The sequence below is a fragment of the Balaenoptera physalus genome (genome assembly GCF_965194825.1).
Source record: "Balaenoptera physalus genome assembly, chromosome: 12".
In the NCBI taxonomy this organism is placed as follows: domain Eukaryota; kingdom Metazoa; phylum Chordata; class Mammalia; order Artiodactyla; family Balaenopteridae; genus Balaenoptera; species Balaenoptera physalus.
The window spans coordinates 63,276,653-63,348,741 of NC_138897.1; the positions used below are offsets into that span (position 1 = coordinate 63,276,653).

At 40.5% G+C, this 72,089-nt stretch overlaps 2 protein-coding genes across 11 annotated transcripts; one reads left to right on the forward strand and one right to left on the reverse strand.

Annotated features, from left to right (window-relative positions):
- Window positions 1-19,498: 19,498 nt before the first annotated feature.
- On the reverse strand, window positions 19,499-26,698 carry ZBTB14 (zinc finger and BTB domain containing 14). 6 transcript variants are annotated; one of them, XM_082418727.1, is made up of 5 exons: window positions 25,546-25,673; window positions 25,262-25,427; window positions 24,302-24,386; window positions 24,119-24,200; window positions 19,499-22,975 (listed from the first exon to the last, which is right to left on the reverse strand). In XM_082418727.1, the coding sequence occupies exons 4-5, from the start codon at window positions 24,119-24,121 to the stop codon at window positions 21,629-21,631; spliced, it is 1,350 nt and encodes a 449-aa protein (XP_082274853.1). In that variant the 5' UTR covers window positions 24,122-24,200; window positions 24,302-24,386; window positions 25,262-25,427; window positions 25,546-25,673; the 3' UTR covers window positions 19,499-21,628. The 6 variants fall into 6 exon arrangements, with proteins under 6 accessions (XP_082274853.1, XP_082274850.1, XP_082274854.1 ...); XM_082418724.1 differs by having other exon boundaries at window positions 25,174-25,427; XM_082418728.1 differs by lacking the exons at window positions 25,262-25,427; window positions 25,546-25,673 and adding an exon at window positions 26,556-26,671.
- LOC309640215 (uncharacterized protein) lies at window positions 25,436-54,696 on the forward strand. 5 transcript variants are annotated; one of them, XR_014252090.1, is made up of 5 exons: window positions 25,436-26,890; window positions 29,736-29,864; window positions 31,262-31,503; window positions 39,223-39,267; window positions 39,658-54,696. XR_014252090.1 is itself a non-coding variant. In XM_082418722.1 (2 exons), the coding sequence occupies exons 1-2, from the start codon at window positions 25,446-25,448 to the stop codon at window positions 29,669-29,671; spliced, it is 1,362 nt and encodes a 453-aa protein (XP_082274848.1). In that variant the 5' UTR covers window positions 25,436-25,445; the 3' UTR covers window positions 29,672-29,723. The 5 variants fall into 5 exon arrangements, 1 of the variants encoding a protein (XP_082274848.1); XR_014252093.1 differs by having other exon boundaries at window positions 25,436-26,650; XR_014252091.1 differs by lacking the exon at window positions 39,223-39,267.
- Window positions 54,697-72,089: the final 17,393 nt, after the last annotated feature.

A 72,089-nucleotide genomic window follows, 5' to 3' on the forward strand; every position in this document is an offset into this window, starting at 1 on the left:
TATGGCAGCCCTAGTACACTAATACAGAAAAAAAGAAAGAAAGGAAGGGAGGGAGGGAGAGAGAAGTGGAGGGAAGAGGGGAGGGGAGAGGGGAAGGAATGAAGGAAGAAGGAGGGAAAAAATTAGTACGGATTTCAGAAAGTAAATAATGCCTTAAAGAAAAGAACATGGAGGGACTTCCCTGGTGGTCCAGTGCTTAGGACTCCATGTTTCCCTGGTCGGGGAACTAAGATCCCACAAGCCACGCGGTGCAGCCAAAAAAACCAAAACAGACAAACAAAAAACATGGAAAGATCGTAATTTGTGGGTCTCTCCCCTCCCCTTGCAAAGTCATTAAACTAATCTGACCATCGTGAAGGACTAACGGTCAAATTCTGACATATTTTCTACTTCTACGGAGGCCTCAACAGACAGAACTCGGTCTCAGCTTCTCTCTCCCCAAACTCCCCAAATCCCCTGCAGGGCTCCCCCTAGAATCTGGTCTGCCTGCCTCTGACCCACTCAAGACTGAAGGACATCTTACATCAAGAGACCCCGAACAGCCCGGGCACCAGGCCTCCGAATGCCCATCTCTGTGAGTTGGTCCTCAAGACCAGACCCTATTGTTCAGTTTATCTGACTACCCAGCCCGGTTCCCAAATCTCTCTCTCAGCCTAGGTCCTGTCCTGCTGTGAAACGACCAGGTTTGGGTAGATACATGGTACTTGCCAGATTCCTCCCTGGGAGGGGTTAATATTGTAGACTTGGTCAGAACTTCATTTATATGCATAATTTCCTTGAATAGAACAAATGTATGGTAGCGTAGAAAACCTATGACATGAACATCTGGACACGTAAAAATGTATGAGAGCCATAGTCTTCATTTTTAATAAACTACCAATGCCATTTCGAAATTGTGAATTAGCTTCAGGTTCTCAGATGTACAGCTTTCATACTTAAAGGGATTAAACACAGACACACACACACACACACACACACACACACACACACACACACACACACTCCCTTTTAACAGACTTACGTGGGCCTAGAAGAGAGAGTGTAATTGCAAACAATATGGTTTGTTTATGTAATAATAACAACAAAGATTAACTGAGAACTGAACAGTTGTCACCATGATAATGGCCTTAGCCCATAGAGAGGCAAGTTCAGAATGAAGTATTCTTGAAGGTACAAATCACAGTTTTTAATGCTGAAACTCACTGTGCAAAAACTAAGTGGCAGCAGGATCAGCCCATGCTCTGGATGTTTCAAAGTAGCCGCCTCTACTTTTTTTCATGGCACTTAACTTCTTGCCTTGTTAAATAGTAGCTGAATGAGTGATTACATTATGTTTCTTTCCTCCCACTCCAGACTTGTATCCACTTTGTATCCACTTTCCCACAAATATTCAGAGCTTGAGCTTCCCTTGTGTGTTTAATGACTGACTGACAGTTCATTTGAGAAAGAGAGTAGGGGGTGGAGGGTTAGAGTGGATCAGTAAATATAAGTGTGTGTGTATCTCTTTATATCAGCTCTTGCTAATTCCTTCCTAGCCAATATGGTAGTGATTCTCATATTCAAGTATTATACATGTATCTTTTCAAAATTAAAAAAAAAAAAAAGATTCTCACCTATCCCTGAGGCTGGCTTCAATTATCAGAATGTCACTTAAACATATACAAATTAAACCAACTCTAAATCCTTATATGAGTTAAATCTTTGTAGCTTTTACACACTGTTAAAATTACAAATTAAATACAAACCAAATTTCAAAACCAATAAAATTCAAATGAATGAGTTAAAACTAAATTATGGATGTGCCTTGCTGAAAAGAAATGACTCCTTCACAACCTGAATATGGTACTAATGATAATGGCACTCTATATGCCCTGTAGACTCATGGCTAGTGGGCTACTTTCTAGAACATTTACATATTTCTGCCTCTATCAGTTGAATTTTATGCCTGCTGAGAGCTGGATTCCTCTATCCTCAGACATATTTATGCCAGTCATATTTTTAATCTAAATATGTAATTCAGTTAAATATTTCACAAACTGATAAATCATTGTGAGAAGAAAGAGGTTTGCTTCTATAAAAAGAAATCTGTTAGATGCCTTCAAAAAATTGAATAGCTAAATTATGTTATGCACAGGTGAGACAAATATAAAATATTGGCTAAAAAAATTCCAAAAATCTAAGCAATAATCATGGTTTCAGAGTGGGTTTAAGTTCTCTCTCTATTTTAAAGAAACAGTATTACGGTTATGAATTATTTACGCTATGACAATCTAATCACTGAACCTCTTGACCCTGTATCAAAGGCAGGTTAAAAAATGTACATTTAAGTGGTTTACATATAAATCTTTAAGGTACATGTTACTTTACCAATGTTTTTCATTAAGTGACCAGTCTTTTATTTGCTCAGTGCCATTTGCAAGAATGCAACTCTTACATACTAAATCTACCTTCATCCTTTTCTTATTATTCCATTCATTGTAGTAGCAGAATTTTCTGGTATCTGTGCAATCCTAAACACAAATAAAAACTGTGGAACCTGCAAGTGACTGGCAGTTACTTCTTATTTATCAGGGCACCTTCCAAAAAATATTGGGCATTACTTTTTTTATTATTATAAAAATAAAGCCAATATTTAAAATTTCTTGTAGAAAATATGCAGTAGTATTATGTATATGAATTATTATGGGTAAAATGTTAATGACATTTTTCATTCCCAAGTAAAAATATTTTTAGTAGGATCCTTCTAAATGAGAAAGTCTCTTAGAAGATAAAAGCAGTCTCCAGGAAACCACTGAAAAGTTTATCCCACCATGTTTAAGTGACTTCCACAAAATTTTAGAGTGAGTCTGACACCATACAGATAAGGCAAGCAATAGACTGAAAAGGGAAGATTTTTATCTTCAAAGAAAAGGATCAAATTCTTACTGGTTTCTTCAGTTTTATCTTGAAAAACTGAAGTTATCTCTATACCTCCTATACCTGCTAGTGTAAGTGTTAAAAGAAATTGTATGAAACTGGTAGAAGTATAAATAATATCACCCTTCCGAGATGCAATTTGGCAGTTGGTAACAAAGTTTATAATTTTCTATGTATCTAGAGCCAACAAGACCACCTCTTAAGACCCATCTGAGGGACATATCCTGTGCTCAGAGATGTGAACAAATATTTGGTCAGAATGGTGTACTTTAGGCACACAAAAAAGTTAAACATAGTGTAAAAAAAAAAAGTGTAAAAATAAAAGCTTGAACAAATAAACTATGGTAACACCCAAATACTGGAATGCTACACAAAAATAAAAATTATACTGTGCAAGAATAGTATTGTTACTGAAAAATGTTTTTATATGCTGCTTAATGAAAGAAGCATGGTTAAAAACAGGATGTATAACATGATTCAATGTTTATTTAAATATATTTATAAATATAGAAAAATGTCTGGAAGGGCATACACAAAAATGTCAAGAGAAATTTACACAGTTCTAGGATTATCTAGGGAATATACTGTAATGGACAAAACAGACCAAATTCTGATTATAATGGAGTTTGTATTCCATGGGGGAAAGACAGAAAATAAACAAAATAGTAAATTTACAATAGTAAGATATAGCATGTCATAAGACAAGGAGTACAATGGATAGTGAATGCCTAGGTGGAGGTAGGGGGGTTGCTATCTGTATAAAGTGGTTAAGACTTCACTGATAAGGTAACATTTGAGTAGTGACCTAAAGGACCTCAGGAACGTGATGGAAGGGACATTAGAGTTTCTATTTTAAAAGATCCTTCTGGGGACTTTCCTGGTGGTGCAGTGGTTAAGATTCCGCCTGCCAGTGCAGGGGACACGGGTTCGATCCCTGGTCCGGGAAGATCCCACATGCCGCAGAGCAGCTAAGCCTGTGCGCCACAACTACTGAGCCTGCGCTCTAGACCCCGCGAGCCACAACTACTGAGCCCACGCGCCACAACCGCTGAAGCCCGCGTGCCTAGAGCCGGTGCTCCACAACAAGAGAAGCCACCGCCCTGAGAAGCCTGCGCACCGCAATGAGGAGTAGCTCCCGCTCGCCACAACTAGAGGAAGCCCCTGTGCAGCAACGAAGACCTAACACAGTGAAAAAAAATAAAATAAATAAATTTATTTTAAAAATATAAAAGATCCTTCTGGCTGTTAAGTTTAGCCTGGACTGTAGTGGAATGGGGCAAGGGCAGAAACAGGAGGCCTGTGCAATATTTTGACAAGAGATAACGGTAGCTTAGAACTAGGGTAGTCAGATGCTGGCTCCAGTTTGAAGGCTGGACCAGTAGGAGTTGCTGGTGGTTAGCATGTGGAATGGCCGTGGGATGCCAAGGAAAAGGTTTTATAGCCTCGACAGCTGCCAGGATGGGGTTGCCATTTAGTGAGACAGGAAAGAACGTGTGGGGAGCAGATCTGAGGGTCAAGTCAGGAGTCTGGTTTTGGATTTGTTATGTCCGAGATGCCTACCAGAAGTCAATATGGAGACCACATATGATGAAGTTAGTATGTGGAAAGGCTTCCCTCCAAGAGCCTTCCCTCACCCCAAGTTTGAATTAAGCGCTCTTTCCCTGTGGGGCGCCACCCGCCCCCACCCCACTCCCACCCTCCTCTGGCACGAGATTGTAACTGTTTATGTTTCTTTCTCCACCCACTAGACTGTGAGGATTCTCACTGCTTCCCCAGCACCTCCTACAAGACCTGGCTTGTGGGGCTTCCCTGGTGGCGCAGCGGTTGAGAGTCTGCCTGCCAATGCAGGGGACACGGGTTCGAGCCCTGGTCTGGGAGGATCCCACATGCCGCGTAGCAACTGGGCACGTGAGCCACAACTACTGAGCCTGCGCGTCTGGAGCCTGTGCTCCGCAACAAGAGAGGCCGCGATAGTGAGAGGCCGCGCACCGCGATGAAGAGTGGCCCCCGCTTGCCTCAACTAGAGAAAGCCCTCGCACAGAACCGAAGATCCAACACAGCCAAAAATAAATAAATAAATAAATAATAATTAAAAAAAAAAAAAAAACACGGCTTGTAATAAAGCACAATAAGTCTCAAATGGGGGTTTAAAAAGCAGAGAGAGAACCGAAGCCTGTGAACATCATCATATGTAAGTTTTACCAATAGGATAAATATCTTCTATATTTCATTTAGAAAGATCCTACTAAAATAGTTTTACTTGGGAATGAAAAATGTCATTAACATTTTAATAGCTTATTGGAGTCTCCTAGTTGTGTGCTTATTTCTCCCCAGGCTTCACAAACTAAAGGTCTACAACCAAAGTACAAAATCTGAATGTCCTCACGTTACTCTGGTTTAAAGGAAAGACATTAGAACTTCCGATTTACTGACTGACTCCACAGGCTGCCACCGACAGACAGGCCTCGGCACATTTCTGCCAAATCCTAATTAAGATCTACTTGTAACCTCCTTAAGAAGTTTCATATTAAAATAGTAATTGAGACTTCTGGCTATACATGACAGATGAACAAATGTATTTTCTTAATTTACCATCCCAAAATGCTACTAAGTGACAATAAAGAGATTTTTTTAAAAATATGCTCCTGAGGGGGTAAAATAAGAAGCCTCTGGATTTTGGGACACCAGCTGAAGGTGGGGATTCAGAGAACAAGGAGACTAAAGGGAGTTCATACATACTGATATTCTTCAGCCTTCTTCTCCTTCAGATTCCCAGAATTTCCTCCCAAACAGGAGATTTGAAAATATTCTTTGTATGTCTGACCATCTCAAATGGAAGGATCTGAAGATGCTGACATCAGGTGATAATTAACAAGCATCCCAGTCAGGTCACCACACAGTGAAGCCTCTCCCATGGGCTCAGGGATTCCCATCAGCTTTTATAACATACTTTTAGAAATGAGATGACAAAGAAGTATCACCAGTCATCTGAGGAATGTCTCTAACATAAAGAGAGAAACCAAGGCAAGCAAACAAACAAATAGAAAAAAGCAACCTGGAGGAAACAGATGATTGATGCAGGGAGAACATTAAAAAACAAATTACCATTAGTATCTTCAGAAAAATTAAGATTTTGCAACCATAAAACAAGAACAGAATGTTATGAAAAGAGAGCCGGTGGGAGGCAATTGAAAAATAAAACAAACCTTATGGAAATTAAAATTGTGGTAGACAATGGCCAAACCTGAAACAATTTGAGTAACAAAATAATGATAGCATTGGCTTATATCTCACAGAATAAAATAAATATTCATGAGTTGTGATAAAAAAATAATTGAATAAATAATTGGAGGAGAAGGGACATCTCTTCCTTATAAAAGTATTCAAATGAACCCATCTAGGAAGAATGAGGAAAACAGAAAAACCACTATTAGAACAGCATAGTAATAACTATTGTAGGCAATTTCCACCAAAGGTGAACGCTAAAATTAGTGACCAAACATTTGAGGGGAAATAGGATGTTTATGTATTCTCAAAGTACCACTTACAAGATATTAATTAAAAAGGGCAAAATAGTAACTTTATAGTTGAGAAATCTCACAAAAACTAGATCACTCAAGTAAGGTAAACACCACCAGAAATAAGACATAGCAACAACAGGAACCCCCTGATATGAGTCACAGAGAAAGACATATCACTTCTGTGGTATTCTTGCCCTAAATGCACAACCTCAATGTAATCATAAGAAAGTATCAGACAGACTCAAACTGAGATACATTCTACAAAAATAACACAGTAGTCCTATCCAAAAGTATCAAGGTCATGAACGACAAGGAAAGAATGAGAAACCATCACAGATTGGAGAAAATTAAGGAGATATAACAAATAATTGCAGTGTGATATCCTGGACTTGATCCATTAAAAGAAATAGGACATTAATTAGTGAGAAGAAAAAAACCCAAAACTGGTGAAGTCCAAACTTAAGTTTGTAATTAATAGAATTGTTCCAGTGTTAATTTCTTAGTTTTGATTATTACATTATGGTCGAGTAAGATATTTACATTAGGGAAAGTTTGCTGGGGTATATGGAGACTCTCTGTACTCATTTGGCAACATTTCTGTAAATCTAAAACTATATCAAACAAAAAGCTTTCTTTTAAACTTAGTATAAATGTTGGAAATATAACGTTAAAGAAATCTCTCAGAAATCAGATGAAGAGGACAAAGAGATGGAAAATAAGAAATAAACAAGAAATTTAGAAGACTTGTCTAGGAAAACTGGACAAAAAGAAAAAACAAAGATAAGGAATCATACATAAAATAAGAAAACTTTCCAGGCCTGAAAGACATAGTTCCCAGATTGAAAGGACCCACCAGTTTGCAGTACAAAGACCCACACCAGGAAACATCATCCTATTTCATTCAGAACATGGGGCTGAAGAGAAGATTCTTCAAGCTTTAAAGAGAGAAAAATATATGGGCCCCACGTAAAGGGTCAGAAATCAGAACTGCTTTAGACTTCTCCAGATACTTCAAAATTGTAAGATAGATTATACGTTCTTTACTATCTACTTATTCATATTTTTACCCTGAAAGCAGATGTGAGGTTTCTAGAGGAGAAATCAAAGTTGTTATTACTTAGCACCAGTTCCCTATACCTAGTACCCTACAGGTGACATGATGGGAGCCAGGTGTCACTCTGCACACAGGTCTGCCTGAAATGATGAATCTGGGAGTTTATATAGACCCCAAAACTGCCCCTTCCCTCCTGAGAGAAGCAGAGAAATTTTGCTCCCTAGTTATTAACAATCTTTCGGAATGTAAATGACTGGCTCCGGGATCTGTGGTTCAACACCTTTGAAATGTAAACACATTGGGAGATAAGTCTCTAAGAATCCTGGCAGGTCTCTGGCTATTCAATTACCCTTCAGCTTCCCAGGCTAGTTTTTCAACCCAGGTGTCATAAAAAGTTTGCTCAGAAAACTCTGTGCAAAAACATGAATTTTTCACTTCCTGGCAGATTGTTTTCCAACCTACAATTCAATCCCCAGCCCAACCATCAATACGCGTGAAGGTAAAACGGATCTCACAAAGTTCACTCCTATTCTCTCCTCAGACTGAGCACGTGCTCCTCCACCAAAGCAAGAGAATAAATCAAAAGACAGCATGGGATCCAGGAATACTTTTTAGAGTAAGATTTGTGTTTCTTTTAGATGCATCTCCAAAGTCTGAGAATGTCCTTAAAATAAGAGAAGGAAAGCCCAGGTTTAGTGGCATTACATCAAGTGTGATTTGAATGATTCTACCAGGAGTTGTGACAGTGTGGGTGGAATCATCCATATCCCCCTTATTTTGAAGTGGCACAAACTTAAGTGATGTTCACCAGCTTCCGAACACCCCTCTCCTATTACCTCTCATAGGTATTGAGGAACTTGGACCTTGGGATCACCTTTGGTGCCCATTTGGAGTTAGAAGGCAGGCAATTCAAGTAATTACCTTAAAAATGCCTGAAGGATCATCAAAAGGAATACAAACAACAAATGTTGGTGAGGATGTGGAGAAAAGGGAGCCCCTGTACACTGCTGATGGGAATGTAAATTGGTGCAGCTACTGTGGAAAACAGTGTAGGGGTCCCTCAAAAAACTAAAAATAGAACTACCATATGACCCAGCATTTCCACTCCTAGTTATATATCCAAAAAAACCCCAAAACACTCATTTGAAGAGACTCATGCATCCCAGTGTTCATAGCAGCGTTACTTACAATTGGCAAGATATGGAAGCAAACTAAGTGTCCATCAAAAGATGACTGGATAGAGAAGATTATATATATATATATATATATATATATATATATATATATATATATATATATAAAATGGAATACTACTCAGTCACAAAAAAAGGAAATTTTGCCATTTGCAACAAACATGGATGGACTTAGATTGTATTATGCTACGTGAAATAAGTCAGACAGAGACTGACAAATACTGTGTGATACCACTTACATGTAGAATCTAAAAAATACAACAAACTAGTGAATATAACAAAAAAGAAACAGATTCACAGATATAGAGAACAAATTAGTGGTTACCAGTGGGGAGAGGGAAGGGGGTAGGGGCAACATAGGTACAGGGGATTAAGATATACAAACTATTATGTATAAAATAAGCTACAGTGATATATTATACAATACAGGGAATATAGCCAATATTTTATAATAACTATAAATGGAGCATAACCTTTAAAAATTGTGAATCACTATATTGTACACCTGTAACATATAATATTGTACATCAACTATACTTCAACAAAACAAACAAAAAATGCCTAAAGGGTATTATCCCAACTAATTAAATAATTACAGAACAATAGACTTGAATCCTGAAATAAACTTAAAGATCATCTAATACAACCCCTCCTTTAAATCAAGGACTCAGGAGGATAAAATTAGTTACTCAAAGTTCACATAGCAAATTTAAGGCAGAGAGGAGACTGAAAGCCAGGAGTCCCATCTTTTCATTGATAGATAGGAAAATAACAATAAAATACAGTGTTCATCATGTGTAGAAACCTTCCATAGATTATTTCACTTAATTCTCATATTATTATTGTCCCCTTTTATAGGTAAGAAAACATAAAATTAGAAAGGTTCAAGTATTTGTCCAAGGCCACTGAGTGAGTGGTGGAACCAAAATTCACACGCAGCTAGTCTAAATACAGGGCCCACACTCCAAATTACTGTAATGGATGGTGTCACTCATAGAAATATTATCAAAGTTTTTCAGTTGGAAAAAAAAAACCCACAAAATTAATTTTAGAGATTTTACAGTCATAAGTGAAGTGCACAGCTAAAAATTCAGTTACTATAGAACAAGAGTAGAATGGATACTGGAAGATAACTAGTAGACAGCCATACACAGTAAAAACAAAAAAACAACAAATTTTAGGAACTTGGGAGTCTTAAATCAAATCTTAGTCTTTTATATTAGGAAGTTTTAAGAAGAGCCAAAAGTTTTATATAAACTAAATAGACAGTATACATACTTAGTATTCTACTTCAGGCTGCTTATAATTCAGACATTAATGTATCTTACATTACCAGAATCAAAGAACCTAGGTTTGAGCCCATTTAAAAAATTTTTGTCTGTAAAATGACAATAATATCTATCTCAAAATACTGTGAACTAGTTAAAAAAATGTAAACTGTAGAGCCTTCTGTAGATGTCAGATATTAATTAGCATAAGTCTAGTTCTACCCTATCTCCAAAGTTAAATTGTTTTCTGTGCATTATTAACATATCGCTTAAAAAATGAAAGCAATACACTAATAGTTGGGAACTTTAACACCCCACTCTCAACAATGGATAGATTATACAGATAGAGAATCAATAAGGATACAATGGATTTGAACCACACTAGAGACCAAATGAACCTAACAGTCATATATAGAACATTTTAATATAAAACAACAACAGCAAAATACAGATTCTTCTCAAGTGCCCATGGAACATTTTCTAGGGTAGATCATAGGCTAATATACAAAACAAGTCTTAGCAAGTTCAAAAAGATGGAAATCATAACAAGTACCTTCTCTGACCAAAGTGGCATGAAACTAGGAATCAATAACAAGAGGAAAACTAGAAAATTCGGAAACACAATGGAACTGGAAACCAGAACTTACAGGATGCAGCAGAAACAGGTCTAAGAGGGAAGTTCATAGCAATAAACACCTACATTAAGAAACAAGAAAGATCCCAAATAAACAACCGAACTCTACACTTTAAGGAACTACAAGAAGAAGAACAAACTGAGCTCAAAGTTAGCAGAATGAAGGAAATAATAGAGATTAGAGCAGAAATAAATATAGAACAGAAAAACAATAGAAAAGATTAACCAAACTAAGAGTTGGTCCTCTGAAAAGATAAACAAAATTGTCAAACACTTAGCTAGACTAACCAAGGGAAAAAAAGAGAGGACTGAAATCAACAAAATTATAATTGAAAAAAAAGTAACATTACAACTGATACCACAGAAATACAAAGGATCATAAGAAGCTACTACAAACAACTATCTGCCAACAAGCTGAACAACCCAGAAGAAATGTAAAAATGGAAACATTCTTAGAAACATATAAATTACCAAGGCTGAATCAGGAAGAAACAAAAAATCTGAATAGATCAATTACTAGTAGGGAGAAATTTAAAAATGGAAAAATCTTAGAAACATACAAAATACCAAGGCTTAATCAGGAAGAAATAGAAAATCTGAATAAATCAATTACTAGTTGGGAGATTGAATCAGTAACCAAAAATCTCCCAAAGAAGAGAAGATCCCAGCATCAGATGGTTTCACTGGTGAATTCTACCAAAATTTAGAAAGAATTAACACCATCTTTCTCAAATTCTTCCCAAAAAATCAAAGAGGATGGAATACTCCCAAACTCATTTTATGAGGCCAGCATCATCCTGTAACCCAAGCCAGATAATGACACTACTATCCCTGACAAATATAGATGCAAAAATCCTCAACAAAATAAATAATAGCAAACTGAATTCAGCAGCACATAAAAAGGTTCACCGTGATCAAGTGAGATTTATCCCTGGGATGCAAGAATGGTTCCTCATATACAAATCAATCAATGTGACACATCACATTAATAGAATGAAAGAAACGAATCAGATGATCATCTCAATAGACACAGAAAAAGCATTTGACAAAATTCAACATCTGTTCATGATAAAAACACTTAAAGGTAGGCATAGAAGGAACATATCTCAACATAATAAAGGCCATATATGACAAGCCCACAGCTAACATCATACTCAATCGTTAAAATTTGAAAGCTTTTCCTCTAAGATCAGGAACAAGATGAGGGTGCCCACTCTCACCACTCCTATTCAACATAGTGCTGGAAGTCCTAGCTAGAGCAATTAGGCAATAAAAAGAAATAAAAGGGATCAAAATTTAAAAGGAAGAAGTAAAACTGTCTCTATTTACAGATGACATGATTTTATGTACAGAAAACTCTAAAGATTCCACCAAAACACTGTTAGATCTAATCAATAAATTCAATAAAGTTGCAGCATACAAAATTAACATGCAAAAATCAGTAGTGTTTCTATACATTAACAATGAAGTATCTGAAATGAAAAAAATTTAAAAATTGACCCTATTTACAATAGCATCAAAAACAATAAAATGCCTAGGGATAAATTTAACCAAGGAGGTGAAAGATCTTTACTCTGAAAACTATAAGACATTGATGAAAGAAATCAAAGAAGACACAAGTAAATGGAAAGCTATCCCATGTTCACGGATTGGAAGAAATAATATTGTTAAAAGGTCAATACTAGCTAAAGCCATCTATAGATTCAATGCAATACCTATTAAGATTCCAATGGCATTTTTTTTTTACAGAAATAGAAAAAAATACTCCTAAAATTTATATGGAACCACAAAAGACCCGAATAGCCCAAGAAATCGGAGAAAGAACAAAGCAGGAGGCGTCACACTTCCTGATTTCAAGCTATACTATACTATAAATCTATAGTAATCAAAACAACATGGTGTTGGCATAAAAATAAATAGACCAATGGAATAGAATTAAGAGCCCAGAAATAAACCCAAGCATGTACACTTAACTAATATTTGACAAGGAAGTCAAAAATACTCAATGGAGGAAAAACAGTGCTTTCAGTATATGGGCTGGGAAAACTGGATATTCACATGTAAAAGAGTGAACCTGGACCCTTATCTGACACCACCCACAAACATTTACCCAAAATGGATTAAAGACTTGAATGTAAGACTTGAAACCGTGAAACTCGCAGAAGAAAACATAGGAAAAAAGCTCCTTAACATGGGTCTTGGTAATGATTTTTGGAAACCATACCTAAAGCACAAGCAACAAAATTAAAATAAACAAGTGGGACTATATCAAACTAAAAAGCTTCTGCACAGCAAAAGAAACCATCAACAAAGCGAAAAAAAACCCTACAGAATGGGAGAAAATATTTGCAAGCCATATATATGATAGGAGGTTAATATCCAAAATATATAAAGAATTCATACAATCAAAAAACCCCAAATAGGGCTTCCCTGCTGGCACAGTGGTTAAGAATCTGCCTGCCAATGCAGGGTACACGGGTTCGAGCCCTGGTCTGGGAAGATCCCACATGCCGCGGAGCGACTAAGCCCGTGAGCCACAACTACTGAGCCTGCGCGTCTGGAGCCTGTGCTCCGCCAAGGGAGAGGCCGCAACGGTGAGAGGCCCAGGCACCGCGATTAAGAGTGGCCCCCACTTGCGGCAACTAGAGAAAGCCCCCGCACAGAAACGAACACCCAACACAGCCATAAATAAATAAATAAATAAATAAATAAATTAATTAATTAATTAAAAAAAAGAGTGGCCCCCGCTCGCCGCAACTGGAGAAAGCCCTTGCACAGAAACGAAGACCCAACACAGCCAAAAATAAATATAAATAAATTAATTAATTAAAAAAAAAACCAAATAGACTTTGGGATTAGCAGATGTAAACTATTATATACAGGATGCATAAACAACAAGGCCCTACTATATAGCACAGAGAACTATATTCAATATCCTGTGATAAACAATAATGGAAAAGAATATTTTAAAAAAGAATGTCTATATGTATATAACTGAGTCACTTTGCTATATAGCAGAGATGGGCACAGCATTGTAAATCAACTATACTTCAATTAAAAAAAAATAAAATTAGAAACCTAATGAAAAAACACCCCAAATAATCCAATTAAAAAATGGTCAAAGGACCAGAATAGGCATTCTTCCAAAGATATATAAACGGCCAACAGGCACATGAAAAGGTGCTCAATTCACTACTTATTAGGGAAATGCAAATTAAAACCACAGTGAGATATCACCTCATGCCTGTTAAAATGCCTGACTTCACTTATATGTGGAATCTAAAAAATAAGTGAACAAACACAGCAAAACAGAGATGGAGTCATAGATACAGAGAACAAACAGGTGGTTGCCAAGGGGAGGTTGGGGAAGAGAGAAATAGTTGAGGGAAATTAAGAGGTACAAACTTCCAGTTACAAAATAAATGGGTCACAGGTATGAAATGCACAGTGTGGGGAGTGCTGTCGATGATTATTTAATATCTTTGTATGGTGACAGATGGTAACTAGACATATCATGATGATCATTTTGAAATGTATAGAAATACCACATCACTATGTTGTGCACCAGGTGCTATGTCAGTTATACTTCAGAAACAAACAAACTCATAGAAAAAGAGATTAGATTTGTGGTTATCAGAGGTACAGGGTGGGGGGAGGGGAAATTGGATGAAGGTGGTCGAAATGTACAAACTTCCAGCTATAAGATAAATAAGTACTAGGGATGTGATGTACAACATGATAAATATAATGAACACTGCAGCATGTTATATATGAAAGTTCTTAGAGGAGTAAATCCTGAGAGTTCGCATCAAGGAAAAAAATTTTTTTTCTCTATTTCTTTAATTTCGTATCTATATGAGATGGATGTTCACTAAACTTATATGGAAAAAAATTTAGAAAATTCTTATGATCTCATAATTCACAGAAGTGAGTTTGGGAAAATAATGATTAATTATATAGCACCTAAATTTAATTCATCGCTACCATTTTTCATTCCTCATTTCTCAATGTCACATTTTGTTATAGACTATTAAATATAATCTTCTTGGTTTAAATTAAGTAGGTCACCATTTTTTTTCTTTTTTTAATATTTATTTATTTATTTAGGCTGCACCGGGTCTTAGTTGCGGCATGCATGTGGGATCTAGTTCCCTGTCCAGGGATCGAACCCAGGCCCCCTGCATTGGGAGCACGGACTCTTACCCCCTGGACCACCAAGGAAGTCCCTATTAAATATAATCTTGTCTATACTTATCAGATCAACTGATCCCATAGCCTTCCAATCTGGTTAATACTTCCTGTTTCATACTGGCTGAAAGCTTGCTGGAAGACTGCAGAAGAGTAGCTAAAATATTCCAAGAATTAGAAAAACCAGTACTAACACACACACACTTCATTTAATTAAATGTAAACAGCATAAGAATGAAGTGCAATTACGTTCCCTGTTACCCTTCTAACCTTCTCTATCGGTCATCCTGAGGTCGGTAACATTTTAAATCAATTATATCTGATCTTAAAAAAACATTTTAAAGCTAAATTTCCTACCTGTTACTTATGCAAAACAATGAATTAATCTTTTGAAATAATAAGCAAGAGTGGGGTAAACGGGGCAGGCAATCACTGTTTGCATTTTGGCTGAAGGAATTCAAGAGATTATATAACCAGCCCAAGGTGGTGACAGCTTGAAAGCAGTAGAGGTAGAACCTGAATTCAAGTTTTCTAGCACTTTTCAGAGAGAAGGGGGTGGGTGGGAAAACTCCTGACATAGATAATCATTTTTATAAACACAATGAGTTAATTTTGGCACCAAAGTAGATGGCCTCTGGTCTGGTGGGATTTCCCTGGCTCACTGCATAAGGGAACGTGTAAAGAAAGCAGACGGGTAGCTTTGTTATTTTGCAGTCAACCATGACATTCTGTTTGCAGTTTTCCACATTATTTGGGGGCAGCCTCTAGACCGGAAGAGAGGCAGAACAATGTTGGTTAGTAATTCGGGCCCTTGGATGGGAAATGTCTTACAGAAATTAAAATATTGGGACCAATTTATTATACAAAGTCAGGGGCAGCTATTTGTGTAAATGCCCCCTCTGTCCTCCAGCTGCTCTCCCTAACAGTGGACTGAAGGTGGTAAGAACATGTGCAGGGCCAGAGTTGCTCCTTTCCTGGTTTGAGGGCATACGACACGGTGACTAAGAGCACAGGCCCTGGAGGCAGACTTGTTCTTCTGTCCTGGCTCTGATAACAACTTGATATTGGCGGCATTTTTAACTTCTTTGACTCTTGGTGTCTTCATCCCTAATAACATGTACCCTGAGAGTTGTCACAAAGCATACAAAGAGATTGTATACATAGTGCCTGATACCTGGTAAACATTCAATATATGCTAGTTTTCATTATTAAATTCCTGACCCTCTTAACTATCCAGTGACCGAAGTTCAACACGACAAGTGAAAGCAAATAAAAAGAAACAGCCATGATCTATAAGAATCACTTATAGGAATTATCTATGAGGCTTCTGCCCTCCGATTGAAAACAAAAAATAACCACATTCCAAATAAGTTTAATAGCACAGGATGCTTTCCACAGAACTCCCTCGAAATGACAAGTCCGCCTTATGGTGATCTAAAACTAAGAGACGAAATTTTTTTTCAGGTTTCCCTTAGCTTACTTGCTACCCTACCCTGATCCATGGGCTCTAAACGAGCACCTGCTGAATCTCAGTTGGATACCTTGTATTGCTCATGGAGGTCCCTCTTTCTGAGGTACTAATATCTTTGTTCAAAGCTGCAGGAAGCCAAGGTTACCACGCTTTTACTCTTCTAATTTTCATCAGTACCCTTTCCTGATGACAGGATCCATTATTTTTTTTTAAATAAATAAATAAATTATTTATTTATTTATTTTTGGCTGCATTGGGTCTTCGTTGCTGCGCGCAGGCTCTCTCTAGTTGCGGCGAGTGGGGGCTGCTCTTCGTTGCGGTGCGCAGCCTTCTCATTGTGGTGGCTTCTCTTGTGGCAGAGCACGGGCTCTAGGCACGCGGGCTCAGTAGTTGCAGCACGTGGGCTCAGTAGTTGCGGCTCAAGGGCTCTAGAGCGGAGGCTCAGTAGTTGTTGCCCACAGGCTTAGCTGCTCTGCGGCATGTGGGATCTTCCTGGACCAGTGCTCGAACCCGTGTCTCCTGCATTGGCAGGCGGATTCTTAACCACTGCACCACTGGGGAAGTCCAGAATCCATTATTTTTAAGAAATAAACTATAGTCTCATTTTACACTCCTGTTTCCAAAGTCCAGTATCAATGAGAGAAGTTGAGAACCATTGAAAATGGTAATATTGAACACATACATTTTCTCAGTACACATTCAAAAAGTCATCTGAGAATGTTTCTTTTGGTATGACTAAATTTCATGACTATGTATTAAAAATGCTTAATTACCTTCTAAAGTATATTCCATGAACTGCATTGAAATACATGTCACAGCAGAGTTTTTAAAGCATTTTTCATATTTATAATCTTTTGTAAATCTTTGTAAAATTTTGTAAGACTTGGAAAAGTCATCGTTGAACTCCATTCTGGACCGTAAGCTCCATGGGGTTGAGAATGGTGTCAATCCCGTTCACTGTCACATCCCCAGCATCCAGTCCAATGCCTGGCACACGCAAGACATGCAGTAACCATTTGTTGACTGATATACTTTAATCTTACGCCACAGAAAGTACTTTTATGTAAGATGGATGGAAATATCCTCCAAAAAAGAGCAAAGTGATTCAGTAAACTGGTATTCTGGAACTAAAGGAAGATCAGAATTCTTGAGCAGTAGTGCCAGCCCCTTTGGGGAGAAGACAACAGATCATCTTGGAATTCATACAAACCAGAAAGGGAAAGGTCAGGTGTAGACTCAAATACACTCAATTTCTGAAAAGCAAATGTAAACATACCTCCCCAAATGCACGATTTCAGAGATGAAACTCAAACGCCAGCTCTCAAAATTGCAATTCTGACTCTGCCATCACACATATTCCCAAAGAACAGCAGGGAGCCCACCCAGAGCCGTGTTTACACTCGACTACACTCCCACGACCTACTTAAAGGATGGGGGATTACAGAACCAAAGACAACTCTAAGAGGAATACAGGAGTTTGTGAGGACAAAGCTGTGAACTGGTTGAAGATTACAGAAATGCTAAGATAAACACAGCTTCTGTAGATATCACAGAATGAGGTCTAGGTCTACAGCTTGGAGCCAAAGATGGACAGATGTCAACGTCAAGAGAAATTCAATCTTGCTTCTGCTTCTGTATTGAGAATGCCCTTTAAGAAGCAGGGAACATTTACAGTGCACCTCAAAAGTAGTAGATGTGTACTGGTTATCACTCATCTTCACAGCAGACCATGAAGTAGAAATCCCCGTCACTATTTTAGAAATAATGAAGGGTCGGGGCAGCTATGAATTTGCCTAAATTTATACGTTAATCGAAAAGCAGAACCAGGATCCAATTCAAGTTTGACTTCAAAATTCTTTCCACTAACCCACCCTCTCTCCTTGCTATCTTGAAAAGATTTCTGTGAAGAAAGGTAATTGGGAGCATCTCTGGAAGATATCATGGAATCACACAGCTGCTAAAAACTGTCGCAATCCAGAGAAATTACATCCAGGGCCCTTGAGAGACGATCAGTATGGTGACCTTTAAGGAATCCGGGGCAAACGCCACCTTCAGCCCAGGGCCTCACGTGCAATGCTTGAGACATGCTGAATTAAGGACACACTGTCTTCACGTATCTGAAGCTTTGTCAAGCAGGACTAAACATATTTTGAACAGTTCCAAGGGGGAGAAAGTTCCCAGTTACAAGGGGGTAGGCAAAAAACGGAGACAGAATGCAAGGCACAAGGAGCAGTTAGACGTCTCAGGATGGGAGTGGGCGTTCATCACATAGGCAGGGAATCCCCATCGCTCACGTGCTTACAGCTTTCAGTGAAGTATTAGAAGGAAGCAGGATAAATTTAGGCCCTGGTCTCTCACTGCGATGATTTTCAACGGTTACCTTGCCTCCAGCTGGACGTCTTATTAGTCTCCTATACATTTGGTAGGGGTGGCGTGCTGGGTAAAGGAGAAAGGCAGGCAGATGTTCAAAGTAAAGGGCAGACAGGGATGTGAGAGCTGTTCTCCCTTTCTCTGTAACTCCTAACTCAGAACTCCAGACTAGAACCCTTATCATACTAGTTCAATTCCACTTACACAAAGGGCTTTTACATCTGCCCTGGGAACTAATCACCACTAACAGCATTACTCCGGAAAATGAATTCCAGGCTCCCAATGACTAAGTTACAGATAACCTTACAGGACATAATCCATTAAATTGGAAACTGTATCAACTTGCCTCACTCTCTCCACACAATTTTTTCCCCCAACACAATAAGAGGAATTTGTTAATATCAGCATCACTTGATGGTGACCTCTGTAATGTCTAAAAATTCTAAATTTGTGATCAAGTTAATTAGCAGGCAGATAACCTAAATTTCAGACTTCCTAAAATTCCCTTCCTCAGTCCCTGCCAATGCCGTGCAAGTTGGCATAAAAAGCTAAATCAAGTTTGTAGACATTCTCTTTGGACAATAGAAAAAGGGTAGGTGGTTTTTGTATAATGAAAAAGTGGTAACGTTGACATTGGAATTTCCTTCCCTCTCACAAGGCAGATTCAGTGTAAGCATGTTTCAGAATTACCTCCCTGTGATGGGAGGTACCCTTGAACTGCTGGACATGAGATGAGGGTTTCATCATCCAGGGGACACTAAAGCCAGCTGGGTGGGGAGAGGCAGGCTTAATGACCAGGAGACAGGACAGCTGCCATGTCATGACCTTGCTGCTGCCCAGAACACAAGGAACACATGCACAGATGAACCCAGCACCGGTGGCAGAAATTACAACACAAATATATTTCTCATGCAAAATAGGACAAATGACACATATTTACATGATGCAAATAAAGTGCTGAATATTAAGCTTTCTTTTTGGGGTACCACCATGCTTAGGTGGTTTCAATGAGGGTTAATGCCACACGGTGAACCTGCAATTCTGTAAAACCAGGACGAAGACAGTATAGAAAATGCACTTTAGTAGAAACCTGGGTATGTGACAGGTTGCTAAGAAAAAAATGAAAACAGGAATGACAGAAGTATATTTTCTTTTATATACAAAAACGAAGGCCCCAAAAATGATTTGCTGAAGTAGCTATCCACAAGATGTTAAATTATTTTTCCTTTGCTTTGGTTAAAACAGTCTAGGAACAGCAATCAGTTCCCTTTCTACTAATAGTATATAAACACAGTGACAGGACTACTTTTAGGAGAAAATAATCAACTTTTAAGAAAAAAAATTAAATTAGTTTTAAACTAAATTAAACATTTACCAATAAATAAGTTTCTTAAAAAGGTAGCATCTTCATCCTACAATCCTGGGCATAACATATACACCAATTTAAAAAATAAAATTTATCTCACAATTATAATTACAGGTGTTAATGCAACAAGCTAGGAAATGAAATTAATATATCTTTAAAAAAAATCCTAGCAACCAAAAATAAATTTTAAAAATTGACATTTTTCAAAAATGGTACATTCTAAAATAATTAATACTTTATTACAGAACATAATTCAAACTATTGATGGTATTTCAATATATTCCTAAAGAATGTTTAAAAAGAAGTTTCATACACCAGAATTGGAACAGCACTTATAATTCCATTTACAGCTATGAAAAGGCAGTCAACTTCCACTTGAAAGTGTAACCAGTGATGAAATATACTTCAAAAACATAAACATTTGGTCTGACAATCTTTAATACTGGTTAAAAACAGACTGATGTTTGCTGCTGATGGAAGTAACTTTAATCCAATGTGCAAAAAAAGTGCAGCTGTCTACTTGTACTTGAGATACATAAGACCAATGCTTCTGTACTATTTACACACTTAAAAAATTTTAAACGTCTTGATTTAAGGAAGGACACTGCATCTCCTTTATGGATAAATCATGTGCTACAGAAAGCCCAAAAGCTTGATGACACTCTTTTAAGTTACACAAATGTATCCGAAGAGGCATACCTGTTCTTGTCCTAATTTTGATCCTAAACAAAAATCCAATTTCAAAATCAATTAGGAATTTATTTGATCTAGGAAATCTTGGAATTGTGGCAAATGTGCAAGCCTTGTCTCTGAGAGTCAGGTTCCTATACTCCTTTTTCTAACCCTCTCATCACTGGTCCATCCCACAAACCCCGTCGGCTGCAGAGTGGCAATGCCCGAAATAAGAGGAATGAAAAAACTCAAACCTCAGACCACCAACATGCCTTCGGGACGTGTGATGAAACCTTTGGGGGGCAGGTGTGGGCAATCAAAAGGGATGAAGAAACACTTCAGCAAAGCAACCATTATTTGTCCACAAAAACCACGAAAAACAGTGATAGAAAATTAACAAACCAAGTATATAAATCTGAGACCATTTTGCATTTCCACAACTTGTTTTCACATCTGCACACGCAGGGTTCTTGGTCAACCACCCACCCGTATTTTCTGCGTCGACACAAAGTACTTTTACCAAAGTCCTTAAAAATGCTGTTGTAACCCTAAGTCACACAGAACGGTGATGATCAGGAAATCAATTCATTCAATTATCACTCTGTGCAGTGCGCTCCCCGGTGCAGCAAGAGGAGAGAGGAATTTAAAAAAGGAACAGAAGTCTCTCACTTCTGAACTGGACACAAGAGTTCTCAAAATTAAAATCAGAAATCATAAAAAAGTGGGGCGGGGGGTGCGGATGCTTACTGGCAACATTAATACTAGACACCAGACGGGACAGTGAAACTGTTTGGTCAGAACCAAGGAACGGTATTTCCTTGAAAAGTTTTCAAAACACCCAACCAAGCACTGCCTTAAGTCCAGCGAGTACAATGCTCCGCAAGTTTCCACCGAAATGCAGCGGCTGGCGTTCATGGGTCAGGATGCAGGATGCCGGCGGAGCACCCCTGCCCCGAGCATCCCGGTCCCCCGCCTCTAGCTGCAGGCGATGGTCTCCAGCTGCTGCTCGGCCTCCGCGGCCATGGCCGCCGCCTGCAGCTGCTCCGTCTCGCTCTGCATGGCGCTGGGGGTGACCTGCTTCCGCTCGCTGTGCATATTGTTCTCGTGCCGTTTCAGATCCGACGCCTTGGCGAAGGCCTTGGTGCAGGAGCCGCACACGAAGGGCTTCTCGCCCCGATGCCTGCGCTCGTGGTCCTTGAGGTGGGACTTGTGTTTGAAGGCCTTGTCGCACATGTGGCAGGCGAAGGGCCGCTCGTTGCTGTGGACCCGCTCGTGCTTCTTCAAGTCCGGGGCGCGGATGAACGACTTGCCGCACACCTCGCAGCTGTAGGGCTTGTAGCCCGTGTGGATCTTCAGGTGCTCCTTCAGGTGGGCCTGGGTGGTGAAGCCCTTGGTGCACATCTCGCAGACGAAGGGCCGGTCGGCCGTGTGCAGCTTCTCGTGCTTTCTCAGCCTGCCCTCGTCCGAAAACGTCTTCCCGCAGGCCTGGCAGGCGATCTGCTCCCGGTGGTGGCCGTACAGCAGGTACTCAAACTTCATGTCGCTGGCAGCTGTGGTCCAGCCTGGGGTCTGTTCATCCTTCACTTCGCTCATCCCATCGTTAAATGTTAAGGCTTGAGGGGTCTGGGATCCCAGATCCTTGGACTCGGGGGTCTCCATGGATTCGACTTCCTGGCCATAGCAATTGACTTTCCGCACCTCCTCACTCCCCAGCTCTTTCAGGATCGCTTCCTGGACCCTGAGCGTCGTCGTGGGTGACTTGCCGTCCTCCTGACTTGGGGGGGTGCCTTCTACCGTGTCATCGGAGGGACTGTCGTCTTGGTCTCCGATTTCCTCCACGTCATCATCCTGAGTGTCAGCGGCATCTCCAATGGGGCGATTGATCTTGAGGCAGTACTTGCTTTTGGATTGGCCGTTATTTTCGTCAGGACTGGACACGTCCCGCTTCTGAGAACAGAGTTTATCCAAAAATCGGATACCGAGAATCTGACCCGATGACATCATTAAGTTAACATCTTCTTTTTTCACAGAAATCTTTGCCGTGTACATGTAATTCAGGACCTCTTCAAATATATCAGAACGCAGAAAATCTATTTCTATTACTGAAGAGCTATCGACCTCAAGCTTCTTGAAAAGCTTTTTAAAGTAGGTGCTGCAGGCGGCAAGGACACACCTGTGCGCCCTGAACTTGACATCCTCCACCACAATCGCGATATCGCAAAATTCTCCTTCCAGGCGCTGCTCGTTTAGGGTTTTCAGAAACAGAGTTTTATGATCATCGTCATTGTATTTAATGGTTTCAGACATACTGATGAAAAACTCCTACAAAAAATGTTTAAAAAAATACTTTGGTAATTATGCACAATACTTTTTCCATACAGAAAATACAGGGAGATTCTCATTTTCTGATCAATTTCCGGTCCCTAACAATTTCAGAAAGTCAATGTCAGGAGTGGTTCAAGAACATGAGGAGAAAAGACGGATCCCAACTTAGGGATATCCATATTGTTCCTTCTACTTATCTTCACTGTACTCCGCATTTGCCTACTCACAGTAACAGCAACTTCTACCGAGCACGTGATAACTGCCTGGCATTGCGCTACATGCTTTTCTTTCCACGTCTTCACAAATGCAATGATCAGATGGCCTTGAGAGATAGGTATTACTACCCCACTTTATAGATGAATTGAGGAACCTGCCCAATATTCTAGTTATTTAGTGGAGTATCAGGGCTCAAATCCAGGCACTCTAGCCCCCAAACCCGTGCTTCCTGACAACTACGGGTAATAATGACAAATAACTCAGCTTCAAGGTTTAAGAAACAGGTCTCCAGCAAGCATCCACCAGTGCCATCTGCTGCGTCTACTCTAATTTCACGCAGAGGAAGATTCAGTAAAATTTCACACAGAGGAAGATTCAGTAAAATAACTAGCAGCTCTCAGTGTTCTGCTTCCTTGACGGAAGAGACAAATTGCTGCTGCAGAACCAGAGAGGGATATCATTGCCAGAACATTCCAGTGTTGTCTTCTAGTTTTTCCACACCAGTTTTGGGCCACTTGTGAACAAGGGTCAAGGTTTAACATGACCCTCAGAGAATCAGATGACATTTGGGAAGACAGTGACGAGAGGCTTCAGCCCCTCTGGATGCCGATCTATCTGCCATCCAGATCAAAGTGTCATCAAGATTGGATGCAGTTGACAAGTGCTGCGAGTGTTTTACAAGCAAAAGAAATCTAGAACTGGCATGGAAGACATCTGCCGTGTGTTAAAGTGATCTTTTTAAAATAATGTGTCCTGTTGTGATTCTTTTCAAAAACACTGTTCTTTTCTTTTATTCAACAAAGTATAAATATGAAGAAAATACATATGTCTCCTAAAGAATGCTAACACATAATTGAGAGAGAGACATTTTAAAGCTAACACCAAACAATATTTTCAGGACTTAATATCCAAAGTCATAGTTACCATGAACAACTCAGGCTATTATCTTAATGCTTTAAACACCAAATTCTTCGGATCAGAATAATTCTGATCAGGGGCACGCCAGTCCTACAAGAGAAAAGGACATACAAGAGTAAGGTAGGCTCTTCCCCTATCCCAAATTCTAAACAAGAATGTTTTCAAGAATTGATTTTTAAAAAGAAACTTTCCTTTTTTGTCTTGCCATTGGCACCTGTACCTATTTTCAGGTTGGGAACACAGAGGAGGGTGGCTGGCAGCATCAGGTCCAGCTCTGAACAGATACGAAGGAGAAAAGGTAAGGGCTGGAGCACTTGCAGCCTGCAGGGGGTGTGTGCCGGGAATGGGAAGGATGGGTTGGAGAACCACTGAGGGATTTCCCCTCACAAAGCCCGTGTCCGTATTTGTAAGGATGTTGATTGCGGCACAGATAGAGTAAAAGCCAGTAAATGCCCCCTACCCCTACCATTTCCTGTTGGATACACAGCCTTCCACATTTTTCTCTAGGTTCATATAAACATAGAGTATATATACTTTTAACAAATATAGACAAAGTTAGAGAGGTACATACACCCAACATTTAACATTGGAGCAGAGGGAACAGTAGCTGCTTTCTTCTATCCACACTTGTGTGTGATGTAACATACGTTACTTAAGCTACTCTGGTCTTGAAGCTTGCATTTGAGAAATCCAGGTGTTTTTGCCTCTATCCCTACAGGGAAACTCAAAGGATTCTAGATTTTTGCGAGTTTTAACTTTTACCAGAGGGACTCCATGCTGCAGACTAACATCCTGAAAAACATAAAGTCTCCTCTACTGAATGGTGACCACACAAACTTGAGTGTGGTAGGACCAGAGTCCTGAAAACCCTCCAAAGTTCCCTCTAAGGAAAAGCAAAAACACCGTTAAGCTGCCTAAAGTGGCAGGCTGTTTTCTTATCTGCCAAGTGTGAGGGTTGAGCAGAATTATTTCTAAGGATGCTTCCTACTCTGCCTGTTCCCTGGATGCACCCCAGCCTGTAGTCACCCCCAAGGGAACGCAGCCAGGCAAAACCTTCCTACCGGGTCACTTCCTACAGTTGCCAGTCGTTCTCCCTAGGGCTTGTGGGATAAAAGCCCATGGACCAGGCCCAGGAGTGGTGTACAGTACCCATGGCAACATAGGAGTGTGCTGGATTTTTTTATTCTTTTTTTCCTTTTCTGGTCAGTGTGTTATTTGGCCCCCACTCTCTCTCCAGATCTCTGAGGACCATTTTTTTCTGTTGAGATGCTAAGTTCAGGTGAGTCAAGCTGGAAGATACCCGTGGCCAGTATCCCTGCAGGTGGAGGGAAAGATGAAAACCAATCACACCTCCAGAACGAAGCTGCCCCTTTATTACGCTTCTCCAAACCGCCGCGCAGGGCCGGAGCGAACTCCTGTAAAGCCGAACTTACATAAGCGGCGGCGACGGCCGCCTCCCCGACCCCGGGGCCGCCGCGACAATGGCGGCGGCACCACTTCCCGGTCAAAAGCTGGCAACTTCGGGATGCGGAGGAAGCAGGGAACGGAGCGGAGGACCCAGGGAGCCTCCAGAGCCTCTCCAAGCCTCGCTCCCATCTCTTTCTGCCCAGGAGGTGGGGGACGGGATCAAGCCGTTTGCACTGCTTCCCGAACAAAAGCTCCCGCCCGGGGAGCCGAGAGGTGCCAGGGCCGCTTTCCCTTTCAGAATCCGGCTTTTCGGCGCAGGCTGGGGCCGCGGCTCCGAGCGCGGGAGGCAGGACCCACGGCAGCCCCGGCGGCGGGGAGCGGGAGCGGGTGTGCGGCCCGGCTCCGCAGCCCCGCGCCGCGCCGCGCCCCGCTCCGCCCGCGAGCCCGGAGCTCGCGCCCCGCGCACTCCCCGGCCGGCTCGCGCCGGGCCCTCCCCCGCCCTCCCGCGGCCGGGGGCGGGGGCGGCGCGCGGCCGGCTTCCCGAGCTCCGCGGGCGCTCCCGGGAGTGCGAGCGCCGGGGTCCCGGCCCCCTCCTCCGAGGGCGGCTGGGGGCGGCGCGGCGGAGCCCGCGGAGCGGAGGGGCGGCGCCCGGCGGGCCGCGCTCGGCGCCGGGTTCCGGGCCGTCCCCACCCCCACCGCGGTGCACTGCGGCGGTGCGAGCGGGGGCGGCCATGAACTCCGCCGCCGAGGCTCGGCGAGCGCGCGCGCGGGGCCGCCACTGCCGCCGCCCGGCCGCTGCCCGAGCCCGCTCGCCGGCCTGCGCGGCCCCCGGAGCGCCCAGGCCCCTCGCCCGGCCCCGCTCGCGCCGCGCCGCCGGGGCCGCCCGCACATCCTGGAGCTGACTGGTGCCCCAGAGCGCGGCGAGAACGCGCTTCTTCCGGGCAGCCCCGCCGCGCCAGCCTCCGGCCTCCCCCGCGCCCCCGCTCCCGCCTCGCGGCCGGCCCGGGCCCCTTCCGCACCCCCGGCCCGCGCTTACCTGCAGCCTGGCACAGCCACAGACACTTGCCGTGGGTTCCCCGCGCTCACTGCACGCAGGCCGGGGACGGGATGGACGCGGGGCGCGGGGGCACGGTGGGTGGCAGTGTGTTTTGGATTTTTTTTTTTTTTTTTGGAGTTTGGGGAGGGGGCGGGGTGGGGAATCGTGCACGTCCCTGATGGTAGGAGCCCTCCTCCTGCACGAGCACAGAATGTCTAGCCGGCCGTGAACACCCCCACCGGCACCCCCCCTTCCCGTGCATGCGCGGTGCGGGCGAGGGGGAAGGCGCGCCGCCGCCTTGCGCAGGCACGGAACCCGACTGGGCCTCTAAATGGGTGAGCAGGGAAAGGGTTAATCCGGGACCTTGCGACGCTTTCGTTGGAGTCTACGGGGCCGCCCCCGGAGGGCCCTGGCCTGCGCACGCGCGCGCACGCGCGCGACTTGGGGCGCGCGGAGCCCGCGCGCGGGAGAAGCGGGGGGCGGGGCGGGGCTGGGGCGGGGCTTCGGGAGCGGTGGAGCGAATGCACGAGCGCCGCTCGCGGGCACCCGCCCCGCCTGCAGCTCCCGCCTCCCGCTTGGACTCTCGAGCTCCCGCCCGCGCCCGGCGCCGGCACAGCCCCGAGGACGCGGGAGCCCGGCGCTCCCGTGCGTGTGCATGTGCGTGGGCAGTGCCGCCTTCGGGCGCGCGCAGGCCGGGCGCTGCGTCTGCGGGGCTTTCCCGCGACTCCAGGGCGGGCGACCCGGGCACCCTCCCCTCCGCGCACACCGGCGACAGCGAGACGCGCGCTTGCGGGCGTTGGGTCTTAGCTGGTACCTCTGCCACATTTTTGTATATGGGGAAGTGGTAGGCGCTCAGTAAACATTTGCAGAACAAATGCAAAAAGTGACACGTTTCATTTGGAATGTAAGGGGCGACCCCAGTCCCGCATGAGAAAGGGATCACCCCTAAAGCTCTGGATACAGCCAGGGGCGCGCCCACGCTCCCGCATATCCCCGGAAACTCGCAAGGAAAAGTCAGGGGGCCTGGAGGCTGTAGCTTAACCCTGGCAGTGGAGCACCTGGGCTCGGTTTCATTTGCAGCTCACCCGGAGAACTCGGATGACTCAGGACTGTTTCCTACATCCCTGTTCAGCAAAGTAATGATTCCACTGCTGTGGAAGCATCGTCGCGTCCCCTCTAACGCGGTGACGGACCTGGGAGGTCCCTCCTGCTCCCGCGTTTTCTGCTCACCTGCACACAAGAAGCTGGACGGCCCCCCAAGGCTCCGTAGAGTCGCTTGGGGGGCTTTATCACACTTGCTTTAACAGCGTTTCGCCAGAACATTCGTAATTTAATCTAAAAATTAGTGCAGGACCGTCCACGTGGGCTTGTGTGATGATTACAGAAGATAATGCTTGTAACAGGTACATAAGGTACATAAACTTTAAAGAAATTATATTGTGATTGTGTTAAATTCCAGAGAAATTCTGTACAGTCCGAGGTGATTTTGTAGTACTAATTGACGTTGGTTTCAATATTTCGAAAGGTGCTTTTTATACACATCCTTTTTGATGTTCACAAAAGCATGGGGGTTAGTGGGTCTATTGAATGAAGCAGGGTAGAATAGACCAGTTCTAGAGTCAGACATATCCAGCTCAAATACAGAGTACATTATTTAACTTCTCTAAACCTCACTCTTGTTCTCTGATAAGAGCCGGGAATTGTGAGGATTAAATGGAATAATGCTCAGTTAAGTGCTTAGCTCTAATACTAACCTGATGGTGTTAAATTACCTGCCAACTCTTTGTGGATAGCGGGTTTAAGTGGCAGGGGCAGAACCGGAACCACCAGAGTTCAGGCCCACACTTGACACCTAGGTAGCCATGTTCCCTCTGATGCCATGCTGGGCCTGGTTATTCTTACATAGCTTTTAAAGTTACACGTCAATCCTGTCTGTGTTTTTATAGGGGGATAGTAATAGTACTATATCATAGGATTATGTTCTCAAGCACTAAAGCTGTCACTTCATTTAGCAGTGTGTCTGATGCACCCCCCTTCTCCCATACCACTTAATTGCGTAGGTTTATACACTCATTCTGCATATATTTATCTGTCTACTATGTAAAGACTGTCTTTTTGCGTATGGCTAGGTAAAGTCTTATCAGGATTTGACTAATTCGATCCAATTAAAATAGTTTCGCAGAGTTCTCAAGCACTAGAATGCATTTCTCAAGTGACAGGTTCCATGACATCTTGGTTTTGCATCAATTAATCCTCCTTTTTGTTTGCTTTATGTGCTAGTCACTTGGTCTCTGCCTGGCTGTCCCTTACTTCATGGGAATCATGGGATGAGTCTAAATGAAAGGGGACACTCTGTGGGATGGAAAACTACAAAGGAAGGGCCTGACCCAGACCTGGCACCTCACCTTAACCCAGCAGCCTTACCCGGGCGCCGCCCAGCCTTCATTAGGCCCTCAATAAATATGGGCGTACAGATAAGTGACAGCCCAGAACTCAATACCATGGGGAGTTATAAGGACACACCGTGGGGTTGATGGGGGGGAAGGGGTGGTCAGGACCTTTCTGAAATACACAGACCTGAGGCCGTTGAAGGAAGTCTTCTTGCCTCTCCTGCCAGGAATGCTGTCACTGTACGTGGGACTCTCAGGCCGACAACTCTGCTGGGAACACCTGTTCCTCACCTGGGATGCCCGCAGCCTCCTCTTGAGTGGAGCCTGCTTGTTAGGATTGTGAGGCCTGGAATACGGGGCCTGTGGCAGGAGTCTGGGGTGCCAGGGTCTAGAGTGGCTGTGAAGCAGCCCCCAAGGGACATTGGTAACGTTAGATCATTTGGGTGGAGTTGATTTCTCCATCACACTGATCTTGGGCCCTCTGACCAGTGGAAGATGGGCAGACAAGAGGGTGCATGAGTTCTGAACAGAGGCTTTGAGAAGCAGCCTGTGTTCCACTCTCCCACCAGGGCTTGTGCGGTCCGCCGTGAGGGGACCGGGCCCAGGTTGCCACTGCCTCTTCTGTCTGGGCCCTCAAATGACAAGCAGGCCTCAGAGAATGAAGCTGACCTGAAACCCAAGCCCAGCCAAGCCCAGGCAGGCAAGAGCTCATCCACAAACCCATGAGTGAGAAAGAAATGCTTGCTTTGTTAGGCACTGGAAGACTGTGTTTTATGCTTTGTTATTGCAGCCAAACCTGAAACACCTGCACAAGGAAAAATATCCCACCAAATGCCAGGAGCACCCTCCCCTTGCTGCTCTGAAAACACTGGACACAGTAAATGAACAAGAAATAGATCTAATCCCTGATGACATGGAGGTATGGATACACACATTCAAATATAATCACATAAATAATTATACAATTGCACACTGTGATAATGCTACTAATGAAAAGTTACACATCCCAGAGTCTTATGGTAAAGAGGAACTCATACTGATTGAGAACGCAGTGAAAGCTTCTCCAGAGATGTACATTTGAGACCAGAAGGATGAGGGAAGACAGGCATCTTCGGGGTTGCGGGTAGCATTTCAGGCAGAGGGAGAATAGCATGAACGAAAGGGTGGGAGGGGCTTGGTAGCTTGAGTCTCTGTGGGAGGACAGAGTGACCGGAGCCCAGTGGGCATGAGATAGGTCAGTGGAACGGCGGAGCTCAGCACATCTGGGGCTCTGTGGTCCATAGTGAGGGCTGTGGATTTTATGCTATGCATAGTGAGAACCATCAGGGGCTTTTCTTTAAAACTAACATTTACTTAGGTAAGCATATTAGTCTCATAACTAGGGTAAATGCAGCCCTTGGAATGCAGATATGGTCTTTGAATTTCAAATACCTCCAATGGCGCGACTGCTCGTATAAAACTTTTCCCATAGTTCAGGTTATGGGGAACATTTTCGACACCATCAACTGAATTACTATCTTTCACTATCTGGAAATAAAAGTTAACAATTTACTCATGAAATTTACTTTTGAATAAAATACATTTATCACGCTATCCTAAGAAGTATTATAATATGATTCTGGTCAAACTTGCACATGAGCAAGTGTATGACAACAGCAGCTTTGAAATGAAATGAAGGAAAATGGTAAATTAGCAGAGAGACAAAATATTGTTCTGTTTCTGGGTCAAGAGAAGAAACTTGTTAAATGGCAACAATAAAAATACTATACACTATCCAGAAATCAAATTAAAAAGAAGCAAATTACTAATGAGATTCACATTTATAGAATATACATTTATGGAACATTATCCTAAGAATTATGATCCCATGAAGTTTTCACTGGAGTTACTGTATAATCACTTAAATAATAGCAATGAAACCAAATGAGAAAAAGCTCAAACTTATTTTAGAAGAAAGATAAAAAATCATTATTGCTGTGTTTCTGAATGATTTTAGGGGTCTTGCTAAGAACAAAAATATTGTAATTATACTACCTACAACTAGAATAAAATGGAAGCAATTAATTGATAAGATTCACATTTAAATAATATACAGTTATAAAACATTATTCTAAGAATTGCAATTATATCAAGCTTACATTTGAGCCATTGTATAATCTCTTAATAGCAATAAAACTAGAAGACAAAAAAAATCAAAGTTTCTTTAGTAGAAAAGGGGGAAAAGCACCTTGCTATAGTCCTACATCTTCAGAAATAGGCTTATTGGAAGGTGGGCCTGCTTACCAGGTAATTCACTTCTGTTTTCTGGCTTTGTAGATACAAGATTGAATGGAGCCCTTGCTATGGATATTTCTTGTTGCCCATTTTGGTTGTGCTGGGCCAGGGAAGTCCCTTGGTGGAGCGAATTTCTGGGGAGGAAGAGAAGAACAGGGTGTCCTCAGGAACTGCCCCCGGGACTTCTCTGTCACATCTGATCCCTGAAGAGAGAGAGAACCTGGGCTAGCAGCTCCCTTTCAGGAGGGAGGGTTGAATCAAAAAAGTTCTGAACATCTTCCAAGGTAAGGAGCACCAGGACAAGCTTTGCCTTGCACTTGGAGAAGAACTGCTGCATAAGGATAGAGTCGGCTGAATGAAGGGATCCTTCCCCTGTGGGTTTGAACTTGATGGGGCATCTGGTCTACCCTGGGCATCAGACCCTGGATCCCCATGCCAAGATAGCCTTTGCTCCTCCTCCTCTGGAAACTGGTCATCCAGAGGACCCTCTCATGGTTCTCTTGGGTTAACATTAGAGGGAGCTGGGTGAAGGGTTTAGAGGAACAATGTATATTTTTGATAACCTCTGTATATATAATATTATTTCAAAACAAAAAGGTTTACTGTATAGGTTTACCAGAATTATTTTTCTCTGGTTACTTTCAAGATTTTTTCCTTGTTTTTAGTTTTCAGCATTTTAGTTATATTTCTGGGAATGCATTTTATTAAGATTATCCTATTTGGGATTTATTGAGCTTCTTGAATCTGTAAGTTTATATATTTCTCTCATTTGGGGAAATTTTCAGCCATTATTTCTTCACATTCTTTCTCCTCTTCTTCTGAGACGCCAATGACATAGACATTGGATTTTTAAAAAATTTCTCTTAGGATTATAATATTTTTCATTTTTAAAAATATTTGTTTCCCTCTTGTTCAGATTGAATAATTTCTGTTATCTATCATCAAGTTAACTGATTTGTCCTTTTGTCATCTCCACTCTGCTATTCAGCCCATTCAGTGAGATTTTTCATTTCAGTTGTCTATTTCAGTTCTAAAATTTCCATTTTCTTTTTCTTTTAGTTTTCTCTTTCTTTTCTGAGACTTTCTATTTTTTGATTTGTTTTAAGAGTGTTCATAATTGCTTGTTGGGGAATTTTAATAAAAGCTGCCTCTAAGTTTTGTTATTTAATTCCAACATCTTTGTCATCTCACCGTTACTTTCTGTTGATTGTCTTTTCGGAAGTGAGTTGAGATTTCCTGGGTCTTTTCATACGGAGTAATTTTGGATTGAGCCTTAGGTATTTTCAATATTACATTACAAGACTCTGGGCCATGTGAAATCCTATGGGAAAATATTGATTTCTTTTTCTTTAAATTTTAGCAGACCATCAGCTAGGTCAAGTTCTGGTCACAGGTTTTAGCATACATTCTGTGGGCTCTTGCTTGGTATATTTGCATGCTATTTGGATGTGTCTCAAGTATTTTCAGGCACTGGCCAGTGTAGAACCTGGGCAGCAATCTGTCGGTTCAGTTCTCAAAGTCTTTAATGTGCTGATTAGGATCAGATCCACACATGTGCAGCTCGAAGGTGAGCCTAGGATTTGTAAACAGCTTTATGGCTGTTGCTTTCCTGGGCTTCTTCCTCTTTGTGACTCCCAGGCACCTTCTGCCTTACTGGGGCTCCCTCTTTCTATCCTCAACCAGAAGGTAGGGGAACTTGCATGACCGCCCCTGCATCTAGAGCCAAGTGGTTGGAGAACCAGAAGGAAAAAAATTGGTAAACTTGTTGTTAGTTTGGTGATAAGCTTGCTTATTTTCTGATACATTTATTTTAAAGAGCTATCCATTTCTTCCTCGGGACTGCTTTCCCCTTCCCAATGTATTCTTCCATGTAGTTTTATTTATATTCAGTTCTGTGTGTTTCTTAGGTTTCTTTATGACTTCCTTTTTTTTTTTTTGAAGCAGACCAACTTTATTTTTTTTATTTTTTTATTTTTTAACATCTTTATTGAAGTATAATTGCCTTACAATGGTGTGTTAGCTTCTGCTTTATAACAAAGTGAATCAGTTATACATATACAATATGTTCCCATTTCTCTTCCCTCTTGCATCCGCCTCCCTCCCACCCTCCCCATCCCATCCCTCTAGGTGGTATGACTTCCTTTTTTAACCCATGTTATTTAATAATCCAAGTGTGATAAATGTTATTTTGTTTCTAATTATATGGGAATTTTTTTGACCTATCTTTTTTTATTTTGTAATTCTTATTTTGAAAGAATACAGTAAGAAGAATTCCTATATTCAGTTTACCTTTATCCAGATTTACCACTTGTTAACATTTTACCCCCATTTGTTTAATCATTTGCTCACTGGGTCCCTCTCTCTCTTACTCTTCCCCCTCTCTTTCCCCCTCTCAGTCTCTATGTACACACACACACACACACACACACACACACACACACACACTCACACACTTTTTTTTCTGAACCATTTTTTAAGAGTAAGTTACAGATATTATGCCCCCTTTCCCTAAATCTGTCAGTGTGTGTTCTTAAAAATGAGGACAATCTCTTCCATAACCACAGTACTATGATGAAAATCAAGCATTTAACATTGATACACTATTATCTAATCCACAGCCCTATCCAAGATTTCACCAGTAAGGTCCATTACAGTGTATACCTTTTTTTTTTTTTTTTCCCTGGTTCAGGATCCAGGGTTACCCATGGCATTTTTGAATTTGGCTATTATGGAGCTGTACTTTCATCATTTATTAACCTTTTTTATATGCTTCAATACCAATACTGGTCCTTCTTCCAATTCTGTGATTTGTGTTATGCTAAAACATCTCTATGAGGATGTTTTGTATCTTTTAAATTTTAGAATATCAGGGGCAAGACTCCTTCTCTTCCCTGCTGTCATCTTCCCCACTGTCAGAGAATGTTGTTATCTTCCTATAGGCCGGCATTCCTAAAACCTCAGAAAAATTCTGGTTGCCATTTTTTCTTCTTCTCTTTACCTTGTGTCAGTTGCAAAGCTCAGCTACTTGATTTACAACAGAGTAGAGCAATGATCTACACTTGAGAGTTTTCTTCATCTCTGGAGAACAAACCTCAAGATTTGACTTTTGTCCTTGAGCAAAGAATATTTCATCTGCTAAAGTGAAACACGTATTCTTATATTACCATTAAAAATATTTTATTCTCCTTGAGCTAGCATGTTACTGAAGCTGAAATTGGTCTCCTCTGGGCTTTTTTTTAAAAAAGGTGAACACTTTCGATGCGTGGTACAGCTCTTCATCCATCATATGGGCTGATGCTTGTCAATTACCCTTCGCCAACTCGCTGACAGTGTCTGGACACATGACACTCCAGGCTGTCTGAACCATTGCACTCCAAAAGAATGACACTTTTCTAATTTGCAACTGCAATTCACATAAAATCTATTAATAATACTAGAAAGAAATATCTACCAAATTCTATTTATATCAAATTCCTTTCTCTGTGACCCAAACTGTTTATGATTATTTTCCCACTACTTTTTGAAACTGGTCTTCTATCATGTTGACATTATAAGCCTAAAATATGTAAACTATGTGTTATATTATTTTTGATGTTTAATGAGCTGTCTAGTTTATGTATCACATATAGAATCAAGTCATCAGTTTGCTTTAGAATTTAATGTTTTAATTTATCAAAATTATCATCATGATGCCAAATATTATTAAAACATTTCAAAAAAACTGCAAAGTATTTATCCTTAGTTCTGGTGAGCTAAAGTTATAGTTTCCTTTTAGGTACAAAAAAAAAGGTATATTGGTAAATTGATTTCTCAGTCATAAGGACTTCACATTCACCTTAGTAACTCAGTGAAAAACTGAAATAAAAATTTCTCCAAATGGAAGAGGGAACCCTCCTACACTGTTGGTGGGAGTGTAAATTGGTGCAGCCACTATGGAAAACAGTATGGAGGTTCCTCAAGAAACTAAAATTCAAATTGCCATATGATCCAGCAATCCCATTCTTGGAAATATATCCAGACAAAACTATAATTCAAAAGATACATGCACCCCTATATTCATAGCAGCACTATTACAATAGCCAAGACATGGAAACAACCTAAATGTCCATCCACAGAGGAATGGATAAAGAAGATGTGATACACACACACACACACACACACACACACACACACACACACACACACAATGGAATACTACTCAGCCATAAAAAAGAATGAAATAATGCCATTTGCAGCAACATGGATGGAACTAGAGATTATCATACTAAGTGAAGTAAGTCAGAAAGAGAAAGACAAATACCATATGATATCACTTGTATGTGGAATCTAAAATATGACACAAATGAACTTACTTACAAAACAGAAACAGACTCTCAAACATAGAGAAAAACTTATGGTTACCAAAGGAGAAGCGGCAGGGGGAGGGATAAATTAGGAGCTTGGGACTAGCAGATACAAACTACTACATATAAAATAGATAAAAAAAAAATAGATAAACAACAAAGTCCTACTGTATAGCACAGGGAACTATATTCAATATCCTGTGATAAACCATAATGGAAAAAAATATGAAAAATAATATATATTTATTTTTTACTGGATCACTTTGCTGTACACCAGAAACTAACACAACATTGTAAATCAACTATGTTTCAATTAAAAAAAAAAAAGTCTCCTGCTTCAATTCAGTCAATTCACTTCACAAATGCACATTGAGCACCATCTATGCATAAGGGATGGAGGACATAGCCATGAGCAAGACAGACATAACCCTGCTCTCAAGGAAATTATAATTTAGTCATGGAGGGGGAGGAGGGTGGAGAATTTGGTGTGGTAGAGGTAAAATAGTCTCACGATACCAGAACAAAGGGGTCAGTTGCTGAAAAAAAAAAAAAAGATGTAGCAAATTGTAGCTGCAAATAAAGTCACCCCCAATAGATTAATAAGTTCACAATTAAATACTAGGTAGGGTCCTGGTAATGTTTTAGAAGAGACAGTCATCATGACTGTGACAGTAGTGAGTACCGTAATAATGGCTAAGACACAATGTAAGTTTCACTTCATTTCTAATATTCCTTAAAAAAAAATCTTTTTGCCAAAGTTTGTTTCTCATATTTCAAAGGGAAAGGCCTTTATCGCATCTGTATTTTAGGGGAAGCAAACTGCAAGATGTTTGAAATTCATGAGGAGACACATTTGTTTCTGGCCCCAAACAATCCTCTATTCCCCAAAGACAAAAATTTCCAAATGTACCTTACAACGTCCTGGCAATCTCTGGAAGCTGAAAATATTCTAGTACCTGAGATTTCAGCTAAAAATAATTCTTTGATTTTTCTCTGCTGACAAGAGGGAGATTATGATATCTTCTTTAATAGATAAAGGTCCATGGAATGGGCGATATCTGATAACTTATCTTAAAAAATCTTCATGTGGAATGCTGGCTTTATTTTGAACTTCCAATCCAGCTCATGGGCATGCATGCATACTGTTCAGATTTCATTATTTATGGTTCTGACATAACTTTAAGAATAGCCAGTTAGACAGGAAATAGAAGCAATTATTTAGTCTCCTAGTCAGCATTTTTATTGATGCTGACTCATAAATTCCTTGATATGGTCACGTCTAGCCAACTCTTCCTTAATTTGCATGCAGTCACGAGAAGGAATTATGACCCTGAAATCACAGCCGGAAATCTCTCAGCTTTCGTGACTCCACAGGGCGTCCATTGATAACTGGCTTGTCATTTGCTCATTTTTACCTTTGCTATTATTTTATCCCCACACAAATCACTTGCCAAATGTTTCTGGAAGCAGCACAGTTGTTTTCACTTGAAACAACCCACTGCTGGATGCTTATATTTCTTCTACTATCAAATTCAGTAACTTGGTCTGAATTGCTATACCTCTAGTCACAAGTAAATCAACGCTTCATGTGAAAGTTCTTATTTTTATTGTCGAGGTATTAAATGCAATCAAGACTCATAAAATGATTTATTCCCCTGTGGTGTAGAAAGGACAGTAATCAAGTATATCCAAAATCATTATAGTCACCACAGCAGCCAGATTGAACTAGAATCCAAATGATCTCTAGACTCTGTCATGCATCCTAAGTCCTTTTTTCTCTTATATTTGCTGGTCTTAGAAAAACAGATATTCATCCTAGTAGCCTTTAGTTGAGGTGGTCATTATGATTTTTGTACAGTGCTATGAAATTAACATTCACATGTATATTTCACGTGGGTCCCCTGCATGTAAAAATGCTTTTGGGAGAGCATTGGATTGGGAGAGTCAATATTTCTTTTTTCTTAATTAATTTCTTAATTTATTGATTTTTGGCTGCGTTGGGTCTTCATTGCTGCACGGGCTTTCTCTAGTTGTAGAGAGCACCACTCTTCGTTGCAGTACACAGGCTTCCCATTGTGGTGGCTTCTCTTATTGCAGAGCACGGGCTCTAGGCGTGAGGGCTTCAGCAGTTGTAGCGCACAGGCTTAGTTGCTCTGTGGAACGTGGGATCTTCCCGGACCAGGGCTTGAACCCGTGTCTCCTGCATTGGCAGGCGGATTCTTAACCACTGCGCCACCAGGGAAGCCTGAGTTGATATTTTAGAAATGGAGAAAACAAGACTCGGAAGCTAAATGACTAGTCCAGGATGATACAGGTACCAAGTGGCCCTGCAGATGCTGGAATCCTTTGACTCCCTGACAAGGCTACCCTCTCTGTACTCCCCTCAACAAACCAAATAAAACAAATGAAGTTAGAAAGTAGAGGCGATGTGTCTGACAATTGAAAAAAGGATCTCATTGCTGGGATGGACAAGCAAATGTGACCTTTTGTTTGGTTCTGTTACAAAACCATGATCTTCTGTCTTCCATTTGATGTCTGTAGTTCCTGGGGTTTCTTCCACACCTTTAACCAATTCCATTTGATAGAGACGCCCTTTTGTCTAACGTTGCTTTTACTTTCAGACAATGAAAACAGTATGGGGTTAGAAATTTTATCAACCTAGGTCTGAAATTCAATTCTGCTACCATTTGTGTGACCTAAAGGCATGAAAAAAGTCTCTCCCAAGCAAAACAGTAGATAAATGAAAATTTACCTCCTCATTGAATTGCTGTGACGATTTTAATGATAATTCCGTTTATGCATAGTGCCTGGCACAGCGAAGGTAATCCACAGATGCCTTTCCTTTGATATGATCATATTCTGCCTTCTGTGTGCATTTAGGTTATGTACGTGTTTTATAGTTACGGTGCACTGCAATGATGGCCAAGAGAATAAGGGAAAAACGAGGCTAAGATGGATTCAATACACATCCTCTAAATATAATATTTATCTGGTCTAACATCTGTATCAGCATGATGAATTTCAATTAAAGTATCCAGAATCTCCTACTGGAGCAAAAATCTCTTAGTAATCTATACATGCAAATTATTTAAACCTTATATTTAGAAAATGGTGAACAATACAGAGATTCTTTTAATCCAGTGCCATAGACTCACATGAAAGGATGCGTGAACCTAAGTGTACCTGGTTAGCTACCATTCCCTCGTTTATTAAATAAACATTTATCGAGTTCCTTCCTGGAGCCTGTTAGTTTCCAGGTAGAGAAGCAACCAAAAGTTACGACGGGCATTCTTGAATTCTAATGTGTCTCTAATGTGGGGAAAGATGGGTTTCAAGTAAACTTGGAATCCATATAATTTCAAAATTGACCTGACACTAAGGATTCCCTGCAACTATCAAGCTGTTTCATGATGGCAGGTAACCGGAAGGGGGAGCTAGCCCCTTCTGTTCAGTGTCACCAGTGTCATTTCTACCACACTAAAGGGGTTACCTATCGTGAAGTGCTGCCTTCTGGCCAGCTGGCCCAAGACTCCTGGACACACCTGGGAAAATGGGAAAATGACATAAGAATGTTCCTTTCGATTTGGACTCTGATTTTACTCATGAATGTCAAAGGAAAAAGAAGCCTTAGATCATCTTATCCATGCCTCTATTTTACAGATAAGGAAACTGAGGCCCAGAGAGGCAGAGCCTTGATTGACATATGTAAGTGTGCATATTTATACTAAAAATTATTCGTTGTTTATCTGAAATTCAAATTTAACTGAGCACCCTGTATTGTTATTTGCTGAATGTGCAACGATGTCCAACAAAATAAAATGTTAATCCAGTGTAAGTAAGCCTTTAAACAGTGTTATCAGCCCCGTTTCTATAGTCATTTTCTTATTTCTAAAGGTCTCTATAGCATTCCTAATTCATATTATTTGGGTATCTGTAACTTCAAGGATGCCTTTCATTTGTTGGAGTGGAAATGATTTTAATAGTGATCTGAGATCATTTATATAATTGTAATTAAGCTTAAGTAAAGTACTTGAAATATGTATCCCCCATATTTAAGAATAATTCTAATAGGTAGTGGGACCTTTTCTTTTTCAGATTTAGCCTGATAACCACTGAGAAAGGGAGAGACTGAGCCTACATTCAATTCAGAAAATGATTGGATCAGAGGTTCGATGATACGTTTTCAGCGAGTAGCCAATCAAGAGGATGGTGATAGAAATATCTGTGACAGTATCAGCAAGGAGCCAGTCCCTTGCTGTTTCACAAAAGCCATAATCCCAGTAACGGCGATTTCTTCTTGTAACAAAGAAGACAGTAAAATCAAAGGGGAAATATTCAAAGTGGAATGAAAGGAATCGGCACTAGAAAAGACGATGTGGTGACTGGAGAAAAATAGGAAAAGATTTTAGAAATTCTCTATTGTGGGGGGACTCTACAATCACTGGCTTTGTCTCTTATCCAGTTTCCTTCCCTGTTGTACTAACCCTGTGCTTCCTGGGTGTCTGCTCGAAACCAGCAGAAAGAGGAAAGGTTTCCACATGCTAATAGGTAAATCCAACCAGCCCGTGTCTGCGTGGAGCAACCAGTGACTCAGTAATGCTCGAAAGCAAGATCAGAGGCAAAGCAAACCTGCCTTCCCCCAGATGCTTGGTGACTGGGTTCTAATAATCCACCCTGAAAGTTAGTGCCCGAGGGCAAGTATGTGGCAGAGCAGAGCCGGCACAGAAACACCTCAGTTCGTGCAGCGGAAAAGACAGAGGGTCAGAAGTTCTAAATCTTGGACACCACTCTACCAGCAACGAGCTCTGATCTTGGACAAGTTCTTCATCCTCTCCCTTTATAGAATGAAGACGTTGAACAAGACTAAGCTCCTTATCCTATGACGCTCCAAAGAACCTTAATTTAATTACCTTTTCCCCCAAACCCTCACTTCCCTTGCCCATCTTTCCCCCCAGATCTACCTAGCACAGCCCTAACCCTCAATCAACCCAACTCTTCTAATCTTTGTGTCGCCGCCCCCAGGCAGCTGAGAAGCACGGGAGAAAGTGTCGCAACTGAGAAGGTGGGTGCCACCCCGGATCCAGAGCGAGCAGCCTCCCCCTTCATGCGGCAAAGGTCCTCCCTCAGTTTAGAGAGAACAGAGAACCCCTCGGGTCCCTGCCTTCTGCCTGCTCTGCAGACTCACTGCCGCCACAAGTGAGCTCCTCTTCCCGTCTCTGTAGATGAGACGATGCTCCACTGATTAGCATTTCTATGAGACATAACTTGCTTCCATTTTACTGAGGATTTCTTCAGCATAAAATGCTTACATAATCTATTATTTTCTAAAAACCCTCCCTTGTGTGTCCTGAGGGGCCGTTTCCTTTCTTGAGTTAAGCTCTTCGAAAGGGTGGTCTGTGACAGTCATGCCCACTTTATTTCAATTCCCTCCTTCATTCACTTTTACCCGGCTTCTGCCCCGGCCATCCCACGTGAACACCCCTCTCCAAATCATCACCTGCCTTATTGCTAAAGCCAGAGGACACGTTCTAGTCCTGATGCCTAATAGCACTTGCACTGAAATGTCCTTTCCCTGGGCTTTTAGAATCTCCCTCTCTCTCTGTCTCCACCTTAAATGTTGATCTCCCCCCTGGTAGCGTCTCAGGCTCTTCTTCCCTGGTTGGATAAATTTACCAACTTTCTAGGTTTCATTTTTCCAAAACCGAACTCGTCATCCTGCTCTCTAAACCCTCTATGTCCTTCTCAACTTGAGGGACCAGCAGTCACTTTATCACCAATATCAGAAACCTTAACCCCATCCTTGAATTCACCATTTCTTTCACCTTCATTATAATTGGGCATTGAATCAATACCAGTTCCACCTCTGTAATGGCACGCTCGTTATCAGGCAGATCTGATCTTGTCATCACCACCAACCACCTCTGAGATGCCACACTGAAAATTTTTAGAGGTTCCAGAGCACCGACAAGATACAGTGCAGCTCTTCGCCATGGACCGCAAAGCCTTCTGAGAGCCATCGCTTACATACTGCACTGATCGCACCTCCAGCCACTCTGCGCTGTTGCACTCTGTATTTTTGTCAGAACAAGTGCCTGTGGTCTCCAGAATATCTCATGCTGGTACTCACCCAGGGACTTTGCACATCCTTCTCCTTCTGCTAAATTCCTCTGCTCCCCACGTCAGCTGACTCAAGTCTACACATGCTTCAGACTCAGCTCCGGTGTCTTCTCCACAGAAAGTCTTTCTTGCTGGCCCAGTCTCTGTTGGTCTAGCCCACTATCTGGAATATAGCAAAACTTTTCAATGTTTCTGAAAGTTCAATGATCTGCTTCAATGATTTTCTCTTTTATTTTACTTTTAAAAATTTTATTTATTATTATTATTTTTGGGGGGGGGCTGCATTGGGTCTTCATTGCTGCACGTGGGCTCTTCTCTAGTTGCAGCGAGCAGGGGCTCCTCTTGTTGCAGAGCATGGGCTCTAGGAGCACGGGCTTCAGTAGTTGCGGCGCATGGGCTTAGTTGCTCCGCGGCATGTGGGATCTTCCCGGACCAGGGCTCGAACCCGTGTCCCCTGCATCGGCAGGTGGATTCTTAACCACTGCGCCACCAGGGAAGTCTCGTGATTTTCTCTTTTAAGCAAGTCACTTTACCCTAATTTCATACGCCTGACCTCTAAAGTACCTCAACTTTATTTGTGCTTCACTTACTCTTCTTTGGGTCTTTATCGCATTTTCAGTGTATCACTTTTAATTCTGTCTTACACAGTTCTTACAAAATATTTTCCAAATAAAAATGTTAAAGAGAAGCAGATGAAGGCATGGGATTAATAGAAAACTGTAAAATGAAAACGAGATGGGGTTGGGACCTAGTTTACCATGGAATATCTGGCCCTCCAGCTATTTCCCCCATGTGATATTTCCAGAGCTTCTTCAGTTACAATTCCTTAAATTTTAAATATTGTATAAAGCTTCTAGCTGCCTTGAATGTAGGAGTTTTCAAAGAGGGTGTAAGTACTATAAGTGTGTGTTTAAATGTGAATATGAGTGTTAGTAAAGATACAGGCTAAGCTTCTGTGATGAAGAAACTCAAAAAAAAAACCCCTGGCTCCAACAAGGTAGAAATTTATTTCTCATATAATAGCTGTAGCCAGATAGTCCAGGGAGGCTGGGCAGGTCTACACAAGAGACCCAACTTCCTTCTGCCCTCTCGTTCTGCCATGCTCTAGAACCGCTCTGTCCAATATGGTATCCACTACCCATGAGTTCCTATTGAGCTCTTGGAGTGTGGCTGGTTCAAACTAGGACATGCTGCAATACATGTACAAACACATACCAGTTTTCAAAGACTCCATATGAAAAAAGAATTCAAATATTTCATTAATAACTTTATATTGATTGCATGTTGAAATAATATTTTGGATGCATTGGGTCAAGTAAGATATGTTATTAAATCTAATTTTATCCATTTTTTCTTTGTTTAGAAAATCTTTAATCACACTTGTGGCTCACATTATATTTTGCTTGAACAGTGCTGTTCTAGAATGTAGTGTATTATCTTCATCTATATGGTAAAAGCTGGCTCACAGTACCACATATGTGGTCAGAAAAAAGCAGGAAAGAAAAATAGTAGAAGGCAAATCTCTAAGGAGATGATGTGCGATCAGTTCACTCAGATTCCATTGGTGAGGGCTTAGTCACATGGCCCCATCAAGCTGCCCAGAATATAAGGAAACGTAGTGTGTGGGTGGGCAGCCATGTGCTGTACTGGAAAAAAAAGGAGGGAGAATGGATTCCAGGGTAATGTATACTAACTACGTGGTCTCTGTCACGGGTATGTCTCTAGAAAGTGTTACCAGAGTTGACTTTGAGTAGAAGGGCATTGAAGACATTCCCTGGGTTGAGGGGATGGGGAAAAGAGTAGAAGGACATTCAGAAACCCCATGAAAAATAACCAAAGTAAGATATTTCAACACCTGGTTTGAGGAAGTAAAAGAAGGAAGAAGAGGTAAACAATGGCTCCAGGAGAATAGGGGATTGGCCAAGGGGGAAGATGTCCTTATGTTCAAGGCAGTGCTTAATAGAAGAAGGTAGGAGGGTGAAGGTAATCAGCTTTCTGCTTCCGTAGGTGGGGCGGAGGAAGGTGGGATATGACTTTGCTCCCACATGTTGGAGAATTGATATGGGAAATCAATAGTCAACTGAGATCCTAAGAGTCTCAAGAACTCAAGACAGAGGATGGTGAAGAGAGAATGTAATGGGCACAAATGTACATGGATGAATCTCCCAGACACAGTGTTGAACAACAGAATCAAGACACAAAAGAATATATACAGTATTGTTCAATTTATATAATGTTCCAAAAGTGGCAAATCTAATCTATGGTTATAGACAGCAAATGCTGATTGCTTGGGGGAGGGTAATGCCTGAGACAGGCTTCTGAGTTGCTGGTGATGCTCTATATCTTGATCTGGGTGATGTGTATATGGATATGTTGCTTGGTAGTCATTATTCATGGTCAGTGCTTGTCTGTATTAATATTACATTCAATAAAAACTGTATAGAAACAAACAAGCAAACAAGGGGATGGGTGACTATGAGTGATAGAGTGCCTACACTATAGACCAACCATGATTCATTCCTTGGGACTGGGGAGTGGCCGGCATTACCTAAGCACATTGCTGCTCACTTAATACCTGAATGAAATCAAGGTTCTTTTTACAGGGAAGCAGGGGAGAATGGCTGTTAAGTAGGCAGCAAATAGTGACTGATAACATGCAGTTATTTTTCAAATGACTTCACTTCATAGCCATTGACCTGGGTGAATATCCACCATGAATTTTGAAATAAGAAAGATAAGATGCTAAGTAATATTCTCATTCTACTAAAATTATCCTTCCCATATATGGAGAGAGACACACCAGGCTATCAAAACTGGGTCCCTGAGGACAGGTGGGTGGGAAAAATGAGGGGCAGAGCTTGGAAGGGTTTTCTTGGTTTTGCATTGTTTCCCTGACTATAGGAAGCATGTATACTTTTATATTTTTTTGAAGCAGAATTTACTAGGAAGATTAAAATTAAAAAGATCAATCATCTGGTCAATTAGAAACTAAGGTGCTAGTGTAACAGAAAAGAACAAACCTGAATCCATATTAGATCTGTTTCCTTTAGCTTTAACTTTGTGCTCTTTTGCCTGTGCTTAGTCACGCTGGCTCTGCACGTTTTGTAAAAGAATGTTGCCTATTGCCTGAAATAAACGTGGTAGCCCATTCTCTAGGCTCTCTGATGATAAACATGTAACACCCTTCCATTCATACAGAGATAAAAAGTTGCAGAACAGAGAATACAATTTTCTTGTTGGAGGTTTATAGGCACCTTGTGACCAGACCTATACGGACAGCTGTACGAACGAAGGGGAAGCTAGTTCCTGGGACACTAGTCCATCATCTTCTCGGTCTGCTGGCTTTCCAAATAAAGTCACTATTCCTTGTCCCAACACCTTGTCTCTCCATTTACTGGCCTGTCGTGTGGTGACCAATACAAGCTTGGACTCAGTAATACTAGGAATGGGTGAATTTCATAAATCAGAGTAAGGATAAGGCTAGACTAGACTCGAAGGCCAGGTAGCAACACTTTATCTTTTGCTCTTATTACGTCATTAAAAGAAGCACTGTTTTAACTGATTGCCCCCTTAAATAAGCCCCAGAACCCGATGGTACGGTGCTTTCTAAGTGCTTTTGTTCCTTAGAACGAGTTCTTGAGTAACTTTTGAAAACTATTAACATAGAACAGAATTCTCAGCAGGATTCAATTTCTTTCTGTGTCTTAAAATTGTGGAGAAGCGGTAAGTGGGAAAAAGTCAATTTTGTCTGGCAACACCCACCTGTCAGAGGCATTTGTTTCCTGGGAGGAGAAAAGGTACCACCATTCTGAACAAAATCAGTTTTTCAGAAATCTGATTCACAGATCTGAGGATTCAGGGCATTCACACAAAGCTTTTTCATTAGCTATTTTGGCATCATTACCACTTCATCTAATAAATGCTAATTAATACTGACACTACAGTGTCAAATTCACCTTCAGGACTTTTCCTCATTTGTGGAGGTTGCCTTAACTTTTTCTCAGGTGTGAAGCAAACAGCAGTAAAAACTTTAAATTCTTCTGTCATTTGTTTAGTACTGAAATTACTCATTTTTGCCTACCTTCTTGACTCAATTTCATATTCAGCTATGCATAAAACAGCTATGCAAATACAATTAAAAATTCATTGTCAAACTGGTATGCATAGATTTTTTTTTTTTAAAAAGAAACACTTCGAGAAATATTGGCTTTGGAGTCTTCAAATTAGAGTCAAGTCCTTTTAAACAATGTGACAATGAAGAAAAGTATACATATATCATTTTGCACATACTGTGTGACTGTATCTGTAGAATTACCAGAAGTGAACGTTTTTACCTTTTTTTTTTTTTTTTTTGGTTTTATAGGATTTTTTTCTGGATTGTCAAAGTACATACTTACTATTAAAATCTCTCTATATATATATGTCAGGTGAAAAGGAGCAGAAAATAGTCCATCACACAGATGGAACCACTGTTAATATTTTAGTCTATTATTTCCAATCATGTATCTTTTCTTCTATAGGCTTTGGAGTCAAATACTCCAGACTTCTGCTCTGCTGATGATTAGCTGTGTGACCTTAAGCAAACTATTCATTATCTCTGAGCCTTAGTTTCCTTATCTGTAAAATAGGGAGTATCTATCAATACTTATAATTGTTACGTGAGTGGACTGGAATATGGTATGGTAAAGTCACTGTCTCTTTTAAAAACTCAGGTTTACTAAGGATAATTTACATAGTATAAAATTTACATTTTGTAGTATTAAGTTTTTTAAGTTTTGACAAACATATACAGTCATGGAATCACTACCATGATGAAGATATAGGGAGTTTCTGGCATGAGCAATAACTAATCTAATTTCTGTCTCTATAGATTTGTCTATTCTTGACTTTCCATATAAATAGAATCATACAATATATGGTCTTTCATGACTGATTTCTTTCACTTTGCATAATATTTTAAAGGTTCACCCATGTTGTAACATGTACCAATAATTCATTCCTGTTTATTGCCAAATAATAAACTTCACTGTATAGATATACCATATTTTATTTATCCATTAGCTGATGGACATTTGGATTGATTCCACCTTTTGGCTATTATGAATAGTGCTGCCATGAGCATTTGTGTAGAAGTTTTTTTGTGTGTATGGGGAACATATGATTTCAATGCTTTTGAGTGTATAGCTAGGGGTGAAATTGCTGGGTCATTTGATAATTCTATATTTAGCATTTTAAGGAACTGCCAAACTGTCTCTTAAGGCTGCTGAACCATTTACGTTCCTACAAGCAATGTGCGAGGGTTTCTCCCACAACGTAGTCCATATTTCCTTTGTCCTCAACAAGCACCTCGGTTGGTTGTGGCTTTTTGCCTCATTGGGTAAAACAAACATTTTTTCCTGAAGGGTCTGTGCCGTTAGTATTCCTGCGTGTATTGGGTTGCTGTAGTTTTCCATTGACTTTAATTCCAGGGCACAGTAGTAATAAGGGCTCACCAATACTCTAGGCGTACTCTTTCTTACTCCCTTGTGGAATAGCAATCCACTTCCCCCTTGGGACGTAGGATCCATTGCCCCAGACAGCACAGTATCTCTTTACTCTGTCTATTGATTTAGAGGCAAGACTGGCTGGGTGGCAATCTTATCTTCCAGTTCAATGGAATTATTGTTGCATCTTTTGGTGGAAGCATTCCTCCCTTTAGAGTAAGACCTACAGGCCAGCAGAGCATGAAGTCATGGGAACAGGAAGCAAAAGTGTTGCTATTATATCATTAGGGGTAATAGTAAGTGGTTCTACTCCCATTTCCACCCCTTGATGCCTGGACCTGTGAATCCTGGCTAGGACAGAAAGAACATCATCTCTTGAATGCTGACTCAGGACAAGGTCAGCCTCCTGGAGAACCCTGCCCCAACCCTGCAAGGTATTGCCACCTAGCTGACATGATAGCTGAGTCTTCAAAAGGCCATCTCGCTGTTCTATGGAGACAGCTGCTTCAGGATGGTGAGAAACATCTTAAGACCAATGAATTCCCTGAGCATGGGCACGCTGCTGCACTTCATTTGCGCTGGAGTTCCTTGATCAGAGGCAACGATAGTGGGTAAGGCACTGTGGAAGCCCATAGAAGGTAGTTTTGGCAGAAGCACTGCGTGCAGGGAAAGCAAATCTGTATACCAAGTAAGCGTCTATTCCAGTAAGAACAAAACACTGCGCTTTCCATGATGGAAGTGGACCAATGTAATCAACCTGCCACCAGGCTGGTCACCCCTGGGAATGGTGCCATCTGGGGGCTCAGTCTTGGTTTCTGCTGCTGGCGGACTCGGCACTCAGCATTGGCTGTAGCCAAGTTGGCCTTGGTGAGTATAAGTCCATTTTGCTGGCTGCTTATATAACCCCCATCCCTGCCACCAGGGCCACTTCGTTGATGAGCCAATTGGTGGATGGCAGAAATGGCTGGGGGAAGAAACTGACTGGTATCCACAGAAGGGGTCATCCTGTCCGCTTGATTATTAAAATCCTCCTCTGCTGAGGTCACCCTTTGATAAATAGTCACATGGGACATAAATATCTTCATGTTTTTCATTCATTCAGAGAGGTCTCCTCACATTCCTTTAAACCTCCTTGCCACCAATTTTCCAATCATGTTCCTTACAAGTCCCTGACCATCCAGTCAAACCACTGGCCACAGCCCATGAATACATACAATTCAGCTCAGAATGTACAATTGCACATCTAGCCGTTTCTCCTTCCAAGAAAAATGAACAACCAGGTGCACTGCTCAAAGTTCTGTCCACCAGGCAGATTTCCCTTCAAAATTGTCCCTTAGGGATGTCCTGGAAAGGGCTTTCAGAATGCAGCTGTCCACTTCTGGGTGGTTTCTGGATATTGTGCAGAACCATCTATAAACCTGATCCAAGTTCTCTCTCTCTCTCTGTCAACTGATTGTAGGGAAATCCTCACTCCTCATAGGCACAGGCTGGGAGAGCAGGAGTGGAGACCATGGGCATTTGGGCCACTGCTTCATGTAACTTACTTGTGCCTGCAGGGCCCACTTGAGCTGAATCTTGTATATTCCACCTCCACTTGATGGTGGGGTGCTTCTGTGAACCCCCGACTTTATGGCTTGGTGCGTCAGACAACACCCACAGTACATGATGGGTAGCACAGGGTCACACAATAACTTGATGGCCCATGGTTAATTGTTCAGCCTTTACGAAGGCCCAGTAGCAAACCGAAAGCTATTTCTCAAAAGGAGAGTAGTTGTCTGCAGAGGATGCCAGGGCTTTGCTCCAAAATCCTAAGGGTTTGGGAACTTCCTTGGTGGTCCAGGGGTTAAGACTTCACCTTCCAGGGCTTCCCTGGTGGTGGAGTGGTTAAGAATCCGCCTGCCAATGCAGGGGACACGAGTTCGAGCCCTCGTCCGGGAAGATCCCACATGCCGCGGAGCAACTAAGCCCATGTGCCACAACTACTGAGCCTGCGTGCCTAGAGCCCGTGCTCCGCAACAAAGAGAAGCCACCTCAGTGAGAAGCCCACGCACCACAACAAAGAGTAGCCCCCGCTCGCCACAACTAGAGAAAGCCAGTGTGCAGCAACGAAGACCCAGTGCAGCCAAAAATAAAAAAAATAAAATAAATAAAATTTAAAAAAATTAGCCCTTCTGATGTATATGTGTGTCATGTACAGTGTATTGTTGTTGTAATTTGCATTTTCCTCTTTACTGATGGTGTTCAGCACTTTCATGTGTCTTTTGGCCATTTGGGTAGCCTCTCTTATGGAGTGCCTATTCAAGTGCCCATCTCCGTTTTTCTTCTGGGCTGTTTTTCCTTTTTTTTGGTAGAAGTTTAAAAAATATATATTCTAAATTAAAGTCCATTGTTACACATATGCTCCTACTTTCTGCTTTGTTTTTAAACTCACAGTGGTGAATTTGGTGAATAAAATTTCTTATTTTAAATGCAGTTCCACTTATTCAACTTTTCCTTTATAAGTATTATGGTCCCTGTTGATGAAGCCTTTCTTTATGTCATGCTATAAATTTGTATTACATTTTCCTTTCACATTTATATCTAAAAGTCGCCTAGAATTGATTTATGTGTATATTGTGATGTCGGGGTCAGGATTTATTTTGTATGTTTGGATGTTCAGTTGTCCCAAAACCTTTTATTGAACGGGTCATTTCCCCACCCTGCTCAGCTGTGTGACCTTTTCATAAATCAATCATCCATGTAAGTGTAGCACTGATTGTAGATTCCTTTCCTGATTGTAGATTCTGTCCTGGGGTGTATTTGGCTATCCTTGCAGAAAAACAACACTCCCTTAATTACTGTAGCTTTATAATAAATCTTTTTATCCCCTAGAGTAAGTCCTCCTGTTTTTTCCCTTCAACATTTTGTTCAGTATTCTTGGCCCTTTGCATTTTCAAATAAAATTAGAACTGTCTTGTAAGTTTTTATACAAAAGAAACCTGTTAGCATTTTTTAATGGGATTTTATTAAATCTATAACTCTATTTGGGGAGAACTGACTTCCTTAACTTTAACCCATTAATATGAGTTCCAAGTCTTAAATCAATTAATCCAAGTCTTTAACTCATTAATATGTTATGTCCCTTCCATGTATTTAGGTCTCAATAACGTTTTTTAGTTTTTGGTGCAATGGTTTTTACACAGTTTTCATTTGATTTATTCTTTAAAATATCATATATTTGATGCTATTTTGAATTAAATCATTTAAAATTATATTTTCTAATTGTTTACTGCAGGTATGAAGGAATACATTTGGGTACCTGATGATATTGCTAAATTCTAATAGTTTTTGTCTTATTTTGGATTTGACATGCATAATTATGTCATCTGCAAAGAACACTTATTTTTTTATTCCAATCATTATGCCTCTTCTTTATTTCATTTATTTGTTTGTTTGCTTATTTATTGCCTTACTGTGCTGGCTAGGACACATTACAGTGTTAAGTTTAAGTGGTAAGAGTGGTAAGATTGAGAACCTTGTCTGGTTCCCAACTCAGAGGGAAAGCTTTTGCTTTACCATGAAGTACAATGCTTACTATAGGGTTTTTGGTACTCTTTATTTAGATTAAGGAAGCTCCTGTCTATTAATAGTTTGCAAAAAGTATTGACCTTGGATGGTGAGTTTTATCGAATGCATTACTGTCTATCTTTTTTATGACCATATATGATTTTTTCTTTATTAAAATAAAGAAACGAATTGTAGTCATTACTTCTCGAATGTTAAAACAACCTGTGTTCTTAGAATAAACCCAACTTGTTAGCGATGAATTATTTTTATATGACTTGGACTTGATTTACTTATTTTTTCATTTAGAATTTTACATCTATGTTTATAAGAGGCATTGTCTGTACGCATTCTTCGATTTTATTTAAACTTCCCCATAATGACAACAACTTCTTCCCAACAAGATGTTCCTGGTACAAATGAAAATGTTCTCATTGGCTATGAACTGAATTGTGTCCCCCTCAAAATTCATGTAAGAACAATAACCCCCAGTGTGACTGTATTTGGAGACAGGGTCTTTAGGAGGTAGTTAAAGTTAAGTGAAGTCCTAAGAGTGGGGCCCTAATCCAATAGGACTGGCAGCCTTATAACAAGAGGAAGGTCTCCCTCTATCCCCTGATGCATGCACTGGGGAAAGGCCATGTGAGGACATAGTGAAAGGCAGCCATCTACAAACCAGAAGGAGAGCACTCACCAGAAACCAAGTTTTCCTGTACCTTGATAATGGGCTTCTAGCCTTCAGAGCTGTGAGAAAGTAACTATTTGTTGCTTAAACCACCCAGTCTGTGGTCTTTTGTTATGGCAACCTGAGCAGACTAAGACATCACCTATATCCAAGAAAGAAAGGTATAAAATCCCACCAGTTACATATCTATCCACCTCTGGGAGTTTTTTGGTTTGCTTGTTTTTTGTTTTTGTTTTTTTTGGCCACGCAGCACGTCATGCAGGATCTTAGTTCCCCGAACAGGATTGAACCTGTGCCCCTGCGGTGGAAGCTCCGAGTCTTAACCATCAGACCACCAGGGAAGTCCCTCTGTGTGTTATTAACTAACTGCTTTCCTAGCTCATTTACAAGCCCACCTGAGTATGCTATAATGCAAAGACTAAACTGCAAAGTCAACAACCATGAAATTTCTTTATACCAAGTAATATAGAAAAGGAGGAGGATGGCAAAAATATTCAAAATATGCAAAGTCATAAAAACAAGCAAGAAAAATATGCCTCACTGCTATAGTCTTCATTTCTATTACTGACTGCAAGGCTGTAGTTGATAGTAATAATTTCATTTTATTCTACTAACAATTCCATGGTTCCTGGGCCCTCAACCAGTGCCTAAGCTAGCTGGGAATTTTTACTTGGTGAAGTAATCTGAAGTTTCATTTCTGAAGGGCTTGAGTTCTTAATGGTTCTGTCTTTGCTGGGTTGCAGTGGTTTTCTGTTAACTTTTATAAATGGACAGGGAAGTAGTAAGAAGTGCCCCCAGGGAAAGTCTTCTCATGTCCAGATTTTATTCACTGATGCCATTTCATAATAGAAATTGACATTGCACTGACTTGGTTATCAGAATCAATTTCCCCAACTAGTCTCTGTTAGTTCAGGGACATAGGACCTGAAATGGCCGGATGGCAGACTCTACTTCCAATCCAACACATCCTTTTATTGTGTCTCCTGGTAGAAGCATTCCTCCCTTGGGAAGTAAGACCTTGAAACCAGCAGAAGCCAGATGTGTAGGAATTAGAAGCAAAAATTCTGGGAGTGGGTTTTAGGTTTAGTAGTGAGAGGAGCCACTCCCACATCCACCTCTTCATTTCCAGACCAATATATGCCAGCAGTCAGAGAAATGGCATCACATATTGGGTGCTGCCTCAAAGCATATTCTGTATGATAATGTCCAACATAAAATATGGGGGGTGGAGTAAAAGGATAGAGTTTTTGTATGTGATCAAAGTTAGGTTGTAATCAGCATAAAATAGACTGTAAAATCTATAGAATGCTTTATGTAAGCCTCATGGTAATGACAAAGAAGAAAACCTACAGGGACTTCCCTGGTGACGCAGTGGCTAAGATTCCATACTCCCAATGCAGGGGGCCTGGGTTCCATCCCTGGTGGGGAAACTAGATCCCACATGCATGCCGCAACTAAGGAGCCCACGAGCTGCAACTAAGGAGCATGCCTGCTACAACTAAGACTCAGTGCAACCAAATAAATAAATAAATTAATTAATTAATTAAATATTTTTAAAAAGAAGAAAACCTACAGTAGATAAACAAAAGACAAAGAGAAGAGAATCAAAGTATATCACTATGGAAAATCATCAATTCACAAAGGAAAATAGCAAGAGAGGAAGAAAGGAACAAGACAACTGCAAAACATCCAGAAAACAATTACTAAGATGGGATTAGTAAGTCCTTACATATTAATAATTACTCTAAAGGCAAATATATTAAACTCTCCAATCAAAAGGCATAGAGTGGCTAAGTGGATTTTAAAAAAAGACTCAACTATATGTTGCCTACAACAGATTCACTTCAGCTTTAAGGGTATACATAGTCTAAAATTGAGGGTTTGGAAAAAGATATTCCATGCAAATGGAAAATAAGGAGATTAGTGGTAGCTATAGTTATATCAGGCAAATAGACTTTAACTCAAAAACTGTAACAAAAGACAAAGAAGGTCATTATACAATAATAAAGGGGTCAATTCATCAAGAGGATATAATAATTGCAAATATATGGGAATCCAACATTGGAGCATCTAAATATATAAAACAAATACTAAAAGATCTAAAGGAAGAAATAGAAAACAATGCAATAGTAGGGGACTTGAATACCTTACTTTCAACAACGGATGGATCACTCAGACAGAAAATCAACATGGAAATGCTGGATCTGAATTATACTTTATAGCAAATGAACCTAACATACATACACAGAACATTCCACCAACAGCAGCAAAACACATTCTTCTCAAGTGCACACAGAACATTCTCAAGGATAGATCACAAAACAAGTGTTAAGAAATTTTTAAAAATTGAGATTATACCAAGTATTTTTTCTTACTATAATGGTATGAAACTAGAAATCAATAACAGGAGGAAAACTGGAAAATTCACAAATGTGGGGAAATTAAACAACACACTTCTGATCAATCAATGGATCAAAGAAGCAATCAAAAAAAGAAATTAAAAAAATCTCAAAACAAATGAAAATGGAAACACAACACACCAAAACTTATGGGATTCAGCAAAAGCAGTTCTAGGAGGGAAGTCTATTGTGGTAAATGCCTACATTAAGGGAAAAAAGATCTCAAGTGAACAACCTAACTCAAGGAAGTAGGAAAAGAAGAATTAACTAAGTTCGTTAAAGTTAGCAGAAGGAAGCATATAACAAAATCAGAGCAAAAATAATGATATAGAGACCAGAAAGATAATAGATCAGTGAAACGAAGAGCTGGTTGTTTAAAAAGATAAACAAAATTGACAAAGCTTTAAGCTAGACTAAGACAAAAGAGAGGACTTAAATAAATAACATCAGAAATGAAAGAGGAGACATTACATAGATACCACAGAAATACAAAGTATTGTAAGAGACTAGTATGAACACCAACAAATTGGAGAGCCTTGAAGGAATGGATAAATTCCTAGAAACATACAACCTACTAATACTGAGTCATAAAGAAATAGAAAACCTGAACAGACTAATAATGAGTAAGGAGATTGAATCCATAATCAAAAACTTCCCAAAAGAGAAAATCTAGGACCATATGGTTTCACTGGTGAATTCTACCAAATATTTAAAGAATTAATACCAATCCTCCTAAAACTCTTCCAAAAAATAGAAGAGGAGGGGACACTCCCAAACTCATCTTGCAAGGCCAGCATTACCCTGATACCAAAGCCAAAGACACTGCAAGAAAATAAAACTACAGGCCAATAACCTAATGAATACAGATGCAAAAATTTTCAACAAAATATTAACAAATAGAATCCAATGAACATTAAAAGGATCATACACAATGATCAAGTGAGATTTATCCCTGGGATGCAAGGATGATTCCACATACACAAATCATTCAATGTGATACACCACATTAATAGAATGAAAGATAAAAACATATGATCACCTCAACAGATACAGAAAAAACATTTGACAAAATTCAACATTCCTTCATAAAAAAGTTCTTAACTAATTGGGTATAGACGGAACATAACTCAACATAATAAAGGCCACATATGATAAGCCCACAGTGAACATCATACTCACTGGTGAAAGGTTAAAAAAATTTCCTCTGAGATCAGGAACAAGACAACTATGCTCACTCTTACTACTCCTATTCAACATAGTACTAAAAGTCCTAACCCAAACAATTAGGTAAGAAAAGGAAATAAAAGGTATCCAAATTGGAAAGGAAGAAGTAAAATTGTCCCTGTTTGCAGATGCTATAATCTTATATGTAGAAAATCCTAAAAACTCCACCAAAAACTAGAAGAACTAATAAACCAATTCAGTAAATTTGCAGGATACAAAATCAACATACAAATATCAGTTGTGTTTCTATATACTAATAACAAATTAGCTGAAAAAGAAATAAAGAAAACAATCTCATTTACAATGTCATCAAAACCAATAAAAATACTTAGGGATAAATTTAACGAAGTAGGTGAATAATCTGTATGCTGAAAACTGTAAGACTTTGATGAAAGAAATAAAAGAAGACACAAATAAATGGAAAGATATTTCATGTTCATGGATCAGAAAAATGAATGTTGTTTAAATGTCCATACTACACAAAGCCAAGTATAGATTCAAGGCAATTCTTATTAAAATTTCAAGGATACTTTTCACAGAAATAGAAAAAAAAATCCTGAAATTTGTATGGAACCACAAAAGACCCCGAATAGCCAAAGCAGTCTTGAACAAGAACAGTGGTGGTGACCTTACACTGTCTGATTTCAAACTATATTACAAAGCTGTAATAATCAAAACGGTATGGTACTAGCATTAAACAGACACGTAGACTAACGGAACAGAATCAAAAACCCAGAAATAAACCCTTGCATATGTGGTCAACTAATATTTGACAAGAGAGCCAAGAATAATCAATGGGGAAAGGACAGTCTCTTCAATAAATGGTGCTCGGAAAATTAGATAACACATGCAAAACAAAGAAACTGGATCTCTATTTTACACCACTCATGTAAATTAACTTAAAATGGATAAAAAACTTAAACATTAGACATGATGTTGTAAAACTCCTGGAAGAAAACATACAGAAAAAACTCTTTGACATGGATCTTGGCAATGATTTATTGGATATGACACCAAAAGCAAAGTGACAAAAGCAACAATTAGTAAGGGGGACTGCATCAAACTAAAAACTTCTGCACCACAAAAGAAACAATCAAGAAAATGAAAAAGCAAACTATGGAATGGAAAATATCTGCAAACCATCTATCTGGTAAGGGGTTAGTATCCCAAATATATAAATAACTCATACAATTCAATAGCAAAACTCCAAACAATCTGATTAAAAAAATGGGCAGAGGAACTGAGTAGACATTTTTCCAAAGAAGACATTCAAATGGCCAGAAGGCACATGAAAAGATGCTCAACATCACTAATCACTGGGAAATGCCAATCAAACCCACAATGAGATATCACCTCATGCCTGTTAGAATGGATATTTTATATATATATAAAAAGACAAGATATAACAAGTGGTGGTGAGGATGTGGAGAAAAGGACACCCTTGTGCACTCTTGGTGGGAATGTAAATTGGTGCAGTCACTATGGAAAACAGTACGGAGGTTTCTCAAAAAAATTAAAAATAGAACTATCATAAGATACAGCAATCTTGCTTCTGGATATACAAGCGAAGGAAACAAAAATAGGATGTCAAAGAGATAACTGCTCTCCCATGTTCATTGCAGCACTATTCACAATAGCCAAGAATGGAAACAACCCAAGTGTCCATCGACAGATGAATGGATAAAGAAAACATGGCATGTATATATACAATGGAATATTATTCAGACAAAAAAGAAGGAAACCCTGCTATTTGTGACAACGTGGATGAACCTTGAGAGCATTATGTTAAATGAATTAAGTCAGACAGAGAAAGACAAATATCGTACAATTTCATTTATATGTGGAATCTAAAGAGTTGAACTCACAGAAACAGAGAGTAGAGTGGTGGTTACCAGGGACTGCAGGTGGAGGAAATGGGGAGGTGTTGGTCAAAGTGTACAAACTTCCAGTTATGAGATGAGTGAATTCTGGGGATGTAATATACAGCATGGTGCCCGTAGTTAACAACACTGTATTGTATTAAGAGAGTAGGTCTTAAATGTTCTCAACACACACAAAAAAATGGTAACTATGTGAGGTGATCGAGGTATTAACTAACCTTGTTGTGGTCATCATTTCACAATATGTATATATGTGTATCAAATCATCACACTGTACACTTTAAACTTACATATATGTCAATTATATCTCAACCAAATGTAAAATAGCTAGCTAGTGGGACGCAGCAGCATAGCACAGGGAGATCAGCTCCGTGCTTTGTGACCACCTAGAGGGGTGGGATAGGGAGGATGGGAGGGAGGCTCAAGAGGGAGGGGATATGGGGACATATGTATGCATACGGCTGATTCACTTTGGTGTACAAGAGAAACTAACACAGTATTGTGAAGCAATTATACTCCAGTAAAGATCTATTAAAAAAAATAAAGCTGGAAAAAAATAAACAGAAGAAAAGAAGAAAGAGGCCTAGGATAAACCCTAGGGAGAGAAAAGGAAGCTTACAAAGAATTAGAAAAAGCAGCCAGAGAAAACAGGGGAGAAACAAGAAGAGTAGGCGTTGTGGTAGCTAAGGAAACAAAATATCTCAAAGAGGGAGATTGCAGTGGTGTCAAATGGTGCAGAAAATGAGGAATGATTGGGGAGGTCTTTGATGACCTTGGCAAAAGCAGTTTGGGGGAATGGTGAGGGTGGAGACCAAAAGGGGAGCGGTGGGTGGGCTGAAGTCGGAGAGGAGGCGAGGTGATGGAGCAGCTGTGGTCAGAGTGGGGCGTGTGAAAGCCAAGTCAGTTTCCTGAGTTGCCTTTGCAGTTCTTTCTCTGCCCACTGGCTCCCACCCCCGCCTCACGCCCACACGCGTGTGTTCCTCTACAAATACTGCTGGTGGCAGGAGCCCCGTACGTCCTGAAATTGGGTGACAGACTTCCTAGATGTCTTTCATCCTTCATCCCTCAGTTCCACCCCCGCAACCGCAGGCGCAAATGCATCGTTATCCGTAGCTTCCCCAAAGCTAGTTTTGTTTGTTTCCAATTTCACACGCCACGCTGCCATCAACTTTTAAAATGCAGATATGATCATCTTTTCCCTCTGCTTAAATTAAGGACACTCCAGCGCGTGTAAGTTATGTGCGAATTGCTCAGCATAACCTCCTAGGCTTTCCAAATTCTGATTCCTGCCCCCTCCCTCTCCTCTTGGCCAATGAAGCTTACGCTCTCGCAACTACAGCTCCTCAGACTTTTTCAGACTAGCCCTGCTCTTGCGTCTTTTCCTTTTTCCAGGTGTTTGGGAGAGTTTCTACTCATCTTTCCAGATCAGCTTCAAGCACTTCTTCCGTGGTAATCCCCTCCCTGTCCACCCCATGATCACTCCTGTCCTTCATCCTTTATTTCTGTTATTGTTTGCTACCCTTTATCCCATCCATCCTTTACTGTGCTGTATGTTTACCTTCCCCAGCAGACTGTCACTTCCTGGATCACAAAAACTATGGTATTCATCTTTGTATTTCTAGGAGCTTTGACAGTGCCTGGCATGGTGAGTGAATCTTAAATTGATGTATCGACGACAACTAGGGGAGCAGTACTGATATTTCTGATATCTCTGTTCCTGCTTTACCAATATCAGAGGTCCGTCTGCAGAGCAGTGAAGGATGCGTGCCTCATAATCACATTAAGTCCCCAGGTGTCCCTGGGCTCCAATGAGCAAGCACCCTCTCCTCAGCAGACCCGGGTCTTTTGTTCAAGTCCACCTGAGATATCAAAGACCTTTCTTCCCATTGTCAGGACCCTGGAGCTCTTTTCTTGGCTTTTCAGTCCAATCGGCTCCCTGAGGATTCTGCCCCAGAGAACCAGAGGGAGCCCCATGGCTGGGTGCGAATGGGATGCCAGATGGCTACTCCTCCTTGTTCCCTGACTGTGGGCTCAGGGCTAAAGGAGATATTGGCTTCTGGGAAATATCAAAAGCTGGAAATAACAAAAGCTGCTGTAGCACCAATGAGGCTAAAGGAGGTATTTGCTTCTGGGAAATATCAAAAGCTGGAAATAACAAAAGCTGCTGTAGCACCAATGAGGCCAATCTAGGTAAAACTGAAAAACAAGAATTATTCCAAATGCACCTATCTTTTACTCTTTGTTCCATCTGATTATACTTTTTCTGCTTTTATCCTGTTCATATCTGCTTTAGACCAGTTGACAGTGGGTACAAACAATTTTCTTCTTGGTCACTTCTTCAAGTAGATCACCTTTTCACTTGGTCTGGGTTGCTTTAAAAGTTCCCCCATTACTCGCTATTATAGTTGAATTCTTGAATTCTGATAGCATAAAAAGAAAATGACTCCATGCTAGTATCCTGCTTGTGATCAGTTAGGCACGACTGAATTCCCATCCACTAAATTGATACCAATAGGAGTCACGGAAGATCGTTCTTAATAGCCCGGCTTGTAGTAATTGTTCCTGCTATAAAGTGATTTCCACTTCATTTATATAGTACTTCATTTTTTAATGTGTTCTAAGGAATAATCCGACAGGGTCTAATTCAACCATTTCTATAGATCAGTTATTTCAAAGGTAATAACTTGCCTTATAAAGTGACTGAAATTATTGTCACCTCCATGTGGGTTTCCCAGAATGGCACTTTTTGAATGAACCAGGAACATCATTATGTACTTGGGTCATGTACTCCATATTTTTGTGTCTTTCCTCCTTGGGCAGATAAGACTGTAAAGGTGGTAGGAAAACACAGGCAACCAGTAACGAGGGCCTGGGGCCATCATGTAAGGCCAGACTCTTTCTCCCCTAATAGCCCAAATGGGGTACACTTCGCTGCCCCACTGTGTCTAGCACGTGGGGTTCTCCCTCTCTCTTTGTGTGAGGATTATAGACTAGGGTAGGGTCAAACTCTGATAATGTAATGAGGGTGGCAATCTGCTTGTTTACCTGGCCAATTTCACCCCTGTGTGGTGCAGGGCTCAGGGTGAATTGCTATTTACCTGTCTACAGGTCTACCTTGTTATCCTCTTATTTCCTACATCCCAGGTTGATTTTGGCAAAGTTATGTTTCAAAGTAAAAGTTGTCATTTACTGAATTACTCAGTAGCTCCCAAGTGACTTTAATGAAAGAATTAGTTAGTTAGTCATACTCCTTCCTGAGTGGTAACAATGAATCTTGACATAAAAGATGTGACTTCCTAAAGCCAGTGCTGCTCAGGACTGCCCCTAAGAGTCCCTTCACCAGGGCCACAGGACCCAGGAGGCCTTCAGGACTGTGACACCCAGCAAAGACACTGGCCATCTGCAGAGGTGGCCAAATTGTCTCTCGGAAAAATATTGCTCTAGGGCCTTGGAGCTTTCAAGTTTACTTTAGAGAATTCTCATTTCAGACAAACTCAGACCTATTGACTTGTGAGATTTGAGGAAAACAAAGATAATGTATCGGAGATTTGCAGAGGTACCTAAAGCAAGTTCAGCAAGTGTCTTATTACTTTAGAAAAAGAAATGCCACGTTCTTGGGAAATCTGATTTGTTCAATAACAAATCATCCCAGAAAAATGACAACTCATGCTTAAAATGTCACAAGACTTGTTGTACAATATTCTGGTGTTGAATCATTTATTCAGTAATATTGACTGTCACCTAGAGGTTATAGCCCAAAGGAAAATATCAAATTATGCGAGATTTTATCTGTAGTGCATATGTCAAGCTCAAAAGGAAATCATATTAAAGCAAAACCAAAAGTCTTTGAATGTCTTTCTGGACACTTGGAAATGGCAAACTGCTTCTTATATTCAGATTATCATTCCCAGGTGATGTCCTTTAGGTTGATTTCCAGGTTAATGTCAGAGATGATACCACAATCCCTCCATTCAAAGACTTGCCTAGTCTTGGATTGGAAGAAGAATTTATAGTTTCCAATGCCAGGTGTGAATGAAAAATGTTATGTCATGTTAAAGTCTCCAGTCAAGTGGAAACTACAATTAAGTTTGACCCTTGCCGTCCACCAAAGGAATAAGAACTCTGTTGATAGATAAAGGATCTGGCACAGGGAGTGAAAATAATTTAGTGAAGCCCAAACCCATATCAGAAATACTGTTAAATAGTCATTTGTATGTAGCCCAAGGATGAGATTAGAAAGGCCCAGAGGTGCATTTTTATACCTCTGTCTCATTTCTTCCAATGGCATAAAAGTCAAACATGAAATGAAGTGATAAGAGTTAACATTAACATTAATGTAATTAACATTAAATGTTAACATTTTCATGTTAAGAGTTTTTTCAACCATACACTCTCTTTAGGACATAGCAGGGCAGGAGGCATGGAGGTGGGAGTGGGGTGGAAGGGTGAACTAACCTATTGAATAGAATTCCTAAAAAAATTACAGGCAAATTGGCTTCATCTCTACACACTGACAACTAACAATCCAAAAATAAAAGTAAGAAAACAGTTCTATTTACAATAGCATTAAAAAAATACTTAAGGAATGAACTTAACCAAGAAGGCAGAAGACTTGTACACTGAAAAATATAAAACATTGCCAAAAGAAATTAAAGAAGACACAAATAAATGGAAAGACATCCTGCATTCATGGATTGGAAAACTTAATATTTTTAAGATGTTAGTACTACCCAAAGTGATCTACAGATTCAATGCAATCCCTATCAAAATCTCCCAATGATTTTTTTTTCAGAAATAGAAAAATTCATCCTAAAATTTATATGAAACCTCAGGGGACTCTGAATAGGCCAGACGAACTTGAACAAAGTTGTAATTCTCATACTTCCTTATTTCAAAACTTACTACAAAGCTACCATAATCAAAACAGTGTGGTCCTGGCATAAAGACAGACATATACACCATTGAAATAGATTAGAGAGCCCAGAACTAAATCCCTACATATATGGTCAAATGATTTTCAACACAGGTGTCAAGAACATACAATGGGGAAAAGAGTTTTTTCAACAAATGTTGACAAAACTGAATATCCATATGTAAAGGAACAAAGTTGGACTCTTACCTTATACCAAATGCAAAAATTAACTCAAAATGGATTAAAGACCTAAAAGTAAGAGCTGAAACTATAACACTCTTAGAATAAGACATAGACGAAAGACACATGTCATTGCATTTGGCAATTAATTCTTGGATATGACATCAAAAGCACTGGCAGCAAAAGGAAAACTAGATAAATGGGACTTCATCAAAATTAAAAACTTTTGTGCATCAAAGGATACTATCAACAGAGGGAAAAAGCAACCCACAGAATGGGAGAAAATGTTTGCAAATCACATTTCTGATGAGGGGTTAATATCCACAATCTGTAAAGAACTCCAACTCGACAACAAAAAAAACAAACGACCTGATAATGGGGTAAGGACTTGAAAAGACATTTCTCTAAAGGCATGCAAATAGCCAATAAGCACATGAGAAGATGTTTAATATCATTTATATTTAGGGAAATGCAAATCAAAACTACGAGATACCACTTCACACCTATTAGGATGACTGTTATTAAAACAACAACAACAACCCCTGAGCCAGAAAATAACAAGTATGGGTGAGGAATTGGTGAAACTGGAACTCTTGTGCACTGTTGGTGGGAATGTAAAATGGTACAGCCAATATGGAAAACAGCATCGGATCCAGCACTTCTACTTCTGGGTATATACTCAAAAGAATTGAAAGCAGGCTCTCAAAGATATATTTGTATAACCATATTTGTAACAGCATTATTCACAATAGCCAAAAGGTGGAAATAACCCAAGTGTACAACAGATGAATGGATAAACAAAATGTGGTGTAGTGGAATATTATTCAGTCTTAAAAAAGAAGAAAATTTTAACACCTGCTACAACATGGATAAACTTTAAAGTCATTATGCTAAGTGAAATAAACCAGTCACAAAAGGACAAATACTGTATGATTCCAGTTATATGAAGTACCTAGAAGAGTCAAATTCATAGAGACAGAAAGTAGAATGGTGGTTGCCAGGGGCTGGGGGGAGGGAGGTTGGGGAGTTATTGCTTCATGGGTACAGAGTTTCTGTTTGGGATGATAAAAAAGTTCCAGAGATGGATGGTGGTGATGGTTGCACACTATGTGAATGTATTTAATGCCACTGAATTTCACACTTAAAAATGGTTAAAGTGGTAAATTTTATGTTACGTATATTTACCACACATACAAAAAAATTGCAGGCAACCCTATAAGGAAGGTTTAGGGTATAATCATTTAAAGATGATAACTTGTGCATTCTCTCTGATAAAATAACACAAAAAGTCCTCTGTAAGTAAGTCATGAATCATATTTCCCTTGGAGGTAAAAGTATTATATTATCTAAATATGTTCTGATTTCTAAATTTTAACCAAAGGAAAAATAGCAGGAAGTTAAAAATTATTGAGTTATTGTTGATTCCCATACTTATGTTGTGAAAGCATTAGAAGCATGAATGCAAAACATCAAGAATTAAACATATTTCCAGAATAATCGGTAGCTAAAAGAAAACATAGCAACAGGAAGAAGTAGGTTTGTTTCTGGAGAGAAGACTCAGATTTCTGAGCCTCAGGTTGTATTGAAATATCTCTGGGAATGTTGCCTTTAAATATTTATTCAGAAATGCTTCTGGGCCATTGAGGAAATGTGTTCAGGGACAGGAAAGACAGAAAAATAACTGATCAATTAAACTTTTAATTTTTTAATGTAACACAGAGTTTCTTCATAGCAATATTTACAATTTTTATATTTTGTTTAGTCTCTCCTGTACCAGAATACAAGCTCCATGAAGATAGAGTTCTTATCTGCCTAAATCACAGGCACCACTCTGTATACAACAAAATCTAACATGTAGAGAACATTTATTATATACTTGCTGTATGAAGGAATAAATGACTCTTTATTTCTAACACTACCTAACACAGTGCCTTATGCGTGAAATATAATAAATAATAAATAGTCGTTGATCTGGTTATATATGCAAAAAGAAGACTGATGTTAGTTGAGTTACAAGTTGACGATGGCACACTAAGGCTTTTACTAGGATCTCAAGGAATAGGTACTGTATTTTACTTAAGGCTCCATTGATTGAAAGATGAACAATTATTTTAGGAAAGTTTAAGAAAGAAAAAAATTTGCTGATTAAGCCATGACCAAACATCAATTGTAATTGTAAAATCTCTCCCATCTTGATTGCAGAGATTTTAAGAATACAAAGAATGTGCATCTTAGGATTTAAGAGATGTAGTATATAACATCGAATTTCCCCTAAGACCTATTGTAATATGTCTCTCTTTTCATGGAAACCTTGGACTGAAAAGAACCCTGAAAAGGGCATTAGTCTAAATTTTCGTACAGTGCTAAGGCAAACACTTGTTCATAGAATGATGGGAATGAAATTTAGGTCCATATAAGCTCAGGTATGTTTAAGCAGCACTTGAGATGTGGAAAAAGATGGAACTGAAATGCTTTCCCTCTTCAATCCTTACTACTTGATCAGATTCCAAGCACGCATTCTTATGAGAAGAAAGAAGGAAGCAGCAGCAGAAGCAAGTATGAAGGGAGTCTGGCGGGAATCTTCTAAAGACCACCTTGTACCAATGACAGGTGAGAACCTAAAGAAGATGCAGGGAGACCAGCTAGGCGGCTCCCCAGTAAGCGATGCTGGTAGCTTGCACTAGGATGGTGGAAGTGGGGATGCAGATTCAGGAGACAGTGTAGAGGCAACATGGACAAGATTTGGTGATGCATTACATTGTTTTTGCTTCCCCGCCCCAATCATGTTTTTTAATTGTTTGGCAAGGACTTGTAGTGATAAATGCCTCTGATTCTAAGTTTAAACAGCAGCACACACTAGGAAACATTCTATTATTTTAAAAAATGTATATTTGACTTAAAGTTTCTTTTAGTAGCAGAAATAACAAGATTCCCATATTTCTGAGGATACTTTTCATTTAATTATTTATTTTTATTTATTTATACTTTTAAATAAAATTTTAAAATTAATTTATTTATTTTTGGCTGCATTGGGTCTTTGTTGCTGTGCGTGGGCTTTCTTTAGCTGCGGCGAGCAGGGGCTACTCTTCATTGCGGTGCGCGGGCTTCTCATTGCGGTGGCTTCTCTTGTTGCGGAGCATGGGCTCTAGGCATGCGGGCTTAGTAGTTGTGGCTCGCGGGCTCTAGAGGGCAGGCTCAGTAGTTGTGGCGCACAGGCTTAGTTGCTCTGCGGCACGTGGGATCTTCCCGGACCAGGGCTCGAACCCGTGTCCCCTGCATTGGCAGGCGGATTCTTAAGCACTGCGCCACCAGGGAAGTCCAGTTTACTTTTAAATACTAAAATTTTAAAGACAGAAAGAGTTCCCGGGGTCCGACTGGCATAGAATGATAAAGGTGTGCTGTTTCTTAAAGGGCCTGGCTTCAGGGGGTATTTAGAAATTAGGGGCTTGTACCCCTAAAAACTGTCGTTTGTGCTCACTGCACTGCTGTGGTCACGGCCAAGTTGAAGTACCTTCTGTATGGATCCGTGCAGTAAATTCTCATTGTACTCACTGTGAATTATCTATCCACCTATTGATAATCTCTAAAGCGCTAACAAAGAAGAAATAACATAAAATTCCAAGTCTAGGGGTTCTTTGCACAATTACTATAAAAGGTAGAGGTAACTATAAGGTCGGGACCTCCATCGCCACCTGTGTCTACCTTTGTTCCTTTCCACACACTCTACTGTATTCTGACCTAGATTATGAACAGATTGAAAGATCAAGTGTAAACTACAGTAAACAAAGTTACATTTGTGTGTGTTTGAGATTTAAGAATAAGGCTTTCAAGAAGGAGAAGATTGAGTAGCATAGCTCCTATTGAATTAAAATGATACAGCAAGTTAAAAACAAGGGCAAATTTATATTTTTTAATAATCCTGTGTATATAATACAGCACTTACATAGGAAGTAGAAAATGCTGGAAGCCATTCATTCCACTCTATTTCCACTGCCTCTAACTCCAGTGACATTTGACAGAGTGGGGTGGACTTTTAAAGACACAGTAGAACCAAGATCTGTAACTGGACAGAGAAAAAGCTAGCATTGAATCCTCAGCTCTAGCTACAGGCTCATGCGTGAAGAGGCTTTATAGAGATCCATATCATTGGGACCGTCAACAATTGGATTTTTTACTTTCTCCCTAATTATACTCTAGCTTTAATATTTAGGATTCTGGCTTCTACCTCATTCCACTTTATTTTCTCTCCCTTAATTTTTAATCTTGACTTAAAAAGAAAGACTTTAAATATATTCAAACACTGAATTCTACTTGGGCTACAGCAGGTGTGTTATTTTGAAGAAGATGAAGTTCTTTGCTCTATAAACATCTGTTATGGATTGAATCGTGTCCTAGGACGCTGAAGTCCTAACCACCGGTACCTGGGCAGGGGAAGTAAGGTCCTGCCAACACCTTAATTTCAGGCTTCTATTCTCCATAACTGTGAGATAATATTGATACATTTCTGTTGTTTGAAGCAACCCAGTTTGTGGTCCTTGTTAAGGCAGCCCTGGGAAACAGATAAACCCCTCATCTATCCATCTATTTATCCTTACGCCCATCTCCTCATTCATTCATCCATTCATTCAAATAACATTTATTTAGCACTTGCTGTGTACCAGGAAAAGTGCTAAATATTTCCAAGGAGGCAAAGAAGAGAAAGAAACCATCTCTGGCCCTAAGACCTTCTGATCTCAGGAGACAAGAGACTCTGGGACACAAGGAGGAGGGACTGACTCTTCGTGGCATGTGGAGACAGGGATGGGTGTTGATCGTGAAAGATGTAACAGAAAAGAAACTTAAAGAGTGGCTTTAAGATGGCGATGGTGGAAAAAACTTGCATTTCAGATATAAGAATTTAAGATGCAGTGAAGGGAATTTAGAGTTTAATTTTTTAGCTCTAAATAAAGGAGACAGATGCCCTTACAGGCTGTGACTGGCCCAGCACCACACAGCTAGTGGTGGAGCCAGGATGAAAATTACTGAGAAGAAAAGCTTCTATGTGCTACCCACAGTGCAGGGGCTGTACCTGCACCATCTTCCTTAGCCCTCACCTCAGTCCTCATCTTCAAAGAAGGAATCTTAACGTCCAGAGAGGTGATGTGATTTGTCCAAGTAAACTGAATTGTCTATTAAATGGCAGAGCCCAGGTCAGAGCTGCCTTCAAAGTCTTAGGGCCCTGCATTATGCAACATACCCCAGGTTTTAGAAATTCCAGATCTAGTTTTCTTTCCACTCTCCCACATCGCCTTACAACAATTTATAAAAGATCACATTAAAATGAGACAGTTCCTTGTAAAGTCAATTAAAACTCCTGGAAAGAAACTAGAATTAAACATGTAATTGTGCCTTTAGGGCTCACATTCTTTTAGCCTCAACGGAATGTACTATTCATAAATCATGTGAGTGATACAAGCATATTCATGTATTCATATAAGTATTGAAATTAAATTACCATTCCTATTGTCATTGCAATCGTCACAGATAATAGATAAGATTTATTTCTCTTTCAAATTTCAGAGGGAGAAAAATATAATGAAAACTATTGTTCTACACTGATGTCCAGAGTGGTTCTGATACTAAGATATGATTTAGTCCCAAGAATATTTCCAAACTGATTGCAGATGCATACGGATGGTCTTAGAGTTCGTATATATGTACAATTTATATGGATAGAGAGTAACTCTGAATTATTCAACAGATATTGTCATACTAGGGTAAGGGGGTATCCCTTGAAACTTGAAGAAGCAAACTGGGGACTAATAAAAGTAATTCAGCCTTTACAGAGCAATAGTCAATTTACAGATGCATTGTCCTAGGAGGTAAAGACAGTATAAACAAATTATAATGGTGTCATCACGTCCTGGGACTTTTCATGTTCTGGTCCATGAGGTCCACGGGTAGGGGCTGCCATGTTTCCCAAAGGCTTGGGAAAATACATGGGAAGGAGCTACAGAGAACTTTTGATCCTTAAGTATCTGTCTCAGTGAATCTCTGTAAATCTTCCTTCTGCATCTTCAGCTCGTGGCTTAGCACTCAGACCCTCTCAGTTCTATGAAATGAGGCCATCTTAGCATCTACCAAACATGGGTCACTTCAAGGACATCTACATTATTGGAATCTGTAGCCGAAGGAAGAAAACCTCAAAAAAAGAAAACGAGTTCCTTTTCTGACCTCCCTGAAGCCTCCCATTCTAGACTCCATTTCCTGAAGATTAACCTCTTTCACGGAACCTCTTCCCTGATCTAGGAAATGACCACACGTTCTAGGGCAAATGAAGACTTCCGCACAGGGCTATGGGATTTTCCTAAGAGGCATCCACAGGCATTCATTATATTCTACAGGGATACAAGGCAACCCCCCCACATTAACATACAAGAGCTACACAGCCAGGACTGCCTACGGCGGGGGTGTGGCTTTCACTGCTAGGAGGGTCGGATTTTTTCACAGCTGTCATTTGTTCAAGTGAATCAGAAACTAGAGAAAAATCAACGTGGCTCTCCTTAAGCATCATTTAAGAGTTTCAGGTCATACAATTGGTCCTACCTATGTATTTCTTCACTGAACTGTCATAGAAAGTGTAGGTATGTTATTTGGCTACAAAACACATAACTGATTTTCATTCCTGGCTTATAGAAATCAACCTTCTTACTTTACAGTGTACCCTATAATGAGCCAGTTCTCTCACCTGAGTTAAAAATGATTTTCCTGATCTCTCCCTGGTCTACTGATTTTGTTTATGGTATCTTTTCTCAACAAAGGTTTTACATATTCTACAGTCTTAGCTTCTGGGTTTCCAGCCGTGAATAATAAGGTCTTCCTTGCTGTTGGCTTAGATAAAGTTTCATAGCATTTCTTATAAGAATTTTAATTATTTTATTAACACCAGTGACATCCATTGTGCATCTGGCATGAATTTTTGTCCGTGCCTGAGTTGGAGGCCGACTTTTATTTTCTTCTAGAAAGATAGCTCTTTACACCAGCACGTTTATTAGACAAACCGTTTCTCCCACTGGGTTAAACGTTTTTCGCGTAGTAATTCTCACTTCCCGACGTTGTTTGTTGCTCCTTATTCTGTCCCATTGACCTGTCTCCGTTCTGACACCAGCACCACCTTGTTCTGATGGCGGGGCCTTTACTCTGGGGCTACTCCCTGGCCTGGTGCAGCCCCACGTGCACGCTCAGATCTCCTGCAGGGGGAACTCAGCAGCTTAGCTGTGAGGGGTTAGGCGAGCTGCCGGGGCGCAGTGTTGGGGCCAGGCAGCACCCAGCGAATGCCTGAGCTGATGTGGCAGAAGCACGAAGAAGGCCTGGTCACTTCTGCCCAGTGTAGGACGCCACCAACCGCGGAGGCTTTGCTCCACTCAGAGCTCTCCACTGGGTTGGCCGGGACTTTGTCACGTCTGCAGGGCGGCTGAGGCTCTTCCTGACTCTTTCCTTTCACAGGTGTCAGGCCTCATCAGGGCCTGAAGGCTTCCTCCCTTTCATGGGCATTCTTTCCCCTTCCCCTTCCCCCTCCCCAAATTAACCTCTTGCGCTCCTAACTCTATCTCAGTGTTTGCTTTCCAAGGACTCACACTTACACCAGAGGTAAATTCCCCTCCCCTCGCCTCACCAGATCTCCTTCTTCCCCTGGCTAGCCTTGGTCTTTTATTCTTCCATATACATATGATCAGTGTACTACAGAATTATTTCCATCAAAAAACAGTTTGGGATTATAAATTGAATCGCATTGAATTTAGGTATTAATTTTGGGGAAATTGACACAATTTGTAGTTATATATTTAACTGTGTATTTGCTTTATGTTTACATCTCCCACTAAACTGTAAACTCCATCAGGACAGGTATTGTGTTTATTTTGTTCACCGCTCTGTACCTAACGCATATCCCAGGGCTGGTTCGTAACAGATACGCGATAGATATTTGCTGAATAAATGAAATAACCAACATCCAAGGCTTATCACTTTAAAAGGTGAATAAAGACACTTAAGTCAGGGACTTCCCTGACGGTCCAGTGGTTAAGACTCTGCGCTCCCACCACGGCGGGGGGGCTGGGTTCGATCCCCGGTCAGGGAACTCGATCCCGCACGCCACAACTAAGACCCAGCACAGCCACATAAATGAATTAACATTTTTAAAGAAGACATTTAAGGCAGGCAATATATGGTGAGGAGAGTAGTTGTTACTAATAACATTCTTTGGTAATTGAGCAACATATGATGCTGTTTCTTTTTCCCATAACCAATTGTCCAATACAAATGGATTTTTTTATTTTAAAAATTTCATTTTTAGATATATTAGCCAAACTTGGAATACATTTACCTACGGAAACAAAATTTATAAGTAGAAGTTAGATTATTAGCCTATTCCATAGTGTACACAACTCAAAGCTATATTTTGGCTTAAACAGGCTTCTGTGGCACTAATTGCTATTTGGAAAAGTACTATAATAAGAATAAAAGCATTGACCAATTCAACTGGGAAGACAGGAGATATCACTCTGCTCTCTCCCACCATCCCCACCACTTATAACAAGAGGAAAGGAAGCACAGCACAGGGAAACAGCAGGTTCAAATCACACCCCCCCTCACTCAGTGGCCCAATGACCTTGCAAAATTTACCTTTCTGTTTCTAAGCCTTATTTCTGTAGTATCTGTAGCGACGATGATGTTGTCTTTCAGCTCTTGTTCTTCATTAGGCGAGCACGCATTCAACTCACCTGGAGAGATCTTTTGAACCAAAACACAAGGGCCCAGATCCCAAGCTGGGATGGGGCCCGGGTATGTGGATTTAAAAGTCTGCTCAAGTGATTCTGATGGGAACTTGCTCTTATCAGCCGGGAAGGTCTAAGTTATGCTGTAGTAATAAGGAATCCTGAATTTCCTGTGGCTTAACACAAAAATTTATTTCCTACGCATGTTACATGTCCCATGTGGGTTTTAGGGGGCGGACTTCTCCACAGTTATTCGGGGCTCAGAATCACAGAGGCTCTGCTGTCTGGCACATTCCCAGACAGGACAAAAGAGGAGTGTCATGCAAGCAATTAAATGTTTGTCCTGAAAGTGACTTACGTCACCTGCTCACAGCATTTTGGCCAAAAGTAGTCACGTGACCCCGCCTCCCCACAAGAGGGCTGGGAAGTGCCTTCCTCTGAGTGCCCAGGAAATAAAGTAGAACCTGTCTGGTGAGCAAGAGTAATGTCTGCACACAGACATTGCTAAGAATGAGCTCATTCAATTTGCTAATTAAATGAGATACTAAAAGTATGGTATTACTTATCTATCCAATATGGTAATCACTGCACATATATGGCTGTTTAAGATTGAATTAAAAACTGAACACAATTGAAATGCAGTTCTTCAATCACAGTAGCCATGTTTCAAGTCCAAAACAGCCAAAGGTGGTTTATGGCTCCTCCACGGGACAGCTCAGATGTGAAAGGTTTCCACCACTGCAGAAAGTTCTGTTGGACAAGGCTGGTCTACTCCACAGTCGGTCTCCTTCCCTGTGTGCCATCATTTTATTCTATACCCGCACACGGCCATTAGTAGAAACTCTGACAACATGCTGCAACTGCTCAGGAACTTTCCACATGAAGGGCATTTGCAGGGTAGATGTTCATAAGGCAGAGAATGTAGGTAGGGGCTGGGGGAAGGTGTGTGATACATTTTCAGGTTAGCAAAGCTAATGATAAAGGGCTAAAGAAGGATAGATATACATAAAAAAGGGCTCAGGTGGAAGACGTGTGGGTCAAAGAGGGGATAAAAATGGTTGTCAAAGCAAACCTGTAAGGATTACGATTAAGCACATCGAGAAGGCAGGGAGAATTGATTTTCCATGTTTTTACAAATAGGAATCTTATGCAGAGTAAGTGGACTAACCAACCTCCATCTCTACTGAAAACAGAATCAAAGGTGATGGGATTAAATCTGATTTATGAATAGGGTAGGATGTATTGGGTGAAAAATAGCTGATTGCAAATACTCATCTATAGTATTGTAAAATGGAAGCCGTATTACATTTTTATAGTTTGGAGAAGACTGTACCCTTTTAAAATGTGGCAC

Coding starts and splice junctions, on each gene's coding strand:
- LOC309640215 (XM_082418722.1), top strand. CDS start 25,446: ATGAAAACCAATCACACCTCCAGAACGAAGCTGCCCCTTTATTACGCT. Junction 26,651..29,514: donor ACGCGGGGCGCGGGGGCACG/GTGGGTGGCAGT, acceptor CTCTCCCACCAG/GGCTTGTGCGGTCCGCCGTG.